Below are 72,089 nucleotides of genomic sequence, written 5' to 3'. Positions count from 1 at the left end.
ATTGAGCAGTATTTTGGAAAGCTTATTTAATTGCTAGCAGTAATATTAATGAGTTCACAGATTAAACATGGATGTGACTTTTGCAGTGTAACTTTTAAAGGTGTTCCCCCCTCCTGCAACATTGAGGCACACTTACTTTGCGAAAACGCTTAAGGTCATTGTTTCACCTATAACCCCTATAAAACACTCCTCAAAGTGGAGTTACCCTTTCACTGAAAAGTAACAGAAGCCTAAAAAGATGCTGAGACGCATCATTTACAGAAATAGCTGCCTTATAAATATTTGATATGAAATTGAAAATCTTCTGTTGACCTCAATTTCAGCCTTGTGCTGTAGTTCTTTCTTTCCCCTCACAGAAACTAGTGTAGGCCATCTGTGCAAGATCCCTTAAATAGTCGCAGTATCTCTCATGAAAACAAGCTATATCATTTCCCTCTTCAAGGACAAAGATCACATATAACTGTTCACTTGTAACATGCTACCATTACAGAGCAAGAGATGCCAAAGTATCAGGTGGCCTTAACTATTATATATTTATGCACATCAGAGATATTATGGAGGGTTTTTTTTTTTACTTTAGTACACATGAAGATATTTTAGAATATGGGGTTATTGTATAGTTGCCTACCCTCCTTCATTCTGCTGGAGACTCCCTGAAATAACAGCAATCTCCCTCTCTCCCTCATTAGTCTAGCAATCTCCCTCATTTCACCTAGCCCACATTACACTGTTACATTCTTGGGGAAAAAGGAATGAGAGAGACACATTTACATTGAATCATCAGCGCCATTTCCCAGCACTTTAGCAAGTATAGTATCTCTTACTAACTGCTTTGGAGCTCATCTAAATTTGTAGATAAGTAATTTTAAAAGATTCCTCTCGGATGTAGCAGTACACAGCCACGCTTCTAGGTGCCACGTTCACAATCTCTTTTCTCTATCTCTCCATATATGGAACTAGACACAACCTTTGGGTGGAGCATGACACGCCCCCTCACCCCCCCTGTGGCGCTGTGCAAAATGTGGTACTTATGTAATATCTGGGCCCCCGTTTTTCTTATGAGACCGCGTCCCCTCGCCACGCTTCGGGCACGGTGGCTCGCCACACTATATAAAATCAACTCCATACGTAGTTGGATAGTAGGGGTATGAAAAAATAGGGTGCATTTAACATGGGAGCCCAGATAATACATAAGTACCCAAAATTCTACTACCAACTATAATCTCCCTAAAACTAGTTTTCAAAAGAAGGCAAGTATGGGTTACGGTCTAAAGCAGATGCCCAAGTATACATTGGAAAGGCACATGTACAGTATGCTCAAAATACTGTACATGAATCCAAACTTGTTTCGACAGTACAGTATGTGCCAGTTTTCATTATTTTATATAACTAGCATTAAATAGAAATATTTGAAATGTAACCAAATGAGACCGCAAATAAATATGGTACTCTTTACCTAGAAGGGCGCCCATCGCGGCCATCGCATGCACTAAAAAATCGCATGCATGCACTAAAAAATCGCGGGGCTCGCTGCGCTCGCCACGCTTCGGGCTCGGTGGCTCGCCACACTTTCTATTCTCAACTCCACGCCGACGTGGATAGTGGGGGTATGAAAAGGTCGTAGGACGCGTACCGCCGCCCCTCGCGGGCTCGCCACGCTTCGGGTTCACGTTGATCGTGGGGTGGCGTTAACAATTGTGGGGGCCATTTCACACTTCAGGGTGCCTATTTGGCCTCTGTGGGCCATTTAACATTGTTTCCTATGGAAAATCGGGTCAATTGAGACATTGAACAAGAAAATCGGGTCAATTGGGACATTTAATACAAAAAATAAAGTCACTGAATAAGTGCGCTAAAGCAGCCTAGGGTGGGTCCACACTGGAGAATGGTGACCCTAACACCATGAAATAGGAAGCGAAAACAAGGTTACAATGTTCCCTCCACTGGCGCTTGCTAGGATGGTACCTCCCTTGTGATTGAGGTACAATCCTCTTCTCCCAATTAAACGATAACCAAGGTATATAAATAAATACCATACATCCCTCTTGGCATGAAAGAGTTCCTCTTCTCCGCCTCTGTTATAGATAATAACTGTGTCACCAGAATGGAGTCCCCCTTTTTTTCTTTTAAAGGATCTGTGAGTGATGTAGACTCGCCCCAAAAGAGATTCAGAAAATGGCAAAATAGTGTGATACCATTTAATAAGACAATAAACAATGACAAAAGTGACACAGTTAAAAAATAGGTGAGTGCTAGAATGGCCTGTTACCCGATGTGGTGGAGAACATGGATAAACAATCCAGTCCTCATAGATCGCAAAAAGAGAATGAGGATGATCCCGGGTTTCACCCTCAAACAGCCACCGCAGCAGGCACAGAGTCCTTCCAGTCCAAACACACTATCCACATAAGAAGTCCCAGCTCCAAGTGCTTTCAACCTCCACTGAGGTCTTTTTCAAGGATATCCTTCTAGGTAAAGAGTACCATAAATAAAAATGGGACAGTGTTTTAAACAATGGGCTGTACATGACAATGGCATATCGTAACATATTATTGTTTTTATCGTCTAGTGTGTACTCTATCATTAACGCTGCACACGAGCATTAATGATAACAATGTCCTCTGTTGTCTGTACATGCAGGGAATATAGCATGGCCCCCACTGACCCCTCCCCCCAGCCGTCGCTTGTTTAGCATGGCATCGGTAAGTGTGTATGATGCACTTGCCGATGCCGTCTATCCGCAGGGTCCTGTTACTTCCGACATCATCTAATGTGTACCCAGCATTACACTTATAAAACAGGTACAATAATTGCCTAACAAGTGGGTACTAACTTCTGCAAAGTGATATCAATTAGACAAATTGCTAAAAATATAGGCACAAAGTTTGGAGACCACAATTAAACCATAAAAGTATAATAATAAGCCCTGCTTGCTATTTCTAAACATACCACAGTTCAGTATCTGTATAAGCACTCTGGCACTGCCCCGCTCTGTGCATGGCTGTGAATGTATTTGCATTCATGCACATTGGGGGAAATCCATTTGAAATTACTCACCATCTAATGGATTTCCCTTGTTTGCAGCCGCAGAGTAAGTCTTAACTTACTCGGTGCTGTGATGGCCGTGGGGAGATGCTGATGTCCCTCCCTCCCAACAGCCGGGTGCTGCCTGCGTTTTCCACCATGTTGCCACCCACAAACAGCTGCCAACTGTAAATCATCTTGCGAATGGCCAGCGATGGCTAGCCACTGCTGGCTTTGTTTGTAGGGGGACCCCATGCATGCGCACTGCATATCACGTGCTTGTGTGGTTGATTGATTGTTCAACACCATTAAACATACTCACCAACCTGGGGACCAGCTCCTAGTGAGCTGCTGGTCATAGGGGCTTCCTGCTTCTATTCCACAGTGCTGTAATGTGGGGTCACAAGAGCAGCACAGAGCCCTGATGAGTGGTAGTCCCCACTAGAGTACCGATCACCGGACCATGGGTAACTGAGTTTTTATTATTTTACTCTGGTCCCGTCCCACACTGCTTTCTCTGCCTATGGGCAATGAGGATGTAACCCCCTAGCAACAAGAATGTAACCCCTGGCAATGAGCATGTAACCCCTGACAAGGACCAAGGAACATCTGGCAACAATCATTATGATGTTTAAGCGGAACTGCAGGGGTATTATGGGCCTGATTTAGTACCGCTCGCTAAGCAGTGGTCGTTCGACGCTTATTGAGTGGCTTAACGCCACTCGGCTGAAAGCCCCCCGCCACCGAATCCCCTCACCGACCATCGTATGATTTCTCTCCCCTTCAGAAATAAAAATCAGTCTAAACTGACTTCCAGCAGAGCCTGACGAAGATGGGGCGGGCGCTGATGTTATTTGACATCAGCCACCCGCCATGAGCAGGGAACACCACGCCCGCAGTCACAGGGAACGCCCAGTGTTTTCATGGGGATGCCCCCAATAAAATGCTGGGTGTTCCCCTCCAGCCTACAGATAAACTATATAATAGTTTCACTACAACCATACTGACCAGGCCGATTTATTATTTAATCAAAGGGGGAAATTTACTAAGATTGGAATAAGTCTTCACATGTGATGTTGCTATGGGAAACCAATCAGAAGCTACTTTTTATTTATTTAGCACCCTCTAGAAGATAGTAGACAGGATCTGATTGGTTGCTCATAGCAACATCACCTTTGAAGTCTATTTGCCATCTTAGTAAATTTCCCCCAAAGCCTTCTTAAACACCATATTAGATATAATGTGGTGTTTAAGAAGGCTTTGATTAAATAATTATGATAATAAGCATTTGAGGAGATTATATATATATATATATATATATATATATATATATATATATACACATATATACACACACAAGATGAGAATCTGCGCATCGTTACACTATTAAAAGTGAATCAGTCTCTTCTGATGCAGTGCTGCTCACTCCCAGGAGGCTTTGTCATGGCCTCAATTGTGGAACATGTAACAAGAAAAAGGAGGAGTGCACAAATGTGCAAGATAAAAACAGTAGTTTACTGAAAAAGTGTAGGCTCACATACAATTCTTCTGAGTCGTGTGACGAAACGCGTTGGGGCGTGGTCACCTGACGTATCGGATCCTTGCTTCAGTGTATCTTGTCAGCCTTTGGTGTATGCGTGGAGAACACCGCCACTGCCATTCCATCTTTGCCGGTCTGCTGGATGTCCTCTGGTGCACGTGCTACAGGCTGTCGTGCTAACGGTGAATGCTACGCATGCTGACTACAGTAAATTGAATTGTATGTGAGCCTACACTTTTTCAGTAAACTACTGTTTTTATCTTGCTCATTTGTGCACTCCTCCTTTTTCTTGTGTTACATATATATATATATATATATATATATATATATATATATATAAAGACAAAAATCCCCAAAAATTGCGCTGTTAAAATACAATATTATATTAGGTGGTCGCTGTTGACACTCTATCCCCTACTAGTAGGGATAGAAAAAAACCAACTATACCAACAATAGTGTCTTCAGTGCCCCAACTTAGTAATGTCCAACAAATAATTCGATAAAAATATTTCAATAAAAATATTGACAAAAACAATTGTAGTGGTTCTTTTTTATAAGAAGCTTTTCTTTTTATTTTCAGTACATCTGACCAACACCCAACGCGTTTCGTCTCGTTAGAGACTTCATCAGGGGTACATGATCTTAGAATAAACAAAGTTTATTTGACCCTTCTGGGTCAGGAGATAAAGATAGCACGAAAAAGAGAACCGTAGTTAGGGTCCAAATGTGACACCTCAGAAGACAGTAGGTGTTATAGAAACCTTCTTATAGTTTTAAGATGTTTAATTAATCAGATGTCTTTGACAATATATTTAAAAGCTTAAATGATGAACCTAATTAGGGCAAATTCAAATCTTGTCCCAATGTGTCCAAGAAAGCAAGATCTTTTCTTTCTATTAAACCCTGTGTCAGAGGAAGGTGTGTACTCATTGGGATCCAGACTTGCAATCTGGATCCCAATGAGTACACACCTTCCTCTGACACAGGGTTTAATAGAAAGAAAAGATCTTGCTTTCTTGGACACATTGGGACAAGATTTGAATTTGCCCTAATTAGGTTCATCATTCAAGCTTTTAAATATATTGTCAAAGACATCTGATTAATTAAACATCTTAAAACTATAAGAAGGTTTCTATAACAGCTACTGTCTTCTGAGGTGTCACATTTGGACCCTAACTACGGTTCTCTTTTTCATGCTATCTTTATCTCCTGACCCAGAAGGGTCAAATAAACTTTGTTTATTCTAAGATCATGTACCCCTGATGAAGTCTCTAACGAGACGAAACGCGTTGGGTGTTGGTCAGATGTACTGAAAATAAAAAGAAAAGCTTCTTATAAAAAAGAACCACTACAATTGTTTTTGTCAATATTTTTATTGAAATATTTTTATCGAATTATTTGTTGGACATTACTAAGTTGGGGCGCTGAAGACACTATTGTTGGTATATATATATATATATATATATATATATATATATATATATATAAATTATTTATAACACTTACTATATGCTAATCATCCTTCAGTACATGTCAACAAAGCAGGCGGATAGTTAAAACTTTAGATCATTTTGTAACCATAGTGTACAGTATAAAACAGCAAAAATATTTGCAGGAGGAGAACCTGTCTCTTGAGACAGGCCAAACCCAACCGTCTTCACCTATTGTAGCTATGCTCTTGATTGTGGCCCTTTTGTTTTTTTAAGTTCACATAACTTCTTGGTGAGTTGTTATAGCTGAACAGTAATATAGAACACATAATAATATACAATTTACAACCATTATTCCTTAAATTTGTTTGCAGATAAATCTAATCCAACTATTCCATAAACATTACCAGAGTTTTAATGATGGTGTTTTAATGAGAAGGTCTTGCCATCGAAGTACCATTTTTAAGTTATGCAAAGTAGACAGACACATGAAAATGTCTACTTTCAATTGCAGATCCAACGCAAGGTGTATATCAAATTTTAAATACTTTCAGAGAACTGAACAGCACAATATTAATGCTTTTTCGCAACATTACAATATAAAATTAACAGATTCCAAGCATTTCATTAATTATGTTGAATTAAAGACAAATAACTGTAGGAATTATAGTCCTCGACTGTAATAATATAGCCCATATGTCTTACTCGGCAAATGTAAAGTTAAAATGAATGTATTCCAGCTTCTAAAAAGGATACTGAATATAGTACTGTACGTGTCTTCTCTTCAACAGAACACAAATACCCAGGCAAACATTCAACTAATTGAGCCACATAGTCTGCTGTGGTTGACATATATTAAAAAGTAAAATAGAAAAACACAGAACAATTTGACTGGCCTGATTGAGATAGTTTCATAGTGCTCACTTGAACAAATTACGACTTTGATCTTCAAGGAAAATGAACCAGATGGCCAGAACTCATGGGGTCTCCAATTGCTATGACTTTGTTTGACAAGGGACATGCATTCTCAGTTTGAGGCTAGCAGTGTATTCTTATGTTACTATAATGAAAAAATGTCACCCAATGGATAACGTCATCAGTAACAGTTCTTAGAAGGAAATTATTTATTTATATTGTTAATGCATACTGGGCTGATGATGAATGTGTACTGTGCAATATCTAATATTCACATATTCCTTCTGAGTGTTCCTGTTTTTGAAATCTGTCATTTCCATAAACTGGAGTGTGTCCAAAATGAGCGCATCTTTTAATGATCAAGTCATCGTTGCGACACAAACTTAGGATTTTCTACAGTACTAAAATACAGTGACCAGTTATGAAATATTAGCGAACCAGTGTATTTATTTATCAATCATTATCTTGTTAGTAGTTACATTATAAATGCAAAGTCAAAGATAAACAGATTTAAGAGTAAGGCTTGTATTATAACCTGTGAATGACATTCTTTTTAATGATAATTCTACTTGCCTACACAGTGTTCTTTAGATCTGAGTATCCATGGGATTAGGCCAAATATTGTCATGGTAACAGAAAGAAAGGGAATCACTTAAAAAAGGTTTCCAATAGCAAGATCCGTTAGCATTCAGTAAGTAGCCTTCAATAGACGTTGACATCTGCTATTCATTTGTTGTTTTTAGGATTGTAGAAAGCAGCATAATTGGAACTAGTACAGTGTTCTGGGAACATATTGAGTGAAACAGCTCTTAGAGTTTTTCTTAAGCATTTCGTATGTACCCGCTTTGTCCATTTAGAAACTGGACAAGTAAGTAGATGGAAAGCTGTCTAAACTGAATTGCTTGCAAGCAATGAATACTCAAAGGACAGATCTTTGTATTCTTCTGGGGTCAACTGCTCCTCTGTAGTATTTTCAAAGCATTTCCTTGCATATACTAAGAGTTAACAAAGTTATGTGCCTGTATTTAGTTTAGGGATTGGCAATGTATTGCTCCATCCAATATGGGGGATTAACTCATATCTAGTGGAACCATTCCAATAAAAATGCTCTCATTTGGGCTACTCCATAGCGGAAACCCCCTTTTCCAGTGGCATTCACTAGAGCAGGATAACTGTTCGGTGTCTCAATTTGCCACTAAATTCTATCACTGGGTGGATGAGAGTGAATAGAACATTCCCTTTACCAGTTTTGTGTGGTATACTTGATTATATTAAGGGTGAATTATCACAAATGGATTCACTAGATGAATAATTATTGCAAAGGTGGATTAGATATTCCCCCAGCAGAGTAAAGGGAAGAGAAAAGCAGAGATCATTGACGCCCATCCACTAGTCATAATAAAGCCCATCTTCATAGTTCATCTTGTACTACAGTACACAATCAGAACTCACTAGCTTAAATCAACAAGAACCATTGCAAGCATTTGGGTTCCTATGTTTGATCAATAATGTATTCTGGCATTGTAGAATGCTAATCACTTCCACCATGAATGAGTCTTCTGCAGCAGATCTAGGAGGCTGTCTCTGACTATCTGAATCATGACATATTATATGTATTAGACAAGCTTTCCTCTAAATTACCCCACTTATTGATATGTTTATGATTCTGGGATATGCCGCATAGTGTCTCACCAAGGACTTAAAATGGATCCTGTCAAAACCAAGGCTATTGACATGTGCCATCCAAATACCTGTACTATATATGGTTCTTACAGAGTTTTTCATCATCGTGAGTTGCATAACATCCTTTAATGGTCATTAGCATCTTATACTTTGTTGGAAATGTCTTTTAATTCAGTGGCAATCGTGATACAGCCACATCAATAGCAACTATTCATTAGGGAAGAAGATGCATCAGATATGTCTGTAGACACCATTTATACAGTGGAAAGGATACAAATTAGTCCTGCAATACTCTGCCTAATTCTCTATATGTCTCCTACCAATGAAATGCAACTATTATATCACAGATATAGGGCCTGATTTACACCCTTTTGCTAAGCTGCGTATACTCGCCCTCAGAAATAAAAGTCAGTCTGAACTGACTTTTGTTAACGATGGAGATGGCCAAAAAGGGGGTGGGCATTGACATCAAGCGACATCCATCACCTGATCATTTCCAGCCACTCTGCATGCTGCTTCCAGTCAGCTGGCAACAGCATCAAATAAGAGAACACTGGTACCTATACAAGTAGCTTCTTAGACACTCTCCAACTGCCAGTATAACATTTATTTTCCTGAACTAACAGCTGTGTGCTGTGCTTCCTGATGCTCTGTAACAGTACAGTTTCAGTCCATTCAAATCCAGTTCCAGTGTGGTTGCTATTAGTCTCTACCCTATCTCAGTCCTCCAGCTCCAGTCTGGTTCCACAGAAACTCTATTCTAATAATCCAGTTCCAGCATAGTTGTCAGTTCCATACCAGTTTGCAGAGTCTATGTTCTAATAACACCTTCCGCTTGTTTAGTTCAGTTGCCAATGTCATTCAGTCTGCAGAGACTCTACTTTAATAACACCTGCCCAGTTCCAGTTACTTTCCCCTTTCAGTCTGTTTTCCTATCCGGTTCCAGTCCTGTTGCCTATCCAATTCTAGTCTGGTCATCAATCCGATTTGGGTTTGGTTGCTTATTACATTGCCTATAAATAATTTAAAATGGTCCCTGACCACCATTTCCCATAGTTTGGGAACCAATGACCTACAGTATAAATCTACAGTTCTTTTTGAAAGATTGACTTTTATACATGCAGCTTCTATTATAAGGTTTGCAGAACTCTCTGTCTAATCTATTCATGTACAGCCAGAGAGCAAGGGATTTTCTGTTGCCTAGTACCCCCCTAACGTCCAAATGCTCAAATTATATGATCATGAAATTATGTATGGCAAATGTATTTTCCCTGGTTTCAACTGTCTATTTCTGGACTTCTTCATTAGTAAAAGTACAATGTGATTACCAGGCAGGGACAAAACAAAGTACACCATCTACGATGCAGATAGGCTGATTGGAGCAGGTGAACATGACAGCAGTTGCTCTGATTGGCTCTACAGTAGTCAGATGACAGGTGAAGATATTGGGCATAGTGTACAGTATTTTCTACTCAACCACTGGGTGTAACATTGTGGAAAGTAAAGGCATTGTGTGATAAGACACCAATCAGGCTGCAGTCATCAATTGGCACACAGGTGAGATGCGCCCTACCAAACAGGGGAGATATTTTTTTTAATAAACAACATTTGTAATGATAATGGGGCAGATGTATTAAGCCTTAACAAGATATAAATGCAAGGATAATAAAGAGAGATAAACATCCAGCCAATCAGCTCCTTACAGACTTTTTTAAAACACAGCCTGTAACATGGCAGTTAGGAGGTGATTGGCTGGATGTTTATCTCTTCTTATGACCCTTGAATTTATCTCTTGTTAAAGCTCAATACATCTGCCCCAATGTTAGTGCAGTGGCCTCTATGTATGCCAGGGAGGTTTTTTTTTTTTAAGGCTTAGGGCAGGGATGGGGAACCTTTGGCCCTTTAACTGTTGAACTACACATTCCAGGATGCTTTGCTACAGTTTTAAGCATGGCCATATAGCAAAACTGTAGCGGGGCATGCTGGGACATGTAGTTCAGCAACAGCTGGATGGTCAAGGGTTCCCCATCCCTGACAGGGTTAGGCTTTGGACGGGTTTTTTTTAAGTATACTAGCGGTGCCCCAGACGGGACTCCATTGGGATGTGGGCTTCTGTACTCTGACAGCTGGCGTCTTGTCCACTCTTCATTCATATGGTTCTCCCCCCACTACTACAGATGAAGCAAGGCTCCCAAGCCAGCCCTAACACATTTGGTGCTATAGGAAAGATTGTAGCTGGTGGCCCCTAGAAGATAATCCTGCCACCAAGCTTTATATGTTTTCACACTGGAAATTACATTATGTTAGCAGGGTGTATTTTTTTTTTTCTTGATATTTAAATAGAAATTCAGCACCCACTAAACACTTGAGGGTGGTTTGCACACATACCCCCTTCACAATAAACTTCTACACCCTTCTGTGCATGCATATACAATCTGGGTACTTGTGTAGTATCACTGCTCCCACGATGGGCATCGTATATGAAAAAATCGCATCGCATGCGATGCAATGCCATTTTTCACAGAAATCATTGACATGTGTTAAAATCATGTTAAATGCACCCCAAAGGGCATTTGTTACTGTAGCACACCCACTATGAACGCCAACCCGAAGCGTGGCGAGCGCAGCGGTACGCGTCCTACGACCTTTTCATACCCCCACTATCCACGTCGGCGTGGAGTTAAGAACAGAAAGTGTGGCGAGCGCAGCGAGCCACCGAGCCCGAAGCGTGGCGAGCGCAGCGAGCCTTGCGAGGGGACGCGGATACCTTCACAGGTATCCGAGTCCCCTCGCAGGCTTCACAGGTATCCGCGTCCCCTCGCGGGGCTCGCTGCCGACTTGGATAGTGGGAGTATGAAAAGGTCGTAGGATGCGTACCGCCGCCCCTCGCGGGCTCGCTGCGCTCGCCACGCTTCGAGTTGACGTTGAAAAAAGACATTTGGGGTGCATTTAACATGTTTGCTACTAATTTAAATACATTTGGATGCATTTGTGATCAAAATCACATGCCATCGCATCGCATGGCATGCGATTTTTACAACAAATTCATAAAAAACCCGGAAAAATCGCATCGCATGCCACTACATATGGCATGCAATGGGAGCCGTGATAGTATACAAGAACCACAATCTGTATACAGTACACTCTTCAATAGACATATAAACATTTCAGCCAACCAGTTCTGACTAGTTGATGAATATAGCCCTGCTACTCCTCAGCCTTATCCTTTGAAAGTATGTTCTTTAGTTTTGGGGCAAACCTAATTGGTGGTTTATTGGTTGCCATGGGATATCTTTAAGAAATGGATTTATATGGAGTCTAACTCACTAATTTCATTTTATGTATAGAGAACAAAGCTGTTTCTGCACAGATATCCTGACACCTGAGCCATATTTTACCCAAAAGATGGATACTGCCGCAGTGTCAATATCTTCAGGCCATCCGTTTCCTTACATTCATAGTTTGGATAATGAAGGGTTAAAATTCTATTTATTCTTTGGTACACAATCTAAAGCTGGCCATATATCAAGGTTATTGTCCAATCTGGCTGGTTGATACAAAAACCTGGTAAAGTATGAGAGCAAAAGAAGGTGGCGTCCGCGCGCCACCCCCCTCCCGTTCTCCTGATCTCCTCCTCCCCCAGCAGGTGTCACAGCCGGGAGGACATCCGGCTGCAGGGGGGAGGAGGAGACGCAGGGGGACACTGCCAGCAGCCGGGATAAGATGGAGAACCCCACAGACCACATCACAGGTATCGCGGGGGTCTCCGTCACCGCTACCCGATGCTAGCCGCATATGCTAGTACATATGCGGCAGCATCGCGGCGGCTGGCAGGCGAAGGGCGACGATGTATATTAATACATCCCACCCATAGTCTCCACCGTAGACCTGTCCTCTTCTCCAGTAGAATCCATAGGGCTACCTGTGAAAGGTAAATATACTCACCAGCTCCTCTGGTGTAGATTGTCCCATGTAGCATCCACAGGTGTTAAAAAAAAAAATTACCAAACTGAGTAGCCCGTACCATACAAACATGAGAAGCCACGAGTCTGAGGGATTCCTCCCGTCATTCACCAGGTTTTTCCCCAGTCAATCGGGAGCAGGCTCAAGGGGAGTGCCGGGGCCGATTGGTTGTGAATGGCTCCATAAACTCCTATGTTAAAGTTTAACATAGGCATCGATCATGGGAACCGTATTTCTCCTCCATCTTTAGGTGACACTGGAGCTCACAGTGGGAATAGAAGGGCGACTAGCAGGAGCATGGGCACTTTAAAAAGTGTGGCTAAAGGTGCCCATAAACGTCCCGATGTGGGCGTGCATTTTGAGCTTAAATAGCACGCATTACATTGCATGCCTTGTGCATGCAATGCAATGAAAAGCAAGTACAAAAAGTATGTGCAGCACATAGGCCCTTATTCTGATCTGTGCGGAAATTCCCGCATTCTTACGGAGCGGTCCGCACGCCACGGCGTTTTGCCGCATGCGGCCATCGTCCGTCGAAACGCCCACGTGTCCTCCGCATTCGGACGGACTCACTCTTTAAGAACAGGGCGTGTTTACGGACGACATACAAAGCATGCGTGTGCGGGAGAAACACTCCGATTCGGCACGGTATTACAGAGTATTACAGGTATGCTCGGGAATACCGCATCCGAACGGGAGCCAAGCGGTGCTACCGCACGTAAGCGGAGTATTTACGCCAAACAACCCACTATGAAGTATCTTCTGCAATACATCACATGACCCACTTATTCAATTACCTATCCTCATAAAAAACTGCTTATTTGGAACATGTCGAATACACATGTGTATTGCTAGTATTAATATTCTGTCATGTCCATTGTTAGCAGTTTTAAAGTGTCTGACAAGTACAGCATATGTGGGGGACTAGTAAGGTTTCCTTGAAGCAGCAATGGTTTCAATTAAAGCACTGACAAGCGTCCTATTAGTGAGTAATGAGTAAAGGAGTAGATTCTATTGGGTTCAGGTGTTAATGGTTGTAGTCATTAGGCGTACGTTCGCCTAGCGCATGAACGAGTGGTGTCCGCAAAGCAATAGTACACTTGTGGACACCGCACATTTCTGCCCTTTTTGATCGCGTGCATTCGGAGTGGTTTCCGAATGTACGCCCCCCAACATAAGTGTACTCCCCCGTGTCCGCCCATGTTTCCGCCCCGTTTTGCCCACTTTGAAACTACGCCCATGTGTCATTCCGCATGACGCCCATAATACGCCCCTATTTCCCGACAGATAGCGGTGAACAGTTTTGGACGGGATTTGGCCGAACTGGTACCGAGTCAAGGCGTGGCACATGCGCGTAGCGTTCTCCACGCATGCGCAGACGCCATAAAGACGCGATCCGTAAGTACGCGGTAAAGTCCGCGTCAATCAGAATAAGGGCCATACTTTTTGTACAGTGTGATGAGGTGCCGCGGGAGCCCGCACCTCAAAGCACATATCGCAACACTGGGATCGGTGCGTGTATGGGCACCTTAACTCCTCCACTTCTACTTCCCCTTACCAGACAGTCTTAAGGTGCCCATACACGGTACAATTATTGTATCCAATATCTCATCTCATTGCATCACAAAACCCATGCGATGCAATATTGTATACAATAAATGTACCGTGTATGGGCACCTTTAGATTGTGGGCACATGTTTGCTCTCTCCGCAGATAGAAATGTTATTTTTAAATATGGTTTGCGCCAGGTTTCCTGAGACTAATTCTCAGTGACCGGATGCGGTGCATGTCGCGGTCCTCCAGCCACCGGCCAGCACGGCAGTTGTAAGCTGTGTACACACGGGCAATTTCGGCACATATCACTGGCAATATGGTCGCTGAGCAACCATATTGCCAGTGATTTCATGTGCTGTGGGGGATAAATCGCCGTAGAGGTAGAGACAGAATGAGACAGAATAGCTGGCAATTTTCAGCCAAAATTGCTGGTCGCTGATGAAAATGGTACAACGAGCGATATATTACTGAGAGACATTGCCAGTACACTGAGCGGCAGAGAGGTAACAGCGACCTCAGCTTGCCAACAGCAGCTGGAGGACGCTGATCTGCATTGCACACTGTATACTAAATCCTGACAGCAGGGGAGCGAATGCGGCAGTTCCCACAGGCAGAGTCAATCATACTCACTGCAGAACATCCAGGGGCGGATTGGGATGGAAAACCAGCCCGGGAAATTTCAGGAAGCAGCCCTAATGGGGGTGGAGTCTGTCGATGGGGGCGGGGTTTGTAGAGTAAGCAGAATTGTTAACTGGAGAATGAATAATTAACGATAATGAGCATAAACTACACAGTATTTGAAACAATTTCACACACAAAAACAGTGTTGTATGTACGGGACTTAAAACATTGGTCCCATGATGCACAACCCCATGCATAATACTCATTTCCTTTTTTTTTTGCAAATAAATTTACATCAACAATATAAATATGGGAATAGGTTAAGCCCCATACACACTTGGCTATATAGTAAAAGATATCACTAAAAAAGGGCCCTTCTGAGTGATTTGTTTTACTATATCGCCTAGTGTAGACACTGATTATCGTTAACAATGCCTGCTCCTATGCATTGTTAACAATCCCTTCCCTCGTCCTGCATGTTGTCGCTCCCAATAATGGTGTCAGCAGGGATCAGCAAGTGTGTTTGGGGCTTTACACTATATTTTTGCTGGTGCAGTGGATTGTTTTAAACTAAAACAAGAGTACATCAACTCTAAAAAATGGGAATATTTAGAATCAGGATGGATAAATAAATAGAGAAAATGCAGGGCAGATAGCTACTGTACATACATTTGCATACTTTATAAAATAAAGCATACACTGAAGGTATACATGAGCAATTGCTACAGAAGCCATGGGCTTCAAACAGTTAACTCACCACTTGTGTGGGGCATACTTGCCTACTTTTGAAAACTAGTTTCAGGGAGATTTTATCTGCTAGTAGAATGAGCCACTTAGAGGTGTGTCATGCTCTGCCTAGGGGTGTGTGTCTTAATCCACCTATGGGCGTACTTATCGCTACTATGGGGGGTGTTCTCCAGTGGCTGGAGAAAACTCTGGAACACTCTGGGCCTAAATCAAATGTGTATGTTGCTGCATGTAGCACTGCACTAAACCTTTGAAAGAACGTGTGTGTGTGTGTGAGAGAGACAGAGAGAAGAAAAGAGAGAATGCATGTGTCAGAAACTGAGAAGTGTGTGAGAGACACAAAGGTGGGAGAGAAAGTTTTAAAGACAAGGGGTGGGATGTATTAATATACATCGCCGCCCTTCGCCGACTGTCCGCCGCGATGCCAGCGCATATGTGCTAACATATGCGGCTGGCATCGCTGTGCGGTAACGGAGCTCCCCCGCGATACCTGTACTCTGCGGGGGGTCTCCGTCACCTCCCAGCCAGCTCCTGATGCCTACACGCCGGGGACAGCTAAGCAGGCTGTCTCCGGCGCCTCCTCCTCCCCCCTGCAGCCGGAAGGACGTTTGGCTGCGTTGATAGGGGGAGGAAGGGCTTACCTTCCGGGGTCCAGGAGGACCTGCAAGAAGGTAAGCCCAAGGGAGGGGGAGAGGGGGGGCTGGCGAGGCGGCGATACCCTGCGATAACGGTGCGGCCGGGTAATAGTACATAGGAAAATGCGGTAAAACAGGGGTTTTACCGCATTTTCCCTTTAGTACATCCCGCCCAGAGAGAGATAGAAAGAGAAGGGTAGAGCGTTTGTGGAGGGACAGAGGGAGAGTGTGAGGGAGAAAGAAAGGGGAGAGAGAGTGGAAGAAAGATAGAGTGTGAGAGAGGAAAGAGAGAGAGAAAGAGTGTGAAGGGGGGGAGAGAGAGTGGGAAAGAGAGTGAGAGAGTGGGAAAGAGAGAGTGTGAGGGGGGAAGAGAGTGTGTGTGAGGGGGGAAGAGAGAGAGTGAGAGTGGGAAAAGGAGAGAGAGAGTGTGAGAGTGAGAAAGAGAGAGTGTGAGGGGGGAAGAGAGAGAGTGGGGGGGAGAAAGAGAGTGAGAGAGGGGGGGGGAGTGTTATGGAGAGAGTGTGTGAAAGAGTGAGGGAGGAGAAGAGAGAGGGGAGTGTGTGAAAGTGGGTGTGTAAGAGAGGGAGAGAGTGGGTGTGAGAGGGGGAGAGTATGAGATAGAAACAAAGAGGGAGGTAAAGAGACAGAGGGGTAGATTTATTATTTATTAAAAGGCGATCAGGGGAATATGCGCTATCCCCTGATCTATGGCACCCGCCGAGCGGGTGTCTAGCGTGCGGCACTCGTATTTCGTAGTGCGTGCCTGCCTCTGCCTAATTTATGAACAGTCAGCATTGCTGACCATTCCGCCGCCTGCAGCTATCGACTTCGACAGCTGCAGGCGGCGATGCCCTATGCCTACAGCAGGGACAGCGCTGTCCCTGCTGCTGGCTCTGAGCTGCGCTGGGATCTCGTGTGAGTAGCGAGATCCAGTGCATGCCCGCTTCAGCAGGCCGGGGAGAAGCAGACAGCGCGTCAGTGTCTTAGTAGCCTTTAGCGACGCTATAATAAATCTACCCCAGAGTGAGTTTCTCTCATGGGGTAAAGACATAGACTCAGAGTGGGCCAGGGAGGAACGGCGACAGCTGCTGTATTGGAGGGACCAGGCTCACCCTGCACACACTAATAACCAGGGAGGGGGAGTGAGAGTGTATGAAAGGCTTGAGACAGGTTGCACTGTGCCCTTCCCCTTCTGTATAGGCAGCGCTGTGTACCTGAACCACTGGTCGCTGGGTCTTCTGCTCATCAGCGCTGGCAGCTCAGGGTCTTCCACTTGCCAATGCCTATGTGGGAAGAATAGGACAACTGGCGACGGCAGCATGAGCATGTTACTGCAGTGGAATGGGGCTGCAGCATCACCTTGTACAGGGGGATAACAGGACTGCAGCATCACCTTGTACAGGGGGATAACAGGACTGCAGCATCACCTTGTACAGGGGGATAACAGGACTGCAGCATCACCTTGTACAGGGGGATAATAGGACTGCAGCATCACCTTGTATAGGGGATAACAGGACTGCAGCGTCACTGCCTGTGTCACTACATTTACATTTTTATTTTATTTTTAATTTAAAACTTCAAAAGGATGCAGGGGAGTGCCTGCTGGCCATTTGGACTCCCAAACATCTTCCCCTGCACCCTTCATAGTTACAGCACTGTGCCTCTACACATAACACACATCTTACCCATATTAAAGCCAGTACACCCATCACAGTAGTAAATTATACATAGCAACCACCCCATTATACAAACAACACACCCCAACTCCACATAATAAACACAACACACCCCACTACCCATTATAAACACAACACCCCCCCCCCCCCACTACCCATTTTACACACAGCCCCCACTCCCCATTATATATACACAACACACCCCCACTCCCCATTATGCACACAGCCCCCACCAGGGGATTTGCTGGCAACTTTTAGCCTGGGGGCAAATCCAGAACACTGGCCCATAAGGAGGCTGGCAGCCATGTTCCTGTAGCCACGGCCATGTTTTGAAAGCTGGCGCCACGCTACAGAAAGTGGAGAGAAAAAAAACAGGACAGCCCGCCAGGGGCAGATCCAGAACAAAATGACAGGGGGGTGCGTAATATTTGAGAGAGAGAGAGAGAGAGAGAGAGAGACAAGGAAGGAAAGAGACATGGTAAAAAAAAAAAAGAGACAGATGGGGCTGTGGAAAGAGCGGTTGATTCAGACCTGTTCTTTTGGATCCAAAATTCGTCCCTTTCCCCGATGGTCAGGGTCTACATATGCGCAGGTGCGAATATGCGCATGTGCAGACTCTGGGAGCAAGTATCACACTCGCCAGGCTGTTCTCTCCATAGTGGGATTGAAGGGGGTGGGTAAAAATGCAGGGCATTCCCCTGGGTAAGACATCCCATGGCATCAGCGCTCACCCTGAATTTGCCAATCTGTGGCCATATGATAACTATTGACTGACTTTGCAGACCAAAGGCTGCAGAACTCATTTGATGGTCAGCGACCATCAAATGATTTCTCCTCGGTTCAGGCACATGCGAGGGGATGTGTTTGGGAACAAATCCCCTTGCATACTAGTGACAAGATTCAGATGCCGAGGGAGGGGAGAGAGAGAGATACACACAGATAGATAGATAGAGAGAGAAAGAGAGAGAAAGAGATGGAGCGCGTAGGGAGAAAGGTGAATGGAAAGAAGGAGAAGAAGTGGAGATAGGAAGAGACTACAGTGAAGGGAGTGTGGAGGGGGAGAGAGACAGAGAAGGAGAGCGGGTGGAGAGAGATGGAGAGAGACAGGGGCTGGAACAGGCATCACTGTATCTCTCCCCACCCCCAGGAGAGGTATTCATAGGGTGCGAGAAAGATAGGGAGCGAGAGAAGGTGCAAGAAAGAGACAGGGAGTGAGAGAAGGTGCAGGAAAGAGACAGGGAACAAGAGAAGGTGCAAGAAAGAGACAAGGAGCGAGAGAGGGTGCAAGAAAGAGACAAGGAGCGAGAGAGGGTGCAAGGAAGAGACAAGGAGCGAGAGAGGGTGAGGCAGGGACAGAGAGAGAGGGTGTAGTGGAGAGACAGGGAGTGAAAGAGGGTGTGAGGGAGAGACAGAGAGAGAGTGTGGGGGGATGGATGAAAGACGGGGCGAGAGAAAATATAAAAGGGATGGGCGAGAGAATAGAGACAGGGGGAAGAAAAATATGAAAGAAATGAGAGGGGGGGGATGAGAATTGGGGTGGAGTGAAAAGGGGAGAGGGGTGAGACAGTGGGAGTAAGAGGCAGGGTGAGAGAGAGGGAGGGGAGGCTATTCAGGGGAGAGGGATAGAGAACAGGCATTTAAAAGGGATGACTTTTCCCCCAGTAAAAGTGGCCTGTGTTCATCTGACTCACCAGTCACTCGGCAGAGGCAGGCTCCAGGGCAGCGGCAGTCCCAGGGTCTCCAGAGTAGACGCTGCGCCGGGGTCTGCAGGGCAGCGGCGGTCCCGGGGTCTCCAGGGTAGAGGCTGCTCCGGAGTCTGAAGGGCAGTGGCGGTCCCGGGGTCTGCAGGGTAGAGGCTGCACTGGCATCTGCAGGGTAGAGGCTTCGCTGGCGACTGCAGGGTAGAGGCAGCTAGGGTCTGCAGGACAGCGGCAATGCCGGGGACTGAGCAGCGGCTGCGCCTGGTTCTTCAGGCAGCAGCACCAACGGGTCTTTTATCTCCCGCCGGGTCTTTCATCTTGCACCAAGTAATACGTGCCCGGGTGCCCCCCTAAAGCCACTGTGGCCCGCAAAAGTACCTGTAGAGCGGCCCGGGGGGGGGGGGGGGGGGCAAATGGCACCCTTCCCCCCCCCGGCCCAGCCCGCCCCTGTCCCCCACTCCCTATTATATACACAACACTCCCCATTATAAACACAACACACCCCCACTACCCATTATACACACAGCCCCCACTCCTCATTATATACACACACACAACGCACCCCCACTCCCCATTATGCACACAGCCCCCACTCCCCATTATACACACAATACACCCCAACTCCCCATTATAAACACAACACACCCCCCTACCCATTATGCACACAGCCCCCATTCTTCATTATATACACAGCCCCCACTCCCTATTATATACATAACACACCCCCACTCCCCATTATGCACACAGCCCCCACTACCCATTATATACACAGCCCTCACTCCCCATTATATATACACAACACACCCCCACTCCCCATCATGCACACAGCCCCCACTCCCCATTATACACAACACACCCCAACTCCCCATTATAAACACAACACACACCCACTCCCCATTATGCACACAGCCCCCACTCCCCATTATGCACACAGCCCCCACTCCCCATTATACACACACCCCCACTCCACATTATACAGAGCCCCCACTCCCCATTATAAACACATCCCCACTTCCCTAGTACAAGGTACATCAGCCCCTACAGCCCATTATACACACAACTCACTTGACTGTGTTGCTCTTCCTGAGAGGAGCAGGGATTTGACAGCGTGCTGGAGAAGAAGCATGCTTCCAGCAGCTCATCGCAGAGAGGAGCAAGAGAAGAACCAGGCTTCAAACAGCTGAGCTCATCGTAGTGAGAAGAGAGGAGCAGGAGGTGCACGTGCAGGCCTGATGCACAATGTTGTTGAGGTGGGCGGGGCTAGCTTCAGTGTGTGAAGCAGGGCCCTGGCTGTGCTGCTGCTTCTTCCATCCTGTCACTGTCAGCACACACTGCAGCTTGGCTATCCACAGCACAGCGTCATGTCCTGCTGTGAGACGCTACGACCTCTCAGCACCCTCAGCAGTGTATTCTAGCCAGGCTGCAGGCGGCCGTATTCACTTCTCGCCGGCCCGACATAAGGGTGGAATGGGTCCTGCCCACCGGGATTTTTCATAAATGTATGTTTTTTGTGCTGTGTAATTTTGTTTTGAGGATATGTCGCTCACACAAAGTACGTGTACCAGCGTATTAGCTTAAAAAATGTGGAGGCCGTTGTTGTCTATCAGCTGCTTACGTCACTCAGGCCCTTATTCTGATCGGTGCGTACTTTCCCGAATTCTTTCGGTGCGGTCCGCACGCCACGCTGTGCGGTGGCGTACGGCTAACGTCCGTAGAAACGCCCACGGGTCCTCCGCATTCGGACGGACTCACTCTTTAAGAACAGGGCGTGTGTACGGACGACATACAAACCGTGCGTGTGCGGTGTAAACGTACAGATTCTTGCACGGTCTTCCCGCACAAGCACGGTCTTACCGCGTCAGAACGTACGGGAAGCTGTCCGTACGCCCAGATGCGGAGTATTTACGCTCAATCCCACACTTTTTTACAAAGTACACACAGCGATCACATGACCCACTTAGGCAATTAGGCAACCTCATGAAAAAGGGATTGTTATCAATTTCAATCAATTAAATGCTCATCTATACTGACCCACATTCCTACTACATTCATGACACACATTAACCCTTACAGCATGTGACCCTAACATACATCTATATACACTATGTACATTTTGCTTATTTTAAAGATTTTAAACAAGTTACACATATACTTTAGCATGTTAGAAAAAAACACTGACAACTTTGAACTTTAAATAACTATTTATTATAAAACAACTGTCCACAAAAACGAAATTAATTATCGGCATCAATGATGCGGTCCATTTCCGCCAACATCTGGCGCATCTGGGCTCGCAGTCTAAGGAGGGCCCCACGGCGACCCTCCTCTGCTTGGGCAGGCTCATCTGTGGAGGAAATTCAAATTGAAAAATGACTAATGATATTCATGCATACATTTAACATAGTCAAACCTACATTTTAAACATGCACCGTGACAGGTGTGTGTGTATATATATATATATATATATATATATATATATACACACACATATATAACTATATATATGAGACATACACCTATACATACATGCATACATACTACATGGAAAGCCTGATTTTGGCCCTCTACCCTTTACTCTGTCGAACACCTCACAGTCATACTGCTCCTTCGCAATCCAAACCCACCCATGACTAAGCTGTGAGAAGCATGTCAAGCGCTGCACCAATCACAATTCGGCAAACAAAGTTCAGTGTCTGTTATATGATGGAGCCTGGCAGGGGAGTTACACAACTCTCAGGAATGCTCAGTACATTTGTGCAATCAAGCATGGCTTGCCTGCTGATGGTCTGCTCCAGAAATCATTGTCAGAATGCCAGTTAGGAGAAGCTGCAGCACTAACCCACTCCCATGCTCAAAAGCATTACTAAGACCAAATCAACACACAATTACGGTGCAAAACATACATGCAGACCGCAGGGGGTGGTTAGCTAGAGGAGGGCCCAGGGGCACTGACCACTTGTTACTCCAGTCTAAGCCACGCCTGTCCATACTCCATTTATGCCATACTGAATCTAGTTTACAAAGATCATTCACCAGTAAACTCTACTCACCTATATGAGGCTACAGATTGTATGCTTGCAGCAGGGACATGAAACACTTACATTAGCAATTCATCCCTTTCTTCCAGGATACAGATTAACTACACAGGTTCAGTGGCACTTAAAATCGATATGAAAGACATCCTCACAACCTGTGTCATTAATATGTGTCCTGGATGAAAGGGATGGTTTGGCCACCCTATCTAACCCCAAAGTGTGTCTGTTGCTATCCCGTTTGTTTGGTCACTTTATAGTATTGTAAAAATCAATTGAATCACCAGTGCTACATAGCAAATAGTAAATGCCAAACGGATAAATTAATCCTTATGTATACATACCAATTCCGGCCGCCTGGACGACCTCACAGGCCTCCACCTCCTCCTCCTCCTCAGGGGCCTCCAATGGTGCCACCTCGTCCTCGCCTTGGATGACCTCCTCCTCGGGTGGCAGCGCCTCCACAGCCCACCCCTCCTCATCCTCCACTTCTTGGGCCCCCTCCTCCGGCCTCCCTTCCTGAGGAAGCTCCTCCAGGGCCACCTCTGCCTCCTCCTCCACTTCCTGGGCCCCCTCCTCTGGGCTCCCTTCCTGCGGAAGCTCCTCCTGGGCCACCTCTGCCTCCTCCCGGGCCTGTCTTGCTCGATCACGTGCTGTGTATGGGAAAAATCAAAAAAGTGGCAATTAGTGGTAATTACTATTAAGCCTTATCAAGCTATAAATGCAAAGGTTATAAGTACAGATAATTGTACAGGCAAACAGCTCCTTAGTGGCCTTTACAAAACACAGCCTGTAACATGGCAGGTATGCTGTGACATTTGGCCCATTGTAAGCATCACAAGCATTAATCCTCCCCAATAACATATTTTATGACCATTACAGGGTGTCAAACAGGAACTCATATATTGTATGCCATGTTTAACTCATGATCAGGCTGGTGACCTTAGTGGATTAAATAATGTCAGGTAAGCAATCATGTCCAAATCCCCATTTACTGTCGAAATACTCACATCTAGCAATGCTGGCCCTTATTTGTTGAAGCTTGTCTGGCTCCCTGCGCCTCAGGTCGGACCACCGCCGCTCCAGCTGAGCGATGGTCCGCCGCACCTGGGTGCGTGCGAATATATGGCGGCGGGCCACCGCATAGGCATTGCGCTTTTGCCTATTCGTGATAAATGGGCCCGCCCGCCCCAGCCTGGTCTCCATAACGGAGACCAGTGTTCTCAGCTCCGCTGATGAGAATGGGGCTGCTCTCCCATAGGCCGCCATCTTAGCAATGGCACAAATCAAACAATCATGTGCTGTCATTGGTTGATCAGAGTGATATTTGGTATTAACTTTATTGTTCATTTTTACACTAACAGCGTCTATGCGCCCGAACACACGGCTAACCCATTGCATCGCACACCCATCCTAAACAGACAGTGTAAAATAAGATGGAAACACATTATATATACTCTATAACATTCACCAAACATGGGTATAAGCAACAGGTGAAATAGTCTGCATCACTAGACACTTACACCTAACTCCACAAGGTACTAAACAGCTATGTTATAATGAAAGGTATGCAGCAGAAACATAGCAAATAGTGGCAGACCTTTTCCCAAAATTAGGCCATGCTGCCATGTGTACACTTACCTTCTACTGGCCCATACTACAGAGGTGGAATGAAAAGTAGCTAGCATCCAGCCTGAATTTGGAGTGCTTTCACATGTGATTTGGATGCTAGCACTGATTACTTGTGGCTAAGTGGTGGACTGGATTTACATATGGAATGGGTAGTGTCAGTTGTACTACATACCAAACAAGTGCACAGTACAGATGTACATTCAAATATACATTTCATGTGTGACCTCAGTTTTATTTTGTCATTGGTGTTGGAATCTGCATTTAGCTACTAAATCAGACTTACTCAGTTTGCCAGGTTTTTGAGAAATATTTTTCCACACCAAGGGGCGACCCGTATGCGCCGCACGGTTGACGCTGGCGTACGGAACGCGGCCGTACAGAACGCAGGTTGCAGCTGATTAACGCCAATTACAGAAATAGTATTTAAAGTGGTCCTAGAAAGGCAAACAGTTGTTGCAAACATGGCTGGCTCAGAGTCAGAGGAAGAACAGGTGGTGCAGAATCTCTTGTCCCGCATGGAGGCCAACACCACCTATGTCCCCCTCAACCCAGAGCAGCCAGATGGGCCATCAACATCAGGCCAATCAGCAGCTGGCCCATCCTCAGCATCAGCAGAATCATTGGGAACACAGCAGGTGGCTTCCCAACAGAGTAGCCAGCCCAGCACTTCAAGTACAGCAACCGGTGGCCATGGCCGTGCCAGTGGCCGTGGCCGCAGTCGGGCAACAGAGGAACCAACCACAAGAAACATGGCATATGAACCGCAGGAGCTTGACATCCTGGTGACCCGGGCACGTGATTTGATAGAGTGCCCAGCGGTAAAGTTGACACACACAAGGAGATGGAAGATCTGGGAGGAGATAACGGCGGAGATTAATGCAGTGGCTCCACAAGTTCGTGAGGCGGAGCACGTTAAGAAGAGGCAAGTACATGTGTGTTACATTTGAGCAGTACAAGTCCAGTAATGTTTACATTCAATATTAGATGGAGTTGGTCAATGGGTGGTCACGTTGCTTGGAGGCGCAGACATGTTTGCCATGACATTGAATTGATAGTTATTGGAGGGTGACTGTTGTTGTATCTTCTAAGGGTTGTTTTTCAAAATGAATATAATGTAAGTTTGGTGTCAGTAGGCACATGTTGTATTATGTTTCAGATTGCAATGGGTGCTACAGCAAACATGACGAGTTACATGTATTAATATGTACACTTTGATTGCAGGTGGCACGACTTCAAAGGAAACCTCAAGAAGAAATTGACCCAGCGGTGGGAACACAGCCACACCTCTGGGGCTGGCCCCATGCCATCAAAGCTGCAGCTCACCCCCCTGGAAGAGATGGCACAGTGCTGCATTGCAGTGGAGGAGGTCCGGGGGGTGAGCACCATAGACAGCGAGTCCCCAGCGGAAGTGATGGCTTCTACGCTTGAAGGTAATTATTTGCCAGGCCATAAGTAGATGTTTTGAATTTGGCATGGAATGTGTGGTAATTGGTATTTTCTCGTTCAACAGCATCCCCACCGCTTGGTCAAGATTCTCTTGAGGAGGTTGTGGAGTCTGTGCCACCTGGCCCCAGTAGCAGGCCCGTGCAGCAGCAGCCGGAAATGTCCGCGGCTGAATTGTCCACGTGGGGCCGTGTGCTAGAAAGTATTGTGCAGCAGGGAGACTCGGCATCAGAGCGGGTGCGTAGGGCCGAGGAGGTGCTGCAGGGTTTGACCACCAGCCACCAGAGTATTGCTGCGAGCCTGCAGGCTATGAGTGCCAGCCAGCAAGCTATGAGTGCCAGCCAGCAAGCTATTGCTGCTAGCCTGCAGGTGCTGGCTGATCAAGCCCTGCGGCAAAATGAACTCCTCCTCCGCCATAATGAACTTATGGTGGAGCTAGTTACCACCAATAGGGTCCTAATGTCACCCGCTTCTGGTGCATTACCACCATCATCACTCCCTGCTGCCAGAGGGGGAAGAACATCCACCCCCTCCCCAGCATGTGCTCCACGTGACCCACCATCTGACTGTGGCCGTGGGCGAGGCCGAAGAGCTGCTGCACGTGGCAAGGAGCCTGCCAGGGGCAAACGTGCCCGCAAATGAACTTGTGTCCCCATTAATCTCCACCGTTATGTCTTCCCAAATCTTCCATTGAGCTGTGTGTGTCAGCATCCTGTGTCAAAATCCGTGCCGAGGGTCACCACATTTGCCCGCGGTTCAAATGTCATGTTTGGTTCCCCTGTTTCGACTAGCATTACTGTGTGCTGTACTTGAAGTGTTGGTGCTGTACTTTTGTTGTGAAGCCACCTGATGTGTTCCTAATGATTCTGCTGTGGCTATTTATTATATCTTATTTACTTTTAGTCCTGTTATGGTACCATTTATTTTGTGATGTTTTTGACATTTTTGGCAAAGTTGCTTTAATAAATGTTATTTGGGCCCCACAAATGTCTGTATTAATTGATACATGCAGAAGTGACATGTGTATTAGTATTATTAATTTTAAGTTGTGTGGATTATTTGCTGTGTAAAAGTGTGTGACAAGTGCAGCATGTAATGTTCCCTTTAAGCTGCAATGCTTCCAATTGTAGCAGTGAGAAGCGTGTAATTAACAAGTAATGAGTAAAGTAGGTGATTGTATTGTGTTCAGCTGACATTGGTTGAGGTGCGTCCGTCCTGATTAGGCGTTCCGATTGCCTAGCGCATGACCGAGTGGTGTCCGCAAAGCAATACTAGCCTTTTGGACACCGCACATTTCTACCCTTTTTGTTCGCGTGCATTCGGCGTGCTGTCCGAATGCACGCCTACCAAAATATGTGTACTCCCCCGTGTCCGCCCATGTTTCCGCACAGTTTAGCCCACTTTGAAACTACGCCCCTGTGTCATTCCGCATGACGCCCATAACACACCCATATTGGCCGAATGATTGCGGTGCACATTTCTGTACGGTATTAGTGAGAACAAGTACGGAGACCATGCGTGGCACATGCGCATAGCGTTCCCCACGCATGCGCAGACGGCTAAAAAACGCGATCCGAAAGAATTCGGGAAAGTACGCACCGATCAGAATAAGGGCCTCAGTGACTAGTAGAACATTGGTCTCTTCGGCCCTCCCACATATGGCAGCCAATGCTGTGTGCTGACCCGTTCTTTGATTGATGGAGACAGCCGCCTCACGTCACCTAGTGACGAGTATAATATTAGTCTGTTCCGCCTTCTCATTACAGCAGCCAATGCCGTGCGCTGACCCGCTCTCTGATTGACGGGGACTGCCCTTTATAGATCTCTCGAGCGTACGTAGTAGCCACGCCCTCTGACGAAGTCCGCAGTGACGAAACGCGTCAGGGCGTGGCCTACGACGCTCCTTCTCCTCCAATCACTGGTATCCTGGACGTGGTGTATCCCCGCACGCTTCTCTGCAAACCAGCCCTGCGGCGTTCGAGTGTAACCGGTGTCCTGGTACAGTGTGAGCAGCATATGCCTTTGGTTTTTACCTATGACTTGTGGTACCCAGTCCACAGAGTTTTTACACATGGTACGAGTTTATGCTAACCTGCACCGTAGATTATTATTTTAAAATAAAAACTTTATTTTAATTACTGCACCATGAAGCGCCTTCTTTCTGCCCTCTCTCTCTCTCTCTATATATATAAAAAGTCCAAGCCTGCCGGCACTCCACAGTAATCAGTAACGGGCCCCGGTGCCCAAAGAGGTCAAACACACAAACTCCAAGAAGAATGGCACTTGAGAGGCATTTTCATGCAAAACAATGAGGATGTGTATTATGGCATTGCCGAGCTTTCAGGGGTATAACCCCCTTCCTCAGGGCACAATCCTACAGCCGGATTGTGCCCTGAGGAAGGGGGTTATACCTCGAAAGCTCGGCAATGCGATAATACACATCCTCATTGTTTTGCATGAAACTGCCTCTTGAGTGCCATTCTTCTTGGAGTTTGTATATATATATATAGATAGATAGATGAATAGAAAGTCCCACACTCACATCCAAATGCTTTGTAATGACTGGGGTGCGCCTTAGAAGAAATCCTGTTCAGGATTGCCATACATACTTATAGATGCTTCACAATAAAGCAGGGGCACTCACCAATTTGAAGCTTAAATCAGCACAATTTATTTGTAGTTTTTCAAATGATAGTCGACGTTTCGACCCTCTGGGGTCACATAAATATATACCATATGAAAAGCCTGTGTTTGTCCCTCTGCACCTTACTCTGTAGGAGACCTCACAGTCCTAGTGCTGCCTTTGATTAAAAACCCTCCCATGACTAAGCTGCTGCTGTTGTTCTCCATGGGCATGTAATGAGCTCCACCAATTAGAGCTCAGCACAAACCTCTCAGCCTCTGCCCTCTGGTTTAAAGTGTCATGGGACTTAGTCAACTCCCAGTAATGCACTGCACACTTGTGCAATCAGTGTGCCTTGGCCTTGCCTCAATTATAATCCGGCCCTGCTGCCACCACATCAGGTATGATATAACTTATTCCAAGGTCTAATTATGCAGAGGACCTCCTACACATGTCCCGCACTGGGATCTGGTTTGTGCATTTACCCCACAAAAATGTTAGGCACGGCCATAGAAATGCTGGGCGGGCCCCAGGGAATGCAGGCGTTCCGCTGCCTTTTTGGGACAGGATGCTGACATCACATGATGTCAGCGCCCACCCCCAATTCAGAGGAAACCGTGCGGCAGAAAATTAAGTCCTGATCTAGTTTTTGGCTACGTGCAGAGGAAAAATCCGTCGATGGTAAGTAACCACATACCCACCAACTGTTCCGAATTTGTCGGTACAGTACTGTACAGTACAGTACTGTTTTTAACAGACTGTACCGGCATATAAAGACTTTACCGATTGTACCGATTATTTGGCCTGACTCCCATGGTGTCCAGGCTCCTCCTCCTGACTCCAGGCTCGGTGACAGTCAGTCTCAGCCACTGTAAGTCGCTCTCCCCTGGCCCAGCCCCTGGCGTTCCCAAGAGTGCATTGGGGTCCTGTGCCAGCGTGCACGTAACGTCATCAAGCACCGGCACCACGGACCCGGCGCACTCGGGGGAAAGGACTGTCAGCACTCTCCGCATGCGCAGTGACGTCCTTCTGGGAACAATCATGTGCTGTCATTGGTTGATCAGAGTGATATTTGGTATTAACTTTATTGTTCATTTTTACACTAACAGCGTCTATGCGCCCGAACACACGGCTAACCCATTGCATCGCACACCCATCCTAAACAGACAGTGTAAAATAAGATGGAAACACATTATATATAATCTATAACATTCACCAAACATGGGTATAAGCAACAGGTGAAATAGTCTGCATCACTAGACACTTACACCTAACTCCACAAGGTACTAAACAGCTATGTTATAATGAAAGGTATGCAGCAGAAACATAGCAAATAGTGGCAGACCTTTTCCCAAAATTAGGCCATGCTGCCATGTGTACACTTACCTTCTACTGGCCCATACTACAGAGGTGGAATGAAAAGTAGCTAGCATCCAGCCTGAATTTGGAGTGCTTTCACATGTGATTTGGATGCTAGCACTGATTACTTGTGGCTAAGTGGTGGACTGGATTTACATATGGAATGGGTAGTGTCAGTTGTACTACATACCAAACAAGTGCACAGTACAGATGTACATTCAAATATACATTTCATGTGTGACCTCAGTTTTATTTTGTCATTGGTGTTGGAATCTGCATTTAGCTACTAAATCAGACTTACTCAGTTTGCCAGGTTTTTGAGAAATATTTTTCCACACCAAGGGGCGACCCGTATGCGCCGCACGGTTGACGCTGGCGTACGGAACGCGGCCGTACAGAACGCAGGTTGCAGCTGATTAACGCCAATTACAGAAATAGTATTTAAAGTGGTCCTAGAAAGGCAAACAGTTGTTGCAAACATGGCTGGCTCAGAGTCAGAGGAAGAACAGGTGGTGCAGAATCTCTTGTCCCGCATGGAGGCCAACACCACCTATGTCCCCCTCAACCCAGAGCAGCCAGATGGGCCATCAACATCAGGCCAATCAGCAGCTGGCCCATCCTCAGCATCAGCAGAATCATTGGGAACACAGCAGGTGGCTTCCCAACAGAGTAGCCAGCCCAGCACTTCAAGTACAGCAACCGGTGGCCATGGCCGTGCCAGTGGCCGTGGCCGCAGTCGGGCAACAGAGGAACCAACCACAAGAAACATGGCATATGAACCGCAGGAGCTTGACATCCTGGTGACCCGGGCACGTGATTTGATAGAGTGCCCAGCGGTAAAGTTGACACACACAAGGAGATGGAAGATCTGGGAGGAGATAACGGCGGAGATTAATGCAGTGGCTCCACAAGTTCGTGAGGCGGAGCACGTTAAGAAGAGGCAAGTACATGTGTGTTACATTTGAGCAGTACAAGTCCAGTAATGTTTACATTCAATATTAGATGGAGTTGGTCAATGGGTGGTCACGTTGCTTGGAGGCGCAGACATGTTTGCCATGACATTGAATTGATAGTTATTGGAGGGTGACTGTTGTTGTATCTTCTAAGGGTTGTTTTTCAAAATGAATATAATGTAAGTTTGGTGTCAGTAGGCACATGTTGTATTATGTTTCAGATTGCAATGGGTGCTACAGCAAACATGACGAGTTACATGTATTAATATGTACACTTTGATTGCAGGTGGCACGACTTCAAAGGAAACCTCAAGAAGAAATTGAGGTACTTGTTTCCTATCTGGGCGCCCAGGTTTTCTACGTACGGCACCGTAATGAAATCGGATCGCATCGCATCGTACACATACACGATATTGAACGATGCGATGCGATGCGATCCGATTCGATTTCCCATAGGAAACAATGTGAAATGGTTCAATTTAGCCAAATTCTCATAGGAACAATAGTAAATGGGCCAAAAACACCCCTGAACATTGAAATGTCCCCCCAAAAGTAGTTTACGCCACCCCGCCATCAACGTGAACCCGAAGCGTGGCGAGCGCAGCGAGCCCGCGAGGGGCGGCGGTACGCGTCCTCCGACCTTTTCATGCCCTACTATCCACGTCGGCGTGGAGTGAGAATAGAATAGTGTGGCGAGCGCAGCGAGCCACCGAGCCCGAAGCGTGGCGAGCGCAGCGAGCCCCGCGAGGGGACGCGGATACCTTCACAGTTATACGCGTCCCCTCGCGGGCGACGCGGACACCTGGGAAGCCCGCGAAGGGACGCGTTTACCTGTGAAGGTATCCGCGTCCCCTCGCGGGGCTCGCTGCGCTCGCCACGCTTCGGGCTCGGTGGCTCGCTGCGCTCGCCACACTATTCTATTCTCACTCCACGCCGACGTGGATAGTAGGGCATGAAAAGGTCGGAGGACGCGTACCGCCGCCCCTCGCGGGCTCGCTGCGCTCGCCACGCTTCGGGTTCACGTTGATGGCGGGGTGGCGTCAACTACTTTTGGGGGGACATTTCAATGTTCAGGGGTGTTTTTGGCCCATTTACTATTGTTCCTATGATAATTTGGCTAAATTGAGCCATTTAACATTGTTTCCTATGGGAAATCGAATCGGATCGCATCCTGTTTTTAACAGACTGTACCGGCATATAAAGACTTTACCGATTGTACCGATTATTTGGCCTGACTCCCATGGTGTCCAGGCTCCTCCTCCTGACTCCAGGCTCGGTGACAGTCAGTCTCAGCCACTGTAAGTCGCTCTCCCCTGGCCCAGCCCCTGGCGTTCCCAAGAGTGCATTGGGGTCCTGTGCCAGCGTGCACGTAACGTCATCAAGCACCGGCACCACGGACCCGGCGCACTCGGGGGAAAGGACTGTCAGCACTCTCCGCATGCGCAGTGACGTCCTTCTGGGAACGAAGCTGCCTGAGGCTGGGCAGCTTTGCGTTGGGTGCGGTGGCACGGCAGCGCAACTGACGGGGGGGGGATCAGATCCGATGAGCCTTAAGCAGCACATGAACTTGAAGCACTGCAGCAAGTAAGGTGGCTGCATTTGATTTATTCAATAATATTTATCAATCTCCTTATATTCTGTTCATTTTATTTATTTTTATTTATTTACAGTGTCTTATATAGTGCAGCAGATTTGTTGCGCTTTACAATAGTAGACAGTGATAAAACAAACTGGGTAACAACAGACAGACTTGGAGGTAAGAGAGCCTTGCTGCAAGCTTACACTCTATAGCAGGGCTGGGCAACAGTGGCCCTCCAGATGTTGATGAACTACACATCCCAGCATGCCTTGCATCAGTTTCAGCATGGCCACATAGCAAAGCTAATGCAAAGCATCCTGGGATATGTAGTTCATCAACATCTGGAGGGCTGGTGTTGCCCAGCCCTGCTCTATAGGAAGTGTTATGTGTGCACTATGCAAGATGGTACAATGAGTCACCTCTCACCAGATTTATATATATTTCTATACCAGTTCTGCTGGGATACACCCCCTTTTCACATGGCCCCACCCCCTTTTCGCATCTGTTCCAATTTTTTTATTCCAAAATGTTGGAGGGTATGTAATTATCAAATGATTTTTGGTCTGTTTGGGAGCTTGCGAGTGGACATGTAAGCTTACACATCTGCTCACTGCGTAGGGAGGGGATGCGGGCAGCGGTGGGGGTGTGTGTTTGGCATACATACATAGAGCTGACTTGTCCTGAGGACAAGTCGGACCCTATTCTCCTCCGAGCCGCCCGGCAGCTCCCCGGGAGGCTCACATACGATGAGGACTTTGATGTGCCATTTTTTACATGTGATAAATCGCATTCGATTTATCACATGTACAAAAAATAACAGATCTGGTAACGCGCTGCTGCCCCACTGCTTCCTCCCCAGCCGCCCGCCCCCACTGCTCCTCACCGCCCCGACTGACCTACATCGTATATCCCGCCGGTCCAACCCCTGGGGCCGGGTCCGATAGGCACGGGACCGCGCATCGGACCCGACCCCATGTCATGAAGAACCGATTTGGTCCGATTTATCGGGCCGATTGATCGCAATCGGCCAAAATTGGTCCAAATCGGGTTGATGTATGCCCACCTTTAGGGCCTTATTCTAGTTCACTCTTTCTGACAAAATCCTTCTTAGATGGACAAAACCATGTGCACTGCAGGGGGGCAGATGTAAAATGTGCAGAGAGAATTAGATTTGGGTAAGTTATTTGGTTTCTGTGCAGGGTAAATACTGGCTGCTTTATTTTTACACTGCAATATAGATCTCACTTTGAAGTAAAACCCCACCCAAATCAAATTCTCTCTGCACAAGTAACATCGGTACTTGTGTAGTATCACGGCTCCCACGATGGGCATCGTACAGGGAAAAATCGCATCGCATCGCATGAGATCGCATGCGATCTCATGCGATGCGATGTAATTTTTCACTGAAATTATGGACATGAGCTGAAATCATGTAAAATGCACCCCAAATGCCATTTTTCACACTGTACCACCCCCACATCAACGCCAACCCGAAGCGTGGCGAGCGCAGCGAGCCCGCGAGGGGCAGCGGTACGCGTCCTACGACCTTTTCATACCCCCACTATCCACGTCGGCGTGGAGTTGAGAATAGAAAGTCTGGCGAGCGCAGCGAGCCACCTAGCCCGAAGCGTGGCGAGTGGACACGGATACCTGTGAAGCCCGCGAGGGGACACGGATACCTGTGAAGGTATCCGCGTCCCCTCGCGTGGCTCGCTGTGCTCGCCACGCTTCGGGCTCGGTGGCTCGCTGCGCTCGCCACACTTTATATTCTCAACTCCACGCCAACGTGGATAGTGGGGGTATGAAAAGGTCGTAGGACGTGTACCTCCGCCCCTTGCGGGCTTGCTGTGCTCGCCACGCTTCGGGTTGGCGTTGATAGTGGGGGTGGTACAGTGTGAAAAAATAGGATTTTAATACCTACCGGTAAATCCTTTTCTCGAAGTTCTTATGGGATACAGGGAGTCGTTCATAACGATGGGGAAAAAGAGCTTATCCGAAGGAGACAGGCACATATAAAAATTTATACAGGGTGTACTGGCTCCTCCCCTCTGCTCCCCTCCCTCTAGCTTCAGTTAAGTGAACTGTGCCGAAGGAGAAGAACAATATGAGAGGAATATGTGTATATTTACCGTGGTGAGATTAATCCATCACACCCAACATTCAACATAACAGACCACATTAGCAACCCCATAACCTGGGAAGTCTAAGGGCCTTAGAACATGTCAACATGACAACTATTTTGAACTGTGTTCCAACTGGAACAATGTATAGAATTATCACCTAAGTGACAATTTACACTCGTGGACCTTTAAGGTACACTATGTAAGTTTAAGTTACCTAGGTAACCTACACCCTTATGTCCGCCAGGAACAAGAAGGGTAGCAGAAGGACCCAGTATTGGTCCATATCTCACAAAGTGAGCAAGGCAAACCTCCGCACAGAGGCGGGTGCCCTGTATCCCATAAGAACTTCGAGAAAAGGATTTACCGATAGGTATTAAAATCCTATTTTCTCTATCATTCTTATGGGATACAGGGAGTCGTTCATAACGATGGGGATATACCAAAGATATCAGAACGGGCGGGATTGTGCGGAACCTATTGCCGCAGCACCGCTTGCCCAAACCGAGTATCCTCAGTGGCCAGAGCATCAAACTTATAAAATTTGACAAAAGTGTGTTGGCCAGACCATGTGGCTGCTCTACACAATTGTAAGGCCGAAACTCCTCGGGCAGCCGCCCAGGATGTCCCCACAGAACGAGTAGAGTGAGCTTTCACCCCAACAGGCATAGGCAGCTTTGCTACCACATAAGCCTGTTTAATGGTTGCACATATCCATCGTGCAATAGACTGCTTGGAAGCAGGACGTCCAATCTTTTGGGCGTCATAGAGGACGAAAAGTCCATCAGTTTTGCGAATCCTTGCTGTTCTCCTGATGTAGACACGGAGAACCCTTACTACGTCCAAGGACGTTGGCACCTCAGAATGAGGCCCACCAGCAGGAACCACAATTGGTTGGTTCACATGGAACGCAGACACCACTTTGGGTAGAAAACGCGGGTTAGTGCGTAATTCTGCCCTGTCCTCAAAGAATATCAAATAAGGACTCTTGCAAGTCAATGCCCCTAGCTCCGAGACCCTCCTAGCCGAAGCTAGGGCTAGTAAGACCACTGTCTTCCAAGTTAAATATTTCAGGTCAATTTCCTCCAAGGGCTCAAACCAGGAGGATTTAAGGAACTTCAGCACAACATCCAAGTCCCACGGTGGAGTAGGGGCCACAAAAGGAGGCTGTATATGCAATACTCCTTGCAGAAATGTCTGCACTTCAGGAATATTAGCCAGTTTCCTCTGGAAGAAAACAGATAATGCAGATACCTGCACTTACAAAGAGCCTAGGCGTAGGCCTAGATCCAGACCAGCTTGAAGAAAGCTAAGAAACCTTTCCAGTTTGAACTCTGAAGGAGTAAACTTTTCCTGTTCACACCAACCCACATATCTTTTCCAGATATGGTGGTAATGTGCAGCTGTTACCGGTTTCCTTGCACTTGTCATAGTTCTGATGACTGAAGTGTGAAACCCCTTCTGAGTCAGGATCTGCCGTTCAACTTCCAGGCCGTCAAACGCAGCTGTTCCAAGGCCTGGAAGACGCACGGTCCTTGCATGAGTAGATCTCTTTGCAGGGGTAGGCGCCACGAGTCCCTTTGTAGACTTAGAAGCTCCGGGTACCACGTTCTTCGTGGCCAGTCTGGGGCCACCAGAATCACCTCGGTTCCGTCTCTTCTTATCTTCCTTAGCACCCGAGCCACTAGGGGGATCGGTGGGAAGACATACACCAGGCTGTTGAACGTCCACGGTATGGAGAGGGCGTCCACTCCTTCTGCCTGAGGGTCTCTTGCCCTCGAGAAGTACCTGGATACTTTCCAGTTGCTTCTTGATGCCATCAAGTCTACCAGTGGGGTCCCCCACCGAGCCACCAGAGAACTGAATACCTGGTGGTGTAGACTCCATTCCCCGGGGTGGAGCTCGTGGCGACTGAGGAAGTCTGCTTCCCAGTTGTCCACCCCGGGTATGAATATGGCCGAGAGCGCCTGGCAGTGACTCTCTGCCCAGGACAGGATCTTCGATGCTTCCCTCATACAGGGCCTGCTCTTGGTCCCGCCCTGTCTGTTCAGGAATGCCACAGTGGTGGCGTTGTCTGATTGGATACGGACCGCCTGACCGCTGAGGAGAGGGGCCGCCTTCAGAAGTGCGTAATACACAGCACGTAACTCCAGGTTGTTGATATGGAGGCGTGTTTCCCATAGGGTCCACTTGCCCTGAAAGGACTGACCCATGGTCACTGCCCCCCATCCCGTGAGGCTTGCATCCGTGGTGACTAAGACCCAATCCTGGATGCCAATCCGACGCCCTGCCAGCAGGTTGGGCATGTGGAGCCACCACTGTAGTGACAGTCTGGTCCGAGATGACAACACAATACGCCGGTGCATCTGGCGGTGTGAACCGGACCACTTCCCTAGGAGATCGAGCTGGAAAATCCTGCTGTGAAACCTCCCGAATTGGAGAGCCTCGAAAGAGGCGACCATCTTTCCCAATAGGACAATGCACTGGTGCACCGTTACCTGGGGGGTCCTCAGCAAGTCTGTGACCAGCTGCTGGATGTCCAACATCTTGTCCTGTGGCAGGGACACTCTCATGAGAGCTGTGTCCATCACCATGCCCAGGAACTGGAGTCTCTGTGAAGGGATCAGAGAGGACTTTGCCAGATTCAGGAGCCAACCATGGCCCGACAGGGTCTGTATGGTAACTTGTAAGGCTGTCTGTAGTACCCTTTTTCCTTAAAACCACCATCATCTCCGCCATCACCATGGTGAATATGCGCGGGGCTGAGGACAAGCCGAATGGCAGTGCGCGAAACTGATAGTGCTCGTTTAGCAGCGCAAACCTCAGGTATTTCTGATGAGGGGGCCATATAGGGATGTGAAGGTTGGCGTCCTTCACATCTAAGGACGCCAAGAACTCCCCCTCCTCCAGTGCCGCTATCACGGCCTGCAAGGACTCCATCTTGAATTTGGTTACTTTCAAGAAGGGATTCAGGGATTTTAAGTTCAGAATTGGGCGTACTGACCCGTCTGGTTTTGGAACTACAAATAGGTTCGAGTAATAACCCTGCCCCCTCTCTAGGGGAGGGACCCGGGTTATAACCTTGGCCTGTACCAGCTTTTGGATTGCTTGCTGCAACACCACTTGGTCCTCTGGGGACGCTGGGAGGCCTGATTTGAAGAACCTCTGAGGTGGCTGAACTGCAAACTCCAGCTTGTAGCCGTGCGTAATAAGAGCCTGCACCCAAGAATTGAGGCACGAGGCTTCCCAAACCTGGCCGAAGAACGCCAGTCTGGCTCCCACCTCTGCCGGAGCTAATGGTGGAGCCTCACCGTCATGCTGCTGGTTTCCCTGCAGCTGCCCCGGATGGCCGCTCTGCGGTGGCCGAAGTGGAAGGCTTCCTGAATTTACCACGGGAGCCTCTTGCAGCGTTTGAACCACCCCTGGCTTTAGGGCGGAATTTACTTGCCCGAAAGGACTGCTGGGATTGAGCCTGAAATGGACGCTTCGGCGCCTGTGGAGTGGATGGTAGGAAAGTGGACTTTCCCGCCGTGGCTTTAGAGATTAATTCGTCTAAATCACTCCCAAATAACCTGCCACCTGTGAAGGGGAGGTTTTCTACACTCCTTTTGGAGTCAGCGTCAGCTACCCACTGCCGGAGCCAGAGGGATCTGCGCCCTGACACTGCCATGGCTGAGTTACGGCCGTTAATGGCTCCTAACTCCTTCTGCGCTTCACACAGAACTTTAGCAGTGTCCTGAATATGGTGTAATTTCTCAGACACCTGTGCTACTGTCATGTCGCCCAGAAGACCTTCCTGGATCTGGGAGGCCCACGTGTATATGGACTTGGCCATATAGCAACTAGCTAATACAGGACGCTGACACGCGCCACTAGCAGTAAAAATGGACTTCAAAGTGTTTTCAACCTTTCTGTCCGTGGTGTCTTTTAGTGAAGACGACCCTGGTACTGGGAGTACCATCTTTTTGGCTAAGCGAGACACAGAAGAATCAACCTCTGGTGGCTCCTCCCACACCTTACGTCCCTCAGGATCGAAGGGAAACGTGGACTTAAACTTTTTAGCCACTTTAAACCTCATTTCTGGGTTATTCCACGCTGACTTGAATGTACTTTCCAGGTCAGCCTGCTCAGGGAAAACCACCTGTTGCTTTTTCTGAGTAGCAAAGAAGGCATCCCCTGCTGTGGATTCAGCTAAGGGAAGGTCCAACACCTCCCTGATTGCCATAATCAATGGCTCTGTGCCCCGCAGTAGTGACTGTGAAGCATCAGGCTCGTCATCACCTGCGTCTGCATCATCCACATCATCATCATCATCCCCATCGTCAGCCCCGGAATCAGGGGTTTGAGAGGGGGCCTTTCTCTTACGAGTATCCCCAGGGGTGGGAGTAATTACATCCACTCTGGCAGAGAGGATAGCCAGCTCCCTTTGTACTCTCTGGGTCTGTGCTGCCGTAGCAGTTAACTGTGTAGTCACAGTTTCAAGCATGGTTTTTATACCTGTAGCCCAGGCTGGCTCCTGTGAGCTGTCCTGTGTGCTACTTTGCTGCCCAGTTAGTTGTGGGGGGACCCCAGTACTTTGTGGGGACATGCATGGCTCACAAGTAACCTGTGATGAAGATGCTGGCACAAACTTATCACTGCACCCCCTCACACAGCGCGCACACACAGTGGATATGCAGTGTGAAATTAACCAGATAAATACTATGTGTAGCCTTATCTGATCTTGTACAGCTTAACAAGCCAGTGGGGTGGTGTACAGAGGATAATGGAGGAGACCAATACACCTGATAACCTTAGCACTCCGATTAGAAGAGCTGGTAATACAGTACAGTAATCAATAACAGTACTTTACAGTGTAAGCAGGCAAGTGCACAAGTACACAAGGGCTGAAAACCTGAAGCTGTCTCTGCAAGCAGATTCCCTCTGATCCACACCGCTGAGGAGTGTCTGGAGCAGTACAATGGCGTTTCCAGCAGCCAGGGAAGAAGCAGGAAGCAGGTTTTGGCGCCCTCACAGAGCTGGTCTCACTCTGGGTAAGCTCCGCCCAGCGTAATGGCGCCGGAGCTTACCTGCGTTTTATACTGAGACTGACATTGGGGAATGTCCAAACCTCTTTGGTAACTGCCCTGGACAAAACAGGAACTGTACCCTGTCTCAGTGTAGGCAGGGGGTTACGCGGTCCCTGTGCAGGGCACCGCCATACCGCCGCCATCTTGCCGCACAATAACCCGGGGACCCCACGGCGGGGGACCCCGGGGTAATACTCACCACTGACGTCTTCAGACTGGACTAGGGGTGTGCGGCGTGCCAGGGGTGTGCGCGCTGCAGCGCAATGCCCGCGGTAACATCACCCACTCAGGACGGTGGTCCTGTGGCAGGGACAGCTCGGTACCTTGAAGTGGCCTGCAGCTGAACCCTTCCCCTAGTCTCCCACGACGCAGGACTGCTGTTAAGTCCAAACAGCAGCCCCAAAATAATAAAGAAAATAAAACAGAAGATAAAACTCTCTGGAGCTCTTCCTGATCTGTGCTTCTCCTGAGGCACAGTTCTCAAACTGAAGCTAGAGGGAGGGGAGCAGAGGGGAGGAGCCAGTACACCCTGTATAAATTTTTATATGTGCCTGTCTCCTTCGGATAAGCTCTTTTTCCCCATCGTTATGAACGACTCCCTGTATCCCATAAGAATGATAGAGAAATTACATTTGGGGTGCATTTTACATGATTTCAACTCATGTCCATAATTTCAGTGAAAAATGACATCGCATCGCATGAGATGCGATTTTTATCAAAAATGCATTAAAAACACGGTAAAATCGCATCACATGCCATTGCATGCCACTACATATGGCATGCGATGGCATGCGATGGGAGCCGTGATACTACACAAGTACCGTAACATCTGCCCCACCTACAGTGCACATGGTTTTGTCCATCTAAGAAGGAATTTGTCAGAAAGTGTGAACTAGTATAACCCCCTTAGTGAGGCTTCTCCTTATTTAATATGCTATACAGATTATTATAACTATTGGCGTAAATAACCTTTCGATGCATGCTATGGAGAAGATTACTTTACAACGAGTGAGGCAGTATTGTACATCTACAGTACTGCTGGCTTTCCTATCCCTTACCAACAGCCAAGAAAAATTACCAACCAATCAGCTTCAAGCAGCTCCTGTCAACCAATCAGCTTCCAACTGTTATTTCCAAGCATTTCCTGTGAACTGGCAGTTGGGAGCTGCTTAGACAGTATGTTATGTCTCTCCAAGATTTGATGCCTTTGCCCCAGATATTGAGGACCTCTGCTTTAAGCACAATGTTTATCTCTCAGAGAGAAAAAAAAGAACTAAGATTGACAAGTACTGGATTCAGATCGTGTATCGTGTATTCATCTGATGGGGCTGTTCATGTACTAGCCAGAAGCAAGCCAAGTAAGTCAGAATAATTAATATGGGCTTTTTTTTGACTATACACACCAGGGTAAAGGTATAGGCAACCAATGAGCTATTCTGTATATTTTTATAGTATGCAAATTATACATGTTATATTAATACTGATTGGTTGCCATTGGCAACTTCCCTACTGGCTCACTTCTCCACTCTTATCACTGCTTCATACATCTACCCCATTGTGAGTTGTAATAATGCTAAATAACATTTATTAGAGCTCAGTATTACCGTGCTGTTGAAATTATGTTAAATTTGTTTTGCCTATTGGGCCTAATTGTTGCCAAGAGGGAGTGAAATTGCTTGTTGCCAAGGGGGGAATGAAATTGCTTGTTGCCAAGGGGGGAGTGAAATTGCTCGTTGCCAAGGGGGGAGTGAAATTGCTCGTTGCCAAGGGGGGAGTGAAATTGCTCGTTGCCAAGGTGGGGAGGAAATTGCTTGTTGCCAAGGTGGGGAGGGTTAGCTCGTTGTCAAGGGAGGAGGGTTAGCTTGTTGCCAGGGGGGGGGGGGGAGGGAATTGCTAATTGCCAAGGGGGGGGGATGGAATTGCTTGTTGGCAAGGGGGATGTCATACTACTGGATGCACCTAATTTTAAGAAATGACAGCCAGGCAGAGAGTCTGCTGGCGGTCCAAAGGGAAAACTGAAAATATTGATGCCACTGCTTAGACTACAGCCGAGCAGCGCACATCGCTCTCTGCCCGGCTGTCATTTCTTTCAATTAGGTGCATCCAGCGGCGTGTAACATCCCCCTTGGCAACGCTCAATTCCTTAGACTAAACAGCCAGGCAGCACACAGCTCTCTCTGCCCGGCTGTCATTTCTTTAAATTTTAAGAGGCTGGTGGTCTAATGGGTGGTTCGGTGCACCCCCGGAGCACCCCTTAGATTCGGCTATGTGCCGGGGTACCTCCCCATGATGCAATCACATCGCTAGTATGCGAGTGTTTTGCTAAACAGTGAAGGACTTGGGGTAGACTGCCCCATCTACCTGGGAAGCCAGTCGCCAGTCTGCCATGTTTCAGGTCGCAGCGGCTGTTTGTGATATCACGCCAGGGGCGGATTGGGATGTAAAACCAGCCCGGGAAACTTATGAAAGCAGCACTGGGGGTGGAGTCTGCTAAGGGGGTGGAGTCTGTCAAGAGGGGGCGGATCCCTACTAATAGAATCTGATGCTGCGTTCTCATTGCCGCCCCTGCAAAATCCCGTGTTTTTGTTCCCGTGTTTTTGGCGGGGCATAGAGCATCTCAGCTCTACAGACCCCATTCATACTGCACCTTAGACCTGGGAAATTCCTGTGTCTGCCCCGTTCACACTGCTTCCCCTGGTATGCCTGCCATCAAGTGTGTGGCATCTAAGAGCAGCTTTGATTGGCTGTTTAAAAAGCAGCTTTGAGCAATGCAATGAACTTGCTTTTTTGCATTTTGTGAGAAAAACCCATGTCTAACCTGTTCACACTGCCATACACCCGTGTATTACCAAGGAAAAACCCTGCAAAAAAACAGCGTGTAATTCCCAGGGCATACCACCCGGGAATTTCACAAAGACCCTTTCACACTGAGACAGGACACAGGAAATTACTGCTTGCCCTGGCAAAAACCCGGGTTATTGCGGCAGGGAGAATGGGGTATAATTCAGAGTTGCATGCAGTTGCGGCCTTCCTTGTATTTTTTGATGCAGTTGCATATGCGACTTTATGCTGCTACTAGGGATGCCAATCCCGGGGCATTTTTTCAATCCCGGGATCCGGGATTGAAAAATGCTCAATCCCGGGATTCCTGGGATTGGCATCCCTACCTGGGATCATAATCCCATAGACATCCCCACATCGGCCGACCCGCACAATTACTTACATTAGCGAGCGGCCGGGAGTGGGTTTGGAGGTGCACGGTGCCTCCCGGCAAGTGCACCTCTTCAGCAGACAGCAGGCGGAGGCAGGCGGGCGGACGCACGGAGGAGAAGAAGAGGCGGGCGGAAAAGAGAAGAATGGGCGGCGAATGATGACGCTGTGGCCTGCGCAGCGTGACCTCTACTGTCACGCTACGCAGGACGCACGCCGGGGATTCGGGAACAGCCGGGCAGCGTCTGAGCAGGAGCTCAGACGCTGCCCGGCATTAGACTGCGCATGCGCAGTCTAATCCCGAAATCCCGGGATTGGCCACCCTAGCTGCTACGCTGCCACCATTGGCTGCATTATTGAAACTTTCACCAGTCCTATCCTAGGTGCAGATCATCCGTCTCAGTATAGCCTCCAATGCGAGCAAATCAGCTTCTCTGTATGCAACCACTATAAGCAACTCGCCCATATCACTCCAATAACACGCCCATACTGTGAATAGCTGACCCCCTGTAACCCGAAGGAAAGCAGAACACATTTATAATAGACTTTTTGGTGCTTGCACATGAGCAACGATAGGGGGGGGTTAACCTAAAGAAAATAAAAACATATGCCCCCACACAAAAAAAACACACTGGCCCCCAAAGAAAAAACAAACATTGGCCCAAACAGAAAACAATACACATTGGTGGCCCCAACGGGAGAAAAACACATGACACCAGACGAGGTGTGGGTTGACCATATGGGGCAGGCAGCTTCAGTGCTTCCCGCTGTACTTTGTATTAAAGGCGAGCAGTGCACCACCATTACATTACATACAGCATGCTGCTCCTCCACTCATTAAGGGAGCCCATTACACAATGGGCCTTATTTTGGTTCATTCTTTCTGACAAAATCCTTCTTAGATGGACAAAACCATGTGCACTGCAGGGGGGCAGATGTAACATGTGCAGAGAGAATTAGATTTGGGTGAGTTATTTTGTTTCTGTGCAGGGAAAATACTGACTGCTTTATTTTACACTGCAATATAGATCTTACTTTGAAGAAAAACCCCACCCAAATCTAATTCTCTCTGCACAAGTTACATCTGCCCCACCCGCAGTGCACATGGTTTTTGTCCATCTAAGAAGGATTTTGTCAGAAAGAATGAACTAGAATAACCCCCATTTAATATGCTGCACACTTTAATGCCCATATGACCTTATGCCACACATTATGCTATGCATAATGCCCCAAGTACAACTTATAGACATAATGCCACCAGTAGTGCCCTTTACACAATGCCCCATTAGTGCAATTGGTTCATACACACTGTACAACTTTTTTGACCAATCTTTTGACCAATTTCTTCATTTTGGCCTTTCTGAACGGAAATGGTCAAAATATCTTTTAGTCTGCAAGCGACGAACGGCGAATGATGATGCGCATACCCGCCAGTTCATCAAAATTGTTTGTCAACTGTGCATGCAGCTCAATTTGGATATTACACCCATTAATGCCTATTACACATAATGACAACAGTAGTGCCCCTTAGACAATGCCCCCATTACTGTAAACTGTGTAATCTAGTCGAGTCCAGCCCAGAGCCCAGAATCTGGCATCCCGCCACCACCGCTGCTGCTGCTGCTACTGAAGACGGGGAGGAGAGCACAGCCTGCAGAGGTGCTGAATTTATTTTTAAATATGATGCCAGCTTGTGAGCCAATTGAAGCTCGAGATCCGACAGCGAATCAATAACTGCAGCTGCTGGACCACAAGCTCTGAGAGCAGTGGCGGCTGGCAATCAGCAGTAAGTGGTCATTTAGCTGGTATACCCACAGTACAAATGGGCAAGACACCACTGGCACACACCTAGTTACGGTCCTGCACATCACCTAGTGCCCCTATATTTACATTACGCTGCACAGTAGTGCCCCTTACATATAAGATCCACAGTAGTAGCGCTGCTTATACATATAATGCCCACAATAGAACCCTTCAACACACATAATATCCACAGTAGAAGCACTGCTTATACTACATATAATGCCCACAGTAGTAGAACTCTTACACACACACATAATGTCCACAGTAGCGGCGCGGTTTACACATCATGCCCACTGTTGGCCACAATAGTAGACAGTAGCAGTGCTGCGTAACTCCCGCACCAGTTGTCGACAATAGTAGCGCTGCGTAACGCCCATACCAGTTGCTGACAATAGTAGCACCGCGTAACACACTCACCATTTGCTGACAGTAGTAGCGCTGAATAACACTCACCAGTTGCCAACTCTAGTAGCGCTGCTTAATACCCTCACTAGTTGCCGGCAGTAGTAGTGATGGGTAATGCCTGCACCAGTTGTCGATAGTAGTAGCGCTGCATAACACTTGCCGACAGTAGTAGTTCTGGGTAATGCCTGCACCAGTTGCCAACAGTAGTAGCGCTGCGTAACACACTCACCAGTTGCCGACAGTAGTAGCCCTGCGTAATGCCCACACCAGTTGCTGACAATACTAGCTCTGGATAACACCCGTACCAGTTGCCGACAGTAGTGGCGCTGCTTAATATCCTCACCAGTTGCTGACAGTAGTAGGGCTGCGTAACACACCCACCAGTTGCCGACAATAGTAGCGCTGCTTAACACCCGCACCAGTTGCCGACAGTAGTGACACTGCATAATGCCCTCACCAGTTACTGACATTAGAAGCACCGCGTAACACACTCACAATTTGCCGACAGTAGTAGCGCTGCGTAATGCCCGCACCAGTTGCTGACAGTAGTAGCGATGCGTAATGCCCGCACCAGTTGCTGACAGTATTAGCACTGCATAATACCCACACCAGTTGCCCACAGTAGTGACACTGCACCAGTTGCCAACAGTAGTGACACTGCATAATGCCCACACCAGTTGCCGACAGTAGTGCAATGCACACTACTGTCGGCAACTGGTGTGGGCATTATGCAGTGTCACTACTGCCAGCAACTGGTGAGGGCATTATGCAGTGACTGCATAATGCCCTCACCAGTTGCCGACAGTAGTAGTGCTGCATAATGCCCACACCAGTAGTAGTGCTGTGTAACACCAGCACCACAACTGTATTTACCTTAAAAGCTGGCTGCTTCTTTCAAATTCTTTAATTAACTCAGTGCTCCCGTGTAGCTTCACCCCCTTCCACTCATGTAGCTCCGCCCCCTTCCACTCATGTAGCTCCGCCCCTTTCCACGATCCGCTGAAGACATCAAAAGATCAAAGGGGGTTGGGAGGGAACTTGGGAGCCAGGAGGGAGCTCACCTCAGCTCTGTCTGTGCTGCCGGCACTGCTGCCTAATGCAGTCAGTGTGATAGTGTACTGGCAGCCGGCAGCCACAGAGCCTGGACAGCAGCGGGGATGTACAGCAGGGAGGGCGCATCTCATGGCCGGCACCTCCCTGCACGCAGGTCACGCTGCCCAGTGAGTGACAGACAGAACCGCGGGAGCAGCTGCGTGCGGCTGCACATGCGCACCAGCCCTCCCGCGGCCATTTTTACTACTGGCTGCTTATATTACTTCTACTTAATGATGCTGGCCGCAGCCATATTTGCTTAAGGAAAACTGCTGCGGCCGCGGCTGTGCGGTCCACAGCCCAGCCACGGGGGGTGAGCAGCCACTTTATGTCAATTATGGGCCGGCCCACCGGGAAATGTCCCGGTTTCCCGGCATGCCAATCCGCCCATGAGAATAAATCAAGATCCACATCAATGTCCCTTGGTTGCAGACACCAGTCTATCATACAGCACAACTGCCTATGTAATCTGAGGCCTCAGGTCTGCAGCAGTACTGATTATGTCACTTGCAAGGTCGCCAATCACAGCTTTGGCTGTAGTTGTTGCCGTGGGATACAGATGATGCTCTTGTTCTTCCTTAGGTCAATTAATTTGCTGTTGGTGATATTCTGCTGTAGCCTTGAGTGGTAGAAATTGGGAACAGCTGCTAATCAGTCCTATCAGTGTTTCAAATACAGGCCAGGCATTGCATGCCACCGGGCAGCTGGGGAAGTAGTCTCTGGCTCTGAGTCTCTCTCTTTTGTTCCTATTGGATAAAGAACAGAACAATAAATCCCCTACTTAGATAATAGCTGTACACATTTCCTCTGTACCATATCCTAATAGTAAAACTGTGGGCATGATGGGATGTGTAGTTCCACAACAGCTGGAAGACCACATACCTACCAACTGTTCTGATAACAGCGGGACAGTCCTGCTAAGTGGACACTGTCCCGCTGTCCTACCGGCAGGTGCAGTGTTCTACGGATAGGGGGCGGGGGACAGTTGGGGGGAGCCTAGGATTACCGCTGCTCCGGTGATCACTAAATAGATTATGCACACATGCACGAGGCATCTACATAACATGTCCCCAGTAGTGCCAGAAACATAACATGTCCCCAGTAGTACCATTTACATAACATGTCCCCAGTCGTGCCCGTTACATAACATGTCCCCAGTAGTACCAATTACATAACATGTCCCCAATAGTGCCCATTACATAACATGTCCCCAGAAGTGCCCTAGTTACATAACATGTCCCCAGTAGTACCATTTACATAACATGTCCCTAGTCGTGGCAGGTACATAACATGTCCTCAGTAGTGCCAGTTATATAACATGTCTCCAGCAGTGGCAGTTACATAACATGTCCCCATTAATGTCAGTTACATAACATGTCCCCAGTAGTGCCAGTTACATAATATGTCCCCAGTAGTGCCAGTTACATAACATGTCCCCATTAATGTCAGTTACATAACATATCCCCAGTAGTGCCAGTTACATAACATGTCCCCAGTAGTGCCAGTTACATAACATGTCCCCAGTCGTGCCCGTTACATAACATGTCCCCAGTAGTACCAATTACATAACATGTCCCCAATAGTGCCCATTACATAACATGTCCCCAATAGTGTCCATTACATAACATGTCCCCAGAAGTGCCCTAGTTACATAACATGTCCCCAGTAGTACCATTTACATAACATGTCCCTAGTCGTGGCAGTTACATAACATGTCCCCAGTAGTGGCAGTTACATAACATGTCCCCAGTAGTGCCAGTTATATAACATGTCTCCAGCAGTGCCAGTTACATAACATGTCCCCATTAATGTCAGTTACATAACATGTCCCCATTAGTGTCAGTTACATAACATGTCCCCAGTAGTGTCAGTTACATAACATATATGGGCATAGGCTGAGCTATGACCATATATGGGCATAGGCTGAGATATGACCATATATGGGCATAGGATGAGCTATGACCATATATGGGCATAGGCTGAGCTATGACCATATATGGGCATAGGCTGAGCCTAACAGGGTATAAATAAGGGTGCACAGACTGCTGGACCTCATTCTGCTGCAGCCTCTCGACAAGATAAGTCACAGTCTAGAGAAGTCAAAGCAGAGAAGCTAACATGCCTGTCTCTCAAGGGCCAGCCACACCATCCCGGCCTCAGTATCGGCCTGTGGCACCAAAACACGTTGTGCGAAGGCAGCCAACATCTGAGCAGGTCAAGCTGGCGACATCTGGGCCAACATCTGAGCGGGTCAAAGTGGCGACCCAGGTCAGGGCCAAGCCGCCGAGCACATTTCATTACAGGGTGTGCAGTCTAGGGCCCCCCTCTTCCTATATAGACACACACAAACCAAAGCTGGCAGAACCAATCAAGCCAAAAGCCCCGGTCAAACCAAAGCTGGCAGAACCAGTCAAGCCATTGAGCACCCCTCCTTACAGGGTGTGCAGTCTAGGGCCCCCCTCTTGCTATATAGACGCATTCAAACCAAAGCTGGCAGAACCGGGCAAGCCTAAGCTGGCAGCCCCGGTCAAACCAAAGCTGGCAGGCCCTGTCAAGCCAAAGCCTGCAGCCCCGATCAAGCCTAAGCGGGCAGCCCTGGACAAGCCAAAGCTGGCAGACCCAATAAAGGCCAAACCAACAGACCTGGTCAAGCCAAAGCCTGCAGCCCCGGTCGAGCAAAAGCTGGCAGACCCAATCAAGGCCAAAACAACAGACCTGGTCATGCCCAAGCCAGCAGACGCGGTCATGCCCAAGCCAGCAGACGCGGTTATTCCCAAGCCGGCAGACCCGGTCATGCCCAAGCCGGCAGACCCGGTCATTCCCAAACTGGCAGATATGGTTAATGCTGCCAAATGCACACCCCTGTCTGTGGATGATTGCCCAGCCCAGCAGAAGGAACCTGGCTCGTTCAGGTCAAGAGTCTCCAAATTCATGAGACATGTGTGCTGCAGGAGTTAGACAACAACAGACTCCTGCAAACCCCCCCCTCCCCTCCCCCCCCTCCCCTCCCCAACCCACCTGAACTATACTATGCTATTCTATGCTATGCTTAGCTATGCTATGCTAAGACTTCGGTCTTAGTATAGCATAGCTAAGCACAGCATAGAATAGAATAGCTTAGCATAGATAGTCTTAGCTAAGACAATGTTAAGACTAGGCTATTCTATGCTATGCTTAGCTATGCTATTCTAAGACAATGATCTTGGTATTGCATAGCTAAGCATAGCATAGATTAGCATAGTCCTAACATAGTCTCAGCTAAGACTATCTATGTTATTCTATGCTATGCTTAGCTATGCTATGCTAAGACTATGGTCTTAGTATAGCATAGCTAAGCATAGCATAGAATAGAATAGCTTAGCATAGATAGTCTTAGCTAAGACAATGCTAAGACTAGGCTATTCTATGCTATGCTTAGCTATGCTATTCTAAGACAATGGTCTTGGTATTGCATAGCTAAGCATAGCATAGATTAGCATAGTCCTAACATAGTCTCAGCTAAGACTATCTATGCTATTCTATGCTATGCTTAGCTATGCTATGCTAAGACTATGGTCTTAGTATAGCATAGCTAAGCACAGCATAGAATAGTATAGCACAGGCTCCTCCCCTCCCTCCCCCTTCCACCCACCTGATGAGGTCACCTTGACGTGGTAGGTGGGCTCACATTTTTGTGCCAAGAACCTCAATGTCCCCCATGTTCATGTTATTGGTTTCACTGCTTATTGTGTACCTGCATTTTCTGACATCCCTCTTCCAGTGCCTCGCTGAGTGTTTCTGTATTTATATGTGTAATGAAGCTTTAATTGTATTATAAAGTATGTGAACTTTTCATATATTATTATATGAATCTACTGTACATTACTGTAATGATATTTCTTGTCATTTAATCTTTTTGAATAAATGAAATAATAAAACTAATGTCATATAGAAAATAAGTTGCTGTAACCAAAATAACTATTCCCCGGAGACATTGTCCTACAGAAAAGTCACAGCCCCTGTATTACATACAAATGTATATTACCGATTTATTTCCATATCATAGGTATCCTAGTGCCGGTTACATAACATGTCCCCAGTAGAAGCAGTGCCAAAGGGCTGAAAGTGTAACAGTCTGTGACATCACTCCTCTTTGTGACATCATCACACGGTCTGTGACATCATCACACTGTCTGGACTCAGCTGCATTGTTATGCTATATATAACAATGACAGTTAGGAAGTGGCTGGAATCTGTGCAGGGAAATTATAAACTGATGTGTTTTAAAAATAACTGGCAGAGATTAAAATGCTGTTATCACATGAATGTGCTGTTAGCTCACAGATGCTAAGTCACATGGATGATTATTCTTGTGGTTCATTTATTAATGATTTAATAATGATTTTTTTTTTATGTTTTTATTGAGATTTTCACATATACATAGCAAATATTCCAAAAGGAAAAAATATGCAAGCAGTATGATAAAATGGTACACAATGCAACATCGACAGAAGGAGGATCTCGACGTCAGAGTCGAAGTATAAACATTCCGCGCAGATTACTCTTTTCATCATCAGAAAAATTACTGAAAAATATCAACCTTAAGAGTCCAAAAAATAAATAAATATATATATATATTGTGATGCCTAGAAAATTGCTAAGGTACATGTGATACCATCAATGTCAAGAGTGTGTTATAAAGCTTTGGACAAATATGAAATCGCAACGTGCACCAAAACCGGAGGGAAATAAGGGGGGGGGGGGTATATTATCTCAGAGTAACCTCAAGTATATGTTCTCTAAATTAAATTTCAATTAGCGGGGACCATTTAGATAAGAATTTCTGGGTTTTACAGTCCACATCTGGGAGAGTAGACTCGTAACAAAGTATTGTGGTCAGCTTAGATTGTAAATGCTCAAGCCTGTGGGGTATAGGGGAAATTCACTGCTTAACTATGAGCTTTTTTGCAACTGTAAGGATTATTATCAGAAGGGGGATCATTGGGTGTGCGGACTGGGGTATCTGCCAAGCAGCAGTTTGTAAACCTAAAAGAGCTTTTATATTGAACGGTAGGTCAATATCAAATGAGTTATGTATATACCATTTCACTTTGAACCAAAATTTTGCTATTTTGGGACAGTGCCAAAAGTTGTGTAGAAATAGGGCATTTGGAGAATGACACTTAGGGCATCTACCGGAGTCTGAAGAAAACATGTGCATTCTCTGGCCCGGTGAAATATATGCTTGGTACAGAAATTTCAAATGGATCTCCTGTAATTGCGCTGAGTGCAAAATTTTAAATATGGATGGTATAGAATGAGTTAGGTCTCGTCTAGTCACAGGGGAAGAGAATTCCGAAGACCAAGTCTCGAGGAGGGGGGACCATAGCTTATCCATGTTTATAATGGAGATAAGTATGTCGCCATATAGCCATTGCGTTTTATAATGTGTTTTGCTAATTCTAGTAATCAGTGAGGTGAGAGGGTCCGGTGTTTCTTCATTTGGCCAGGGGATTGGAAGAGACTGTATATAGTGTCGCAGTTGTAGGTACATGAAAAAATCTGACCAAGGTAAATCAAAAAGATTTACTAAATCAGTGAAAGAATATAGAGAACCACCTGGGTCAAACACATCTCTAATTGCAGAGATTCCTTTAAGCTTCCAGACAGTGAATCTAGAATTGGTAAGAGTTGGGGTAAAACAAGGATTGCCTCCTATAGATATAAATTTGGAATGTGTAGGGTTTCTGCCCCAAGCTTTATGTATGGCCCCCCAGGCCTGGTATGTATCCCAAAACAGAATATTATTTTTAAAAGTGGGCAGTATAAGGGATTTCGGGGTATGTAGCAGGGCTTTGAGATCATATGGGGCCACTAGTGCTTGTTCCAAATTATAATTAGTATAAATAGACAAGTCTAATAACCAATCCAAAATGTACCGAAAGGCGACGGCTCTAGAGAAGGATAGAAGGTCCGGGACGGCCAGGCCACCATGCTTCTTATGGAGCTTCAGTTTTGTTAAGGCTATACGGGGTTTTTTATTATTCCATTAAAACTTTGTAAATCGTTTATCGTAGGCTGAACAGTCTTTCCTGCTGGGTCTCAGAGGCAGCATCTGTATCATGTAAGATATTTTTGAAAATATGATACTTTTTAAAACCGCCACCCTCCCCAGTGACGAAATCGGTAAGGAAGACCAAGAGGTCAATAACTGAGAGATTTTGGACATAATCGGGTTATAATTTGTCGCGTATAATTTAATCAGGTCGGCAGGGACAAAAACACCTAGATATTTTAGTTTCATTTTATTCAGGGAAAACTGAGAGAGGATAGGATTAGAAGCAAGTGTGAGGGCGGGAGGAGTGAGTGGAAGCAGTTCAGATTTAGAGGTATTTACCTTATAACCGGCAAAAGAACTAAAGCTATCAATGACGGACATAATATTAGGGATGGGTTTTAAATGGTCGGATACTAAAAGGAGCATGTCGTCCGCAAATAAACTGACTTTTAAAATTTGATCCCCAACATGAACCCCTGTAAACGACTGCAATTGTCTTAGGGAAATCGCTAATGGTTCAATAGCAAGGGCAAATAATAGGGGCGAGAGTGGGCAGCCCTGTCTGGTACCTCTTTTTAGAATTCCTGGATCAGATATATACCCATTGCATATAATCCGAGAACTAGAGGCTGTATATAAAGCGTTTAGGACACTGGAGAAGCCCGGCGGAAACCCAGAACGTGTGAGCGTGGTGTACAGATGGTCCCAACTGACATAATCGAAGGCTTTCTCTGCGTCTCCTTCCCCCGACAGCCTGCACTCTATCACACTGATGTTCTCCTTCACCTTCCGGCCTTTACCTACACTTACACGCTCCCTCTCCCCAAGTTGTACGCTCTATCACACTGGCACGCTCCCTCTCCCCGAGACGTACGCTTTATCACACCCCCTGAGCTTTATCACACTCACTTGCTCCCTCATCCTGCGCTCTATCACACTGACGTGCTCCATCACCCTATGGCCTGTGATCTTTCACACTGATGCACTCCCTCCCTTTGAGGCATGCACTCTGTCACGCAGTCCCTAACCTTAACTTACTCCACCACCTTACCCACCCTCCCTGCAGCCTAAGCCTGACTGCATCCTAATTCAACACCCTTGGCTGATTTACATGTGTCGCACACTAGTTTAGTTTATTAACGCAGACACAACAAAACCCAATATGGCAGCAGTGCAAAGCCAGTTGTGCCTCTCCCTGTAGATACTGACACACACATACACTCTGGGCAGCCACTTCTCTCCCTCTTGCTGTGGAATCAGGCCAGTTCTGTGTAGCTCCGCCCAGGGCCGGTGCAAGGATGTTTGTGCCCTCCTGCAAACTATAAATTTGTGCTTCCTCTCCCATACTTAATAAAGGGACAATGCCCACCGCACACTGCAAAAAAAAAGGAGGTATGGCCATACAATAGTACCAATTCAAATAACTCAGTAGCACAATCTTGTTCACATTACACAGCACATAGCGCACACAGGGCACTCAATGTCTGGATTCCCACATCGGTCTCCTAACCGCTTGGTTTCTGAACATCGGTAAATCATACAACATCTGTCTTGTAACAAATTTGGCAGGCTGACAGCTGGGAGTGCAGTGCTTAACTTACTGTACTGCCGCACATGGACCTGTTCTGCATCCGACACTGGTGTGTGTAGTGGAGCTTGAAGCCTCTTCAGTTGTACCTGCAGGCTTTCTGTAATGCAAGAAAGCTGTGATGGGTAACGCCCTTAGGGGATGGGGCCACAAGTGACAAGTATCCCCACAGAAAATCTTCCCACTATAAGTGACCCTCCAGTGCTCGAAGTAGCGGTATAACATACCACTGTATAATGCCCCACTATATATATATATATATATATATATATATATATATATATATATATATATATATATATATGGCCAATGTTTGACAAAGGGGCTATGGGCTCCGAAACGTTGGCCGCATATGACCAGAGGTCGATTGGCAGCCATCCAATGTGTCTACCAGCGACCCCACAAAAGGCACATGTGTCAGCTCTTTCATTCTGGTGCCCCTCTCCTCGCTAACACAACTCTGATATCTACTGATGGACCGGCTTAGCCGTAAGAACTTCACTGACAGCCGCTCTCATCAGAGGGGAAGTGCGGCATGTCAGCACGGCAGGGTACACACACGGGAACAGCTAACAGCCACTGTGCTGCAGAAGGGATCAGTGGCCACTCGCCTACTTGAGCCAGGGAGAGACTCGGGGCATCCAGCAGGGCTTGCGGTTACCATGCAGCAAGATGAGCTGACAGCCGGTGTAAGCAGAAGGGGGTGGGTGCACCTGGATGATCTGACAAGTGCTTAACGCTGTAAAGCGGCTGTCAGTTCTAGTTCCAGGTGACCCCTGCCGCCCTGACACGCTGCTGATCTCCTCTGCTTACAGCAGCTGTCAGCTCTAGTTCCAGGTGACCCCTGCCACCCTTACACTCCGCTGATCTCCTCTGCTTACAGCGGCGGTGAGCTCTAGTTCCAGGTGACCCGTCACCCTGACACACTGCTGATCTCCTCTGCTTACAGCAGCTGTCAGCTCTAGTTCCAGGTGACCCCTGACACGCCGCTGATCTCCTCTGCTTACAGCGGCTGTCAGTTCTAGTTCCAGGTGACCCCTGCCGCCCTGACACGCTGCTGATCTCCTCTGCTTACAGCAGCTGTCAGCTCTAGTTCCAGGTGACCCCTGCCACCCTTACACTCCGCTGATCTCCTCTGCTTACAGCGGCGGTGAGCTCTAGTTCCAGGTGACCCGTCACCCTGACACACTGCTGATCTCCTCTGCTTACAGCAGCTGTCAGCTCTAGTTCCAGGTGACCCCTGACACGCCGCTGATCTCCTCTGCTTACAGCGGCTGTCAGCTCTAGTTCCAGGTGACCCCTGTCACCCTGACACGCCACTGATCTCCTCTGCTTACAGCGGCTGTCAGCTCTAGTTCCAGGTGACCCCTGCCACCCTGACACGCCTCTGATCTCCTCTGTTTACAGCGGCTGTGAGCGCAGTGACTCTTAAAGCTGCTCTCAGCTGCACTGACGCGCTGCTTAGGTCTCTGGCAGGGCACAGTCATAAGGGCAGGGAGATTTCAGTACATTATAAAATGGGCAGGGCGCTGCGCCCTGCAAAACAACAAAACAAGGCTACTGGGAACACTATAAATATATACACACACAAACAGATAGATATCCACCATTACATATATGTAGATTGATATAGACACATAGATAGATAGATAGATAGATAGATAGATAGATAGATAGATAGATAGATAGATAGATAGATAGATAGATAGACAGACAGACAGAGACACATAGAAAGATGATAGACAGACACATAGAAGATAGATATACAGAGACACATAGATGATAGATAGACAGAGATACATAGATAGATGATAGATAGACAGAGACATATAGATAATAGATAGACAGACAGATAATCACTAAACTCACTTAGTTCCTCTGTACTGGTCCAGGGCAGTCTCTCTATTGTTCATGGCAGGTGATGAGATGGCTCCATGGATATGGGGACATCCAGTGGCTCCTGGCAGTACTGCAGTCAGCAGTAACTGCAGCACTCTTCTCTCCTTTGTTGTTCTTGTAGCTCCGCCCCCGCCATGTCCGTGTAGCCCCGCCCCCAGCCAAGTCCGTGTAGCTCCGCCCCCCGCCGAGTCGCAGGCAGCCTGACAGGCAGCCTCATAAGTGGGGTGAGGGATCGGCCCGCCGGGAAACTACCCTTTGTCCCGGCATACCAATCCGCCCCTGTTAATCACGCAGAGGCCTGTTCCAGACACGGTCCATAAACACCATTTCAGGGCTTGTACATACATACACGCTCTGGCATGCGCAGATTATCAAAAATCGCCAAATGATGATTTTTGCTAATCGACAATTTATACATATATAATTATACATTGAAGACCAAAATGTATTGCCTTGGGCAATAAATCTGTGCTTAGAGTGTAAGTGGTTTATTTTTTGTGTGTGTTTATTGCAAGGTTGTTTACATTTATTATATTCTTATCCCTCTGTTCCCAGTAGGTTGCATGGGGAGGGGATATACATATCTTGGAATGTGCTATGTGCCAACAGATGTCGCTGTAATGCCCAGCTGTGCATGCATCAGTCAGGTATAATAGCTGTGACTTTGCAGGTGGGCACTATTGGGGTGCGGGGGAACAGTTTAGATGTCGGCAAAATGTGGGGATCAGGATTTTTTTATCTCCTGGAATATAGAAGGAAGGTGTTAAATAAAATAACTTCATATTTACTTATTTTTTTACTTCTTGACATTCATATAGAGGCAGCATATTCTACTGTGCTTTATTATTTGTATTCAAATCAGTAATAACAAGAGACTGGCTGTAAAGAAACAAAGAGATATAAGGGCCTGCTTGCAATCTGTAGCAGAGTTTCCCAAACTCCACCATTACAGCTTTAAGGTTACCCATACTTGAGTCTAGATTGTTAAATCAAATTGTTCAATCAAATTGACTGAGGTACTAATAAAGTCATCTGCGCTCAAGCAAGGATATCCTTAATACCTGGACTGTAATGTCATAGTTTGGGAAACTCTGATCTATAGGCACATTGCAGGTTGGGTCCTGGCATGTGGTGAGGCCTTGCTCTATGTTGGGCTGCACCCGCAGCACACCGCCATGGGTTGTAGTTTTGTGAGGGTTCTCAAATTACAACCCAAGCTGAATTAGGCCCGCTGTGTGCTAATTTACCGCACTGTAAAAATGGGCTTTTTCACCCAATAATCGGGATATCCAATTACTACCAGTTTGTAGAGTGAGGTAAATTACCCCCCTATCTGGGGGGGGGGGGGGTGTCATTTACCACAATCTAATTTACCGCATCTGATTGCATATGTGTATGGGCACCATTGATGGAACCATATTTTTGTTTTGAGTTGACTAGTGATGGTGATTTTGTCTGAATAAATTACATTAATGACATACATGTAGTAATAAAGCATAAAGCAGGTTACTGTTGATTATTCATGTTTCTAAATGAGTAAGCCAATATATTATTAACTATCAAAGCTTATGTAAGAGGTCGCCACATCCCTGTGCCTACCGTATGTTACAGTCTGTTCAGTAGAAAACCTTCAGGTCATGATGATGTACTGCCCAAAGCATCCAATCAATTTCTAGCTGTCTTTTTTTTCTTGTAAAAAAAAATAGCTAGAATCTGATTGGTTGCTAAGCTATTAGCAAAACCATTTGTTCTCTTTGATAACTCTCTCCCTTAAGGTGCCCACACACTAGAACGATTTCTTTGCCGATTGGCCGATTTCCAACCGATCCGCCCAAAAATCAGCCAATTTTTAATCGGGCGCAACTCAGTCGATGTCGGTCGGATACACGCTCCCGCAGATCTTTTGCTAAGTCTTCTGATCTTACATGATGCATGAAAGATCAGAAGATTTAGCAAAAGATCCATAGGAATGCACATCGGATCTTAAGAGAAAACTTTTGTGAAGATGTGAGCATGCCTGAAATCTTTTTTCCAGGACCGACAAAAGATTTGAAGGCTAATTTATGGGCACATCTTATGATTGCAGATCTTTCTAGTGTGTACGCATGGCTTGGATCATGGATCAGCCCAAGAGGGTGATAAAAAATACTTGTAATGTAATTTCGAAAGTTTTATATTAAAGATTGCATTCATGAATTGTGATTTGTGATACTTGACATAGAGCTCAGTGAAATTGCTTGTAAATTGGTATCTATGTGTTAACAAATGATTCTTTAGAACCTGGTGGCAGACTCCTGAGAGCGTATCTCCTCTTGTTATCAAGTACCAATTTGTTAGTATGGTCAAGGAGAATGGGAAAATTCATTAATAATAATAATAATAATAATAGACATTTGTAATTTCACTTGTCACTTAAGTACATTGACGGATATGAGGACAAACAGGGCCATAACTAGGTGTATGTCAGTTAGTGCACCCTCTGAAACACACCTAGGAGGTAATTCTGGTTGACATGCAAAGCTGCCAGTAGGAGAGTGGAGCTCAGGACCACAGGCTTCCCTTACCTCTCTGGTGGCATTCGGTCATTTCAACTATGGCATCTATAAGTATATATATACACACACACACACACACACACACACACACACACACACACACACACACACACACACACACACACACACACACACACACACACACACACACACACACACACACACACACATAAATACATACCAAATGAAAAGCCTGTGTTTGTCCCTCTGCACCTTACTCTGTAGGAGACCTCACAGTCCTAGTGCTGCCTTTGATTAAAAACCCTCCCATGACTAAGCTGCTGCTGTTGTTCTCCATGGGCATGTAATGAGCTCCACCAATTAGAGCTCAGCACAAACCTCTCAGCCTCTGCCCTCTGGTTTAAAGTGTCATGGGAATTAGTCAACTCCCAGTAATGCACTGCACACTTGTGCAATCAGTGTGCCTTGGCTCCCAATGCTCAGCGCCATTAATCATTGTCACATTGGCAGACAGGTGAAGCTGCAGCACTACCCCACTCCCATGCACAAAACCTTTAGCTAAAAAAAAAAATATATAAATATATTTTTTAAATACATGCCAACCACAGTGGGCCCCTAGCTAGTGGGGGGCCCAGGGGCACTGACCCCTTGTTCCTCCATTATAATCCGGCCCTGCTGCCACCACATCAGGTATGATATAACTTATTCCAAGGTCTAATTATGCAGAGGACCTCCTACACAGGTCCCGCACTGGGATCTGGTTTATGCGTTTACCCCACAAAAATGTTAGGCACGGCCATAGAAATGCTGGGCGGGCCCCAGGGAATGCAGGCATTTGGCTGCCTTTTTGGGACAGGATGCTGACATCAGATGATGTCAGCGTCCACCCCCAATTTAAAGGAAACCGTGCGGCAGAAAAAAGAGTCCTGGTCTACTTTTTGGCTACGTGCAGAGGAAAAATCCTTTGATGGTAAGTAACCACATACCCTCCAACTGTACCGAATTTGTCGGTACAGTACTGTTTTTAACTGTTGATGAACTACACATCCCAGCATGCCTTGCATCAGTTTCAGCATGGCCACATAGCAAAGCTAATGCAAAGCATCCTGGGATATGTAGTTCATCAACATCTGGAGGGCTGGTGTTGCCCAGCCCTGCTCTATAGGAAGTGTTATGTGTGCACTATGCAAGATGGTGCAATGAGTCACCTCTCACCAGATTTATATATATTTCTATACCAGTTCTGCTGGGATACACCCCCTTTTCACATGTCCCCACCCCCTTTTCACATCTGTACCAATTTTTTTATTCCAAAATGTTGAAGGGTATGTAATTATTAAATGATTTTTGGTCTGTTTGGGAGCTTGCGAGTGGACATGTAAGCTTACACATCTGCTCACTGCATAGGGAGGGGATGCGGGCAGCGGTGGGGGTGTGTGTTTGGCAGGGGGCGTTTACCTGCTCGCAAGGCTCCGAATAAACCCAGCCTATCGATCAGGTATGAATCAGACCCAAAGTACCTATCTAAGTACAACAATAATTTAATTTGAATGCCCAATATGTATGTGTCCCCTTCACTTCACTTATTTGTGATTTAATGTTGTTTATTTATATCAATTTGAATACCTTTTAAAAAACAATATTTTTGTCTATTTACCAGCCTAAAGGCCCCCATACATAGAGCCGACTTGTCCTGAGGACAAGCCGGACCTTATTCTCCTCCGAGCCGCCCGGCAGCTCCCCGGGAGGCTCACATACGATGAGGACTTTGATGTGCCATTTTTTACATGTGATAAATCGCATGCGATTTATCACATGTAAAAAAAATAACAGGGAGCTAGCTGCAGGGCGGTGAGGAGCAGTGGGGGCGGGCGGCTGGGGAGGAAGCAGTGGGGCAGCAACGCGTTACCAGATTGGGGCGGGCGGCGGTGACCATCAGTCTCACTCTCCACTGTCCAGCGCTAGCGGGCGGGCAGCCGCGGCTATTACATCTTTAAAATAATGTGTCAAATGACTCTCCAGCTTTTGATTGGCTGAGATAGAGCACTCTCAGCCAATCAGAGGCCGCGGAGGGAGGCCACTGATTGGCTGAGAGTGCTCTATCTCAGCCAATCATTAGCCGGGCAGTCATTTGACATGTTATTTTAAAGATGTAATAGCCGCGGGCTAGCGCTGGACAGTGAAGAGTGAGACTGATGGTCACCGCTGCCCGCCCCAGCACTGATCTGGTAACGCGCTGCTGCCCCACTGCTTCCTCCCCAGCCGCCCGCCCCCACTGCTCCTCACCGCCCCGACTGACCTACATCGTATGTCCCGCCGGTCCGACCCCTGGGGCCGGGTCCGATAGGCACGGGATCGCGCATTGGACCCGACCCCATGTCATGAAGAACCAATTTGGTCCGATTTATCGGGCCGATTGATCGCAATCGGCCAAATTCGGTCCAAATTGGGTTGATGTATGCCCATCTTTAGGGCCTTATTCTAGTTCACTTTTTCTGACAAAATCCTTCTTAGATGGACAAAACCATGTGCACTGCAGGGGGGCAGATGTAAAATGTGCAGAGAGAATTAGATTTGGGTAAGTTATTTGGTTTCTGTGCAGGGTAAATACTGGCTGCTTTATTTTTACACTGCAATATAGATCTCACTTTGAAGTAAAACCCCACCCAAATCAAATTATCTCTGCACAAGTAACATCTGCCCCACCTGCAGTGCACATGGTTTTGTCCATCTAAGAAGGAATTTGTCAGAAAGTGTGAACTAGTATAACCCCCTTAGTGAGGCTTCTCCTTATTTAATATGCTATACAGATTATTATAACTATTGGCGTAAATAACCTTTCAATGCATGCTATGGAGAAGATTACTTTACAAGGAGTGAGGCAGTATTGTACATGTACAGTACTGCTGGCTTTCCTATCCCTTACCAACAGCCAAGAAAAATTACCAACCAATCAGCTTCAAGCAGCTCCTGTCAACCAATCAGCTTCCAACTGTTATTTCCAAGCATTTCCTGTGAACTGGCAGTTGGGAGCTGCTTAGACAGTATGTTATATCTCTCCAAGATTTGATGCCTTTGCCCCAGAGATTGAGGACCTCTGCTTTAAGCACAATGTTTATCTCTCAGAGAGAAAAAAAAAGAACTAAGATTGACAAGTACTGGAGTCAGATCGTGTATCGTGTATTCATCTGATGGTGCTGTTCATGTAATAGCCAGAAGCAAGCCAAGTAAGTCAGAATAATTAATATGGGCTTTTTTTGACTATACACACCAGGGTAAATGTATAGGCAACCAATCAGCTATTCTGTATATTTTTATGTTATATTATTACTGATTGGTTGCCATTGGCAAATTCCCCACTGTCTCACTTCTCCACTCTTATCACTGCTTCATACATCTACCCCATTGTGAGTTGTAATAATGCTAAATAACATTTATTAGAGCTCAGTATTACCGTGCTGTTGAAATTATGTTAAATTTGTTTTGCCTATTGGGCCTAATTGTTGCCAAGAGGGAGTGAAATTGCTTGTTGCCAAGGGGGGAGTGAAATTGCTCGTTGCCAAGGGGGGAGTGAAATTGCTCGTTGCCAAGGGGGGAGTGAAATTGCTCGTTGCCAAGGGGGGAGTGAAATTGCTCGTTGCCAAGGTGGGGAGGAAATTGCTTGTTGCCAAGGTGGGGAGGGTTAGCTCGTTGTCAAGGGAGGAGGGTTAGCTTGTTGCCAAGGGGGGGGAGGGAATTGCTAATTGCCAAGGGGGGGGATGGAATTGCTTGTTGGCAAGGGGGATGTCATACTACTGGATGCACCTAATTTTAGGAAATGACAGTTGGGCAGAGAGTCTGCTGGCGGTGCAAAGGGAAAACTGAAAATATTGATGCCACTGCTTAGACTACAGCCGGGCAGCGCACATCGCTCTCTGCCCGGCTGTCATTTCTTTCAATTAGGTGCATCCAGCGGCGTGTAACATCCCCCTTGGCAACGCTCAATTCCTTAGACTAAACAGCCAGGCAGCACACAGCTCTCTCTGCCCGGCTGTCATTTCTTTAAATTTTAAGCGGCTGGTGGTCTAATGGGTGGTTCGGTGCACCCCCGGAGCACCCCTTAGATTCGGCTATGTGCCGGGGTACCTCCCCATGATGCAATCGCTAAATTTTGCTATCACATCGCTAGTATGCGAGTGTTTTGCTAAACAGTGAAGGACTTGGGATAGACTGCCCCATCTACCTGGGAAGCCAGTCACCAGTCTGCCATGCTTCAGGTCGCAGAGGCCTGTTCCAGACACGGTCCATAAACACCATTTCAGGGCTTGTACATACATACACGCTCTGGCATGCGCAGATTATCAAAAATCGCCAAATTATGATTTTTGCTAATCGACAATTTATACATATATAATTATACATTGAAGACCAAAATGTATTGCCTTGGGCAATAAATCTGTGCTTAGAGTGTAAGTGGTTTATTTTTTGTGTATGTTTATTGCAAGGTTGTTTATATTTATTATATTCTTATCCCTCTGTTCCCAGTAGGTTGCATGGGGAGGGGATATTGTACATATCTTGGAATGTGCTATGTGCCAACAGATGTCGCTGTGACGCCCAGCTGTGCATGCATCAGTCAGGTATAATAGCTGTGACTTTGCAGGTGGGCACTATTGGGGTGCGGGGGAACAGTTTAGATGTCGGCAAAATGGGGGGATCAGGATTTTTTTATCTCCTGGAATATAGAAGGAAGGTGTTAAATAAAATAACTTCATATTTACTTATTTTTTTACTTCTTGACATTCATATAGAGGCAGCATATTCTACTGTGCTTTATCATTTGTATTCAAATCAGTAATAACAAGAGACTGGCTGTAAAGAACAAAGATATATAAAGGCCTGCTTGCAATCTATAGCAGAGTTTCCCAAACTCCACCATTACAGCTTTAAGGTTACCCATACTTGAGTCTAGATTGTTAAATCAAATTGTTCAATCAAATTGACTGAGGTACTAATAAAGTCATCTGCGCTCAAGCAAGGATATCCTTAATACCTGGACTGTAATGTCATAGATTGGGAAACTCTGATCTATAGGCACATTGCAGGGTGAGTCCCGCATGCAGTGAGGCCTTGCTCTATGTTGGGCTGCACCCGCAGCATACCGCTATGGGTTGTAGTTTTGTGAGGGTTCTCAAATTACAACCCAAGCTGAATTAGGCCCGCTGTGTGTTAATTTACCGCACTGTAAAAATTGACTTTTTCTCCCAATAGTACTATCGAGATATCCAATTACAACCATTTACCACAATCTAATTTACCGCATCTGATTGCATATGTGTATGGGCACCATTGATGTAACCATATTTTTGTTTTGAGTTGACTAGTGATGGTTATTTTGTCTGAATAAATTACATTAATGACATACATGTAGTAATAAAGCATAAAGCAGGTTACTGTTGATTATTCATGTTCCTAAATGAGTAAACCAACATATTATTAACTATCAAAGCTTATGTAAGAGGTCGCCACATCCCTGTGCCTACGGATGCGCGCTCCCGCAGATCTTTTGCTAAGTCTTCTGATCTTACATGCTGCATGAAAGATCAGAAGATTTAGCAAAAGATCCATAGGAATGCACATCGGATCTTAAGAGAAAACTTTTGTGAAGATGTGAGCTTGCCTGAAATATTTTTTCCAGGACCGACAAAAGATTTGAAGGCTAATTTATGGGCACATCTTATGATGGCAGATCTTTCTAGTGTGTACGCATGGCTTGGATCATGGATCAGCCCAAGAGGGTCATAAAAAATACTTGTAATGTAATTTCGAAAGTTTTATATTAAAGATTGCATTCATGAATTGTGATTTGTGATACTTGACATAGAGCTCAGTGAAATTGCTTGTAAATTGGTATCTATGTGTTAACAAATGATTCTTTAGAACCTGGTGGCAGACTCCTGAGAGCGTATCTCCTCTTGTTATCAAGTACCAATTTGTTAGTATGGTCAAGGAGAATGGGAAAATTCGGTACTTGTTTCCTAGCACGGCCACCCCGATTTACATCGGGGTGGTCGTGTCGGAAAAATCTGGTCGATCAAATCGCATGCGATGCGATCGACGCGACCGACCCGATTTTTGACCCGATTTTTTGATTGAATGAAATGTAAATCGGGTCCCTGGGACCCGATTTTACATTGGATTCAATGTAAAATATTCCCTAGACCCCCAAATTTATCGACGTAAACCCCACCCCACGATAGACGCCAACCCGAATCGTGGCGAGCGCAGCGAGCCCGCGAGGGGCGGCGGTTCGCGTCCTCCGACCTTTTCATGCCCTACTATCCACGTCGGCGTGGAGTTGAGAATAGAATAGTGTGGCGAGCGCAGCGAGCCACCGAGCCCGAAGCGTGGCGAGCGCAGCGAGCCCCGCGAGGGGACGCGGATACCTTCACAGTTATACGCGTCCCCTCGTGGGCTTCCCAGGTGTCCATGGCGACGCGGACACCTGGGAAGCCCGCGAAGGGACGCGTTTACCTGTGAAGGTATCCGCGTCCCCTCGCGGGGCTCGCTGCGCTCGCCACGCTTCGGGCTCGGTGGCTCGCTGCGCTCGCCACACTATTCTATTCTCAACTCCACGCCGACGTGGATAGTAGGGGAATGAAAAGGTCGGAGGACGCGCACCGCCGCCCCTCGCGGGCTCGCTGCGCTCGCCACGCTTCGGGTTGGCGTCTATCGTGGGGTGACGACGGGGACATCTATAATGTGAAATGGGTCATATTGGCCCATTTCACATTTTTCACATTTTTTTAAAGGTGAGATGGACTTAATCAAGTCCATCTCATCTTGTGCCATTATAATGGCACAAGACCGACGCGATCCTCACGATTTCAATGTTAAAAAATATTTTAACATTGAAGCCTATGGGGAAATCGGGGGCATCGCGTCGGTCGCGTCGGGACCAATGTTAATGGTCCCGACCGACGCGATGCCCCCGATTTTGTACCTTTTCAAATGAAATCGGGTCCATCGTGTGGATCGTGTACCTTAACTTAAAGGTACACGATCCACAAGATTGTGGCCGTGCTAGGAAACAAGTACCGAAAATTCATTATTAATAATAATAATAATAATAATAATAATAGACATTTGTAATTACATTAGTCACTTAAATACATTGACGTATATGAGGACAAACAGGGCCATAACTAGGTGTGTGTCAGTTGTGCCTTGCCCACAGAGCATGTGTACTCTAGGTGCACCCTCTGGCACACACCTAGGAGGTAATTCTGGTTGACATGCAAAGCTGCCAGTAGGAGAGTGGAGCTCAGGGCCACAGGCTTCCCTTACCTCTCTGGTGGCATTCGGTCATTTCAACTATGGCACTGACTCGTGAGCCATTCGCAGCTCGTGGCCCGACAGCCATTCACTGTGGCTGCTGGTACCCAAGCTTTGATTGCCTCAGGAGTTGCCACCATTTATTTTTATGGTTTTTTTTAAATTATTTCGCCTGCCGACCAGCTTCCTCCACCTGCCTCTCTGCGTTCCCTCGCTGGCTTGTGGCCTCCCCCACCTGCCTCTCTGCGTCCCCCGCCGCTACTCTGCTATGCTGACTCATAGGTATCAGCACATAGATTTCTCTCTAAAAATAATTAGTTCCCTTTAGTCCTGATTTGGAGTGTAAATTTAAATTCCTTGATACAAATTTTCTGAAAGAAAAAACAAAATGACTTGTAGCAATCAATATAACTAACTTCTATATATAGTATTTTCTAAAGGTGCATACACACTGTACCATTTTTTTGCCCAATTTCGTTGAAAGACATTTCCCTTGAACCAAGTGTCCTGGACGAAAGATGTTGATGAAAGATATCGACAACAGACGAAAGACGAAAGATCTAGCTACAGTTTATAGGCTCTTTTTGAAAGCTATCCAAATTTAGCTATCCACAGTTGTCGAACAACCTTGATGAACAACTGGCGGGTATGCGCATCATCATTCATCATTCATGGCAAACGCACTATCTGGGGGGTCATTTACAATTTTTTTGGACCAATTGCATTCAGAAGGGCCCGGAATGAACAAAATTGGTCAAAAAAGTTGGTCAAAAAAATTGTACAGTGTATGCACCTTTACTCACAGGTATAGTTCTTGTATATGGGATAATGCCAGTCCTTCATGTCCCATGAAGGTGCTGTCTAGTATTTGGTCCAACTTGTCCTATGTAAGAGCATACTATTGTATATAGGGTCTGTTTCAGACACACTCGCTAAGCAGCGTTCTTTCGCTGCTTAGTGAGCAGGTAAACGCTGCCCATTGCCCCGATGATGTCAGCCACCTGCCCTGAGCAGGGAACACCTCGTCTGTGTTCCCAGGGGCACGGCCAACGTTTCCATGGGGATGCCCATAAACAGCTGGCCGTTCTCCTTATGCCACTCTCTGCCTACTCTTACCTACCTGTGCGAACTCCTTGGCATGCGTGATACACTAGTCCAAGTTGTCTTAAGGGCAAGTCAGACCCAATTTGTCTTGAGTTCCCGGAAACACCCCGGGAGGGCTAACATCCGACTTGGCACATGATGTGCTACTTTTTACATGAGATAAATCATGTAGAAGGTCTCTAGGGGAGTTCAGGGAAGTCTGATGCAATACATCGCAGGTGCTTATTCGATGTGCCGCTGACGGCTGCACATACAATTTATCTTTCACATACATTTCCAACCTCCGACTCCGCCCTGATGAGCACAGGGCTGCGCATTGGGTTGGAGCGGATGTCAAACACATGTGATTTGGCCAAATCACACTAGTGTATGGAGGCCTATAGTTTTATATTGTATATGTACTTGGTGAGAAGACAATTCAAGCTAATACATATTTAGTCAAATAAGCATTCTGTTTTCTCGGGATACTTAAAAACTCAACATTTTTTTTTTTATAATGGAAATGTACAATAATAACACCAGGAGATGACAATACTATAATCTGATATTTATAGGATAGAAAGATTAAGAATACTCATGAATGCATAATAAAATAAAATGTAACAAAAAGTTATACAATTATTGATATTCATTTAATATGTGTAATAATACAATATGGGAATGATACTTGTTCAGATAAAATAATTAAAATACCAGTTACCAAGCCATCAAATTAGGGTACAACATAACAGTAATGTCGGTGTCAGCGACAGTGTGCGACAAGTGGAGCAACACTTGACTTCCTCCGTTGAGCACCATCTAGTGGCGTCCTCCTGCTCCACGGGGATGGCGGTGGGTGTGCAGGTGGCGGGAGATGGAAGGGGGGTGCAGGCGGCGGGAGATGGAAGGGGGTGCAGGCAGTTGGAGATGCGTCGGGCGTAGAGTTACGGCGGGCATAGAGTAACTCCACAGGGGGGGGGGGGGAGAGGGAGCAGCATGACGCGTCTCGCTCCGACGGGGGGCTCTCCATGGGGTGGCAGTGGCGGCGGGAGATGCGTCGCTCCATGGGGGGGGGGAGCAGAGAGGGAGACCGTGAACACTCACTTTCATCCTAGGGCTGCTCCCCAGTGGCTGCCCTCCAGTGGCCGGCGCCCTAGACGAATGCCTAAGGCTGCCTAGTGGTGGCGCCGGCCCTGGTGACATTTATATTCCGGCTTTGGTTCTTTTTATTTGCATATGTATTCAGATGTATTGTTTATGCAAATGAATCATTTTAAGCATAACTACACAGTGAAATAATTAGCTTTAAAATAGTGATAGAAAAACAGTGGTTCCCAAACTAACTCAGTGCTCAGGCACCGCTAGCAGCTCATATTTTCTAGGTCATCCAGCAAGTGCAACTGTCACATTTTGAAAATCTACAGGTGACCCAGAAAACATGAACTGTTTAGGGTCCTTGAGGATCAAGTTTGGGAACCACTGGTCTATTGTGAGTGATTAATAGGTGTGGTCACTGGTCACTGCTATGTGGGCATGGCCATTGCAATAGTGGCATGTACATCTCTATGTCTATCATTTTGGGCCCGCTGATATGAAAGCAGAATAGGCTCACAGTGCCTGCTGTTCACAATTTTTTGCTGTATTACATGTCTGATAACAGGGGTGGGTAAATGTGACCCTCAGAAACGGCTTTGTGGTTTCAGAGGTGTTGAATGGATTTAGATATCTAAGATCATTCTAAGGGTAAGACAAGGGGATATAGAGCCTTGTCCATAATACCTTATATAGTACTAGGGATATGTGCAGAGGTGTAGTCTAGGTGAGTACATTTAAAATGGTTCATATCCAATATAAAACACATTCTAAGCTCTTGTGATTTTTTTACTCTTCAGTCACTATTGGTGAAGAGGGTGGATGCTAACCGGAACAATGTAATGCCGGTTTTATCCACAAAAGCACCTTGATTTGCCCTAGTCATTGCAATGTGGGGTAAGTGCATACTATATATGTGTGTGTGTGTGTGTGTGTTCTGTATTAATATCATCTATATTTTCCTTTGTGCCATTCAATCACAAAAAGTGTTGCTTTAAAAAACAAAACTTCTGATGGATTATATATTCACAACTGTAAAAAGACACCAATGTTCTTTCAGGCCTGGATCCGAGGTGCACATAATAGTGATGTCACATACAAGCACAATGCGCATGCATCCGAGTCGCACTGAGCGTTTGTCCTGATAGTTAACAATCTGAGATTTAGGAATACAACTAAAATGACATTTTACACACATTGCACATATTACACAAGTTGCACACATTATACACATTGCTACATAACATGTTCTTTTAATGCAATTATTAAGACAGCTGCAATTTGTCAAAAAGTTCTAATTACCGTTTGTGGCTGGATTTAAAGCGGTGTAGTTTTAATTTACTCTGGATTTGCAGTAAGAATATACAGAGTAAACATTATGCAATAAAAACATAAGCTTAGAACAGTGGTCAGGAAACAGGTAAATGACCCCAAATGGGGTATAAATGCACGGTCGCCCTGACACATATGTATGCCCGGCTGTGTCTCGGCAGCGCGACTGTCCATTACCACCTGCAATTTAATTTAATTCCATATATAATCTATATATCGATTCTATATGCATACCCGGCTGTGTGTGTTACAGTACTGTAGTGTACAAGTACCTGACGCAGTGCAGTGCGTCAGACTCTTGTGTATAACACGCTTCCCTGCTTAGTGCCCTGGGCCCTGCCTCCAAATTGGCCCACTTCTGCAGTACAGTAGACTAGTTGCTGTGCCATCTCGGCAGCTTGCAGGCTGTTTTGTCGCTGTGGTGTTGAGCATCTTTGCCTGGTTATAGACTCCTGTTAAGGTATACCCATCTCTAGGCTAGTCAAGACTGTCACTATATAGTATTGAAATACTGACACAAATAGTTGCCTGGACATCACATTATCAATGGTTATACCACACACAGCCTGGCAGCCATTAATGATGATGATGATGACCACGTACAGCCTTACATGGTCATCATCATCATCATCAATGGCTGCCAGGCTGTGTACCGTACCAGCAGGATATATTATTAATTTATGGGGGTACAGTGTTTATTACAATGATATGATTTCCTTCCTTTCAAATCAAGGGGTAACGTTGGCGTATCTAAATATATTTTGGGGTAAAAGGTAAAAAAATATATCTGACCCCTGGCTTAGAAGGACTCATTTGAAATTATTATAATTACATTATTATTAAAACAAAAAGGTACAACAGGTGGTTTGTAATGCCATACATATGGCACACATTAGAACATTACATGGTATGCAGAACTTAACACTACAGTAACTGAAAAGCTAAAACAGAGCACAGGTAACAATTAGCAGCACAATACAGCTGATGTGACTGCGTACTAATAGCGGTGGGCAGCGGTTGGAAGAGACACATAAATACGAGTGGGGTTCGAGCGAGCCGTGGTTGTATTTTGCAGAAGTTGGAACCAGGAAATGGTAAGGTAGCACCTGCTACAATTGCATGGTACATAGGCCTGCCCCCAAAAAGAAGTACAGTGGGCATTGCGAGGGTGGCACCTCTTCTTGGGGGAAGGGCATATTTTTCTATCATGATTGGAACCTCCCTTAAACCTGTTGTGCAGTTTCGCTTCCAGGTATGTTTCCTGTTTACTAGGGGTCGAGCGTGCTGTGGTTGTATTGTGCATTAGTTATCACCAGGAAAAGGTAAGGTAGCACCTGCTACACTTGCATTGTACATAGGCCTGCCCCCAAAAAGTGGTCCAGTAGGCATTGGGAGGGTGGCACCTCTTCTTGGGGGCAGGGCATATTTTTTCCATCATGATTGGAACACCCTTAAACCTGTTGTGCAGTTTCTTTCAGAGGGATGTTTCCGGAATACTGGGGGTCGAGTGAGCCGTAGTTGTATTTTGCATAAGTTGAAACAAGGAAAAGGTAAGGTACAGTAGCACCTGCTACACTTTCATGGTACATAGCCCTGCCCGCAGAAAGAGGTACAGTGGACATTGGGTGGGCGGAACCTCTTTTTGTGGGCAGGGCATTTTTGCATCCTGACTGGAGCACCCTTTAACCTTTTGTGCAGCTTCTCTTGCAGGTATGTTTCCGGTATACTGGGGTGTCGAGCGAGACGTGGTTGTATTTTGTATAAGTTGGAACGAGGAAAAGGTAAAGTAGCACCTGCTACACATACTTGTACATAGCCCTGCCCCCAAAAAAGAGGTACAGGGGGCATTGGGAGGGTGGAGCCTCTTTTTGGGGGCAGGAAATATTTGTCCATGATGACTGAAGCCAACTAAAACCTTTTGTGCAGTTTCTCTTCCAGGTATGTTTGCGGTTTACTTGGGTTCAAGTGAGCTTTAGTTTTATTTGGCATAAGTTGGCACCAGGAAAAGGTAAGGTGGCACCTGCTACACTTGCATGGTACATAGCCCTGCCCGCAGAAAGAGGTACAATCTGCATTAGGAGGGTGGAACCTCTTTTTGGGGCAAGGCATTTTTTGCATCCTGACTGGAACACCCTTTATCTTTTTGTGCAGCTTCTCTTGCAGGTAGGCTTCCAGTTTACTGGGGTCGAGTGAGCCGTGGTTGTATTTTGCATAAGTTGGCACCAGGAAAAGGTAAGGTAGCGCCTGCTACACTTGCATGGTACATAGCCCTGACATCAAAAAGAGGTCCAGTGGGAAATGGGAGGATGGAAACTCTTCTTGGGGGTAGGGAATTTTTCCCCATAATTGGAACACTCTTAAACCGATTGTGCAGTTTCTCTTATAGGTATGTTTCCGGTTTACTGGGGGTCGATTGAGCCGTGGTTGTATTTTGCATAAGTTGGAACCAGGAAAAGGTAAGGTAGCACCTGCTACACTTGCATGGTACATACCCTGCCATCAAAAAGAGGTCCATTGGGCATTGGGAGGGTGGAACCTCTTCTTGGGGGCAGGGCATATTTTCCCATCATGATTGGAACACCCTTAAACCTGTTGTGCAGTTTCTCTTATAGGTATGTTTCCGGTTTACTGGTGGTCGAGCAAGCCGTGGTTGTATTGCGCATGAGTTAGCACCAGAAAAAGGTAAGGTAGCGCCTGCTACGCTTGCATGATACATAGCCCTGACCTCAAAAAGAGGTCCATTGGGCATTGGGAGGGTGGAACCTCTTCTTGGGGGCAGAACATATTTTCCCATCGTGATTGGAACACCCTTAAACCTGTTGTGCATCTACTTTTGCAGGTATGTTTCCGGTTTACTGGGGGTCAAGCGAGCCGTGGTTGTATTTTGCATAAGTTGGAACCAGGAAAAGGTAAGGTAGCACCTGCTACACTTGCATGATACATAGCCCTAACCCCAAAAAGAGGTCCAGAAAAACAGTGGGCATTGGAAGGGTGGATCCTCACCTTGTGGGCAGGGCATTTTATTCCATAATGATTGAAACACCATTAAACCTGTTGTGCAGTTTCTCTTACAGGTATGTTTCCGGTTTACTGGTGTGTCGAGTGAGCCATGGTTGTATTTTGCATAAGTTGGAACCAGGATAGGGTAAGGTAGCACCTGCTACACTTGCATGATACATAGCCCTGACCTCAAAAAGAGGTCCATTGGCATTGGGAGGGTGGAAACTCTTCTTGGGGGCAGGGCATATTTTCCCATCGTGATTGGAACACCCTTAAACCTGTTGTGCAGCTCCTCATGCAGGTATGTGTCCGGGTTACTGGGGGTCGAGCGAGCCGTGGATGTATTTTGCATAAGTTGGAACCAGGAAAAGGTAAGGTAGCACCTGCTACACTTGCAATTGCATTGTACATAGCCCCTCC

General features: G+C 46.5%; 1 long non-coding RNA gene across 1 annotated transcript; it reads right to left on the bottom strand.

Moving 5' to 3' along the window:
- Window positions 1-45,511: 45,511 nt before the first annotated feature.
- On the bottom strand, window positions 45,512-55,430 carry LOC146029169 (uncharacterized). Its single transcript, XR_014455319.1, has 3 exons — window positions 55,303-55,430; window positions 53,447-53,533; window positions 45,512-46,554 (listed from the first exon to the last, which is right to left on the bottom strand). It is a non-coding gene; the product is annotated as an uncharacterized LOC146029169 (long non-coding RNA).
- Window positions 55,431-72,089: the final 16,659 nt, after the last annotated feature.

This window comes from Crinia signifera, chromosome 1, assembly GCF_055691185.1.
Source record: "Crinia signifera chromosome 1, ASM5569118v1, whole genome shotgun sequence".
In the NCBI taxonomy this organism is placed as follows: Eukaryota; Metazoa; Chordata; class Amphibia; order Anura; family Myobatrachidae; genus Crinia; species Crinia signifera.
This window is presented reverse-complemented; position numbering and strand designations above follow the sequence as displayed.